The sequence below is a fragment of the Parasteatoda tepidariorum genome, chromosome 10 (assembly GCF_982258835.1).
Source record: "Parasteatoda tepidariorum strain Cologne lab strain chromosome 10, Ptep-v5.0, whole genome shotgun sequence".
Classification (NCBI taxonomy): domain Eukaryota; kingdom Metazoa; phylum Arthropoda; class Arachnida; order Araneae; family Theridiidae; genus Parasteatoda; species Parasteatoda tepidariorum.
Genome location: NC_141764.1, coordinates 82,064,401 through 82,136,489, shown reverse-complemented (window position 1 = coordinate 82,136,489; position 72,089 = coordinate 82,064,401). Strand labels below are relative to the sequence as shown.

The following is a 72,089-nucleotide window of genomic DNA, read 5'->3' as shown; positions in this document are numbered from 1 at the left end:
ATGGCTCCGCAGTCAGACACGCTAACCACTGGGCCACCTGGTCGGCGAAGATGGAAAATAAAAATATGAATTCGCAATCCTTATCTTATGGCTTTGCTTACAGCTCTCGGAGAGCATGCGCTCGATTCTCATTGGCTGGGAACCTATTTGGTGGCATAAAAGTATAGTTGGTTAACCATATTTAGATGAAAATAGTCAATAAATATTTTTTCTCCACAATCAACAGTTTGAATACCATTTCTTATGGTCATTTGAAAGTTTTGATTGAATATAATAAAATAATAATTAAATAAATTGTTATCTACTTGTTTTTTCCGAGAAATTTCTAACACCGTACGTTGCAAACAAAAAAAAATTATTGTTAGAAGAAAAAAGATAATTCTGTTAAATAGAAATTGAACACGTACAAATTATAGTGCTAATAGTTTTGTATAATATCTTATTATGAATTAACTATCGTCGAATTTCCTTTTTCCAACTGTACTGATGATAAGCAAATTAGTATTCCCAAAGTAGTAGTTTTCAGTAGTAGCAGTAGTTTACCAATGGAAGTAGAGTAAGATTTATGATCAAAGCTTATTTTTAAGTTCTTTAATAAAATCAAAGTTAACGAGACATTATGATCTTTAGAGCATAAACTTTCAGTTTATATTTTTTGTAAACTTTATAATTAACTGCTTGGGTATTTGTAATCCACATCACGCCTTAAATCTTTGTTACTTTGAAGGTAAATTGAAAAGTAACTTATCTTTAATATAGAGCAAGTTAATATTTTACACATTATAAAGAATAAAAATAAGGATTATGAAAAGGTAATAACAGTTTAATATATTTTAAGATAGTATTTCTTAAAAATATATTTTGTGCATCATACTTAATATATCTTATAACTTGCTCACGTAGTTACACAATTTATAATGTGAACAGATTTTCAAAGTTTGGCTTTTGAAACTCTAATATGTTTTTTTTCTTCTTGCAGACGTTCTTAAATTTTTTCCTCATAGATGCTACTATATTTTTTCTTATATATAATATTTTCTTATAATCTGGAAAATGAAAGCAATTCCCGTTGAGACATCTTTAATTTTTTGTACATATTTTAGTTTTTACTTATGATACATAAAAAGAGTGTCTGGGGCTTTTTATGGCACAGATAAAAAATATACATCCCCTAACTGTTTTTTTTTTTTTTTTTTTAAAGGAATTTTCTTAGCTATACTTTTATATATATACTTCATACCTTAAGTACATATTTTTACAACTATACTTTTATTTATACATTTATATAAAGAATATTATTTATATACACACATGTATATGTATGTATGTATGTATATATATATATATATATATATATATATATATATATATATATATATATATATATATATATATATATATATATATATATATATATATATATATATATATATATATAATATATAGTTGTTATTTCTGATAAGGAAGTCTTTTCTGGAGATTATATAAAGCAGTAAAAAATGTTTCCACTACTATTTGCTTATCTCAAAGGCAATAAAGAGCCGTGGGACTTATGGATTTAAAATTTCTTATATAGACAGCAACAAAAATTATTAAAAATTTTTGGAAATGAACTTAATTTTATTATTATTTTCTTTTTTAAAATTTCCCCATGCCTTAAGAACATGACAGAACAAATATAAGATTGCAATTTTTGATTTTCATTTTAAGAAGAATTTATTTTTCCTATAAAATCAAGTGCAGACGGTAAAAAAGAAGAAAAAAAAATCGTTTCGCCTAAAACATTTCCCCGAATTCACTGTTGAAAAAAAATGCAGTTCCCCCCCCCCCCCTGTTTGCTTAGAAATGGGAGTTTTATTTTTGATTTAATTTATGTCTTGCTTTTCAATTGCCCTAAAAGGTATTATTAGTGAACAAGACTATTTTTTCCAACTTTAAAAGGATGGTTTCATTATTGAGAAACACTCTTGTGTGAAATATTGAACTCCGTGAATAATTCAATGTTCATCAATTAAAAAAAAAATTAAATGCACTTTTTTAAGAGTGTTACTAGAACGAGAGGAGAAAAAGAAGTGAAATTCACTTCGACTGAGCAAATATCAAACAGCTTAAACTTGTGGTGTCCCATTAGCAGTTACAGTTAAAAGCTTTAATTCATTTTTTACTCAAGTAAAAAAAATAACTGATTCGAAACTATTTGAAGTGGAAAGTCAAGCTTATATGTGAAGTTTTAGTGGCAGAAAAGTATTACGTTAGAGTGGTATGCGATATTTATTCAGAAATGAAATATTTTAATTATTTATAACTATTAAAATACCTTTAATACTTTTAAGCTTTGGATTAATTTTTTTAACTGTTGGAATATTTTTTAAAAAATATCTTAATTAAATTTTTTAAATTTATTCTCATTAAGCCTTTTTTTTACTATTGTGACAATTTCATAATCAGAAGAATCAGTAAATATAAAATTGCAGTAAAGTAACCTAATCCAATTAGCCGCAAAATTTATGGTTAGAAACATTCCTTAACCTTTATCGTTTTGAAATAGCTTTCAACTGGTATAGTTAAAAGAGCAGTGAATACAAAACTATACAGTTTCGAACCATAGTTTAAAAACTACAAAAATGAAGTTTACCTTTACACTGGTTGTGTTTGGGTTATGTTTTGTCGAGTGAACTATGAATATTGCTTAATTAGCTTATCTAGTGGTGCCATCTATCGGGAAAGATATGAAATATCACTTATTATATTGGGAGTACAAATTAGATCGGTCCGTTTCTTTGTGGTCAAAAATGCATTTATTTCTGAACAAAATGAATGAACAGATTAATCAAAGTATTGTCTATCGCTGGCTACTACTTTTCCCCACCCCTCAGCCAATTTTCGAATTCCATCTCGAAAAAATGTCTCGTCTTTTGAGGCGATCCAAGTTAGGAGCCAATTTTCGATTTCTGCGAAAGAAGTGAACTGGTGACCTGCAAAATCATGTTGCATCCGTCGAAACAACCAGTAATCAGAAGGAGCAATGTCCAGAGAATACAGCGGGTGCGGTAAAATATCCCACTTGAGCGTTTCCAAATAGTTTTTACGACATGTGAGACATCAGGCTGACCGTTATTATGCAGAAGAAAAACTTTGTCATGTCTATGCTCGTATTCCGCCCTTTCTTCTCGTAATGCACGGCTCCAATGAATCAATTGTAGCCTATAACAGTCGCCCGTAATGGAATCACCAGTTTGTAGCAGCTCATAGTATACAAAACTATTCACCATTTATCATTCGCCATTTACCATTCTTTATTCACCATTAACCATTCTTGAAACGTCAAAACCATTCCCTACATGATTTATCAATTGGAGCATTGTCAACATGAACTTCTACAAGCATTCGATGCTCTCCAGCTGCACTTTTCTTCCATTTAAAGCAGAAACATAAAACCTCCTTAAAATGGTACTTCATTACTGCAAAATTTGACATATTCAACAAAGTAAAAAACAAGGTTTTTGTATGAAATTCAAAGCGATATAAACTGAATATTATTGACAGATGTTTAACCTCACTGAAACCACTGAACCCAGCTGTCACTATATAACATTCATAACAGATGAGCCATTTTTTAAAAACGGACCGAACTAATTTGTACACCCAATATAATATTAGAGTTTAGTAGTTTTGTGCTGCTATCAGCTATACGTGAATGAGAATTTTGTACTCCAATAGTCAAGGGTCTCAATAGCCAATAGTCAACTGCAAAGAGCAGGGCACTGAAATCTCTTCATGTATTAAATGAACGGAAAAACTATTTTTATTTTAACCCAATCAATCTGCCTTCTTAATTTAATTTCATTAAACCTTTTTTTGTCATTGTGACAATTTCATGAATGGAAGTTTAGAATTAAAATTTTTAATATGATGTAATGCATAATAAAACCAAAATATATATTATTTAAACCATGCATTTGGTGATTTTTTCCTTTATATGAAAAACGGTTTCCCGAAAATTTTTATTTTCAAAATTATAGTTCTTATCATCACACATTTAGTAAAAATACAAAACTGAAAAGTAATTTTTACCTCCTGAATGATTTATATGCCATACTTCATGAAGAAACAAGATAAAATTACTTACTTTTTTTCACATTTACTATCAAGCATCATGGCAATAAAATCATATTTCATTGTTAATTTTTCCAAAAATAATTATAATTAATTATTATTATTACCATATTTAATTATTATTATTGCCATTATTAATTATTATTTTAACCATATTCTCGTAGTTTTTACCATACCCGTTTTATCAATGTCGGGATAGTTCTTCTTATCGAAGTGAATTTATCAAATCGATAAAGAGTAACAAATTCTCTCGTAAGAATTAAAAAATTGGTATGATTATGAAAATCGATATGAATTAAAAAAAAATATATGTGTAAGGAAATGTTTGTGAGAGTTTATGAAAACAACATTAGCAAAAGAAAAGCATTAATTGCAAAGATGTTACAGACAAACAAAAATGTTTACCAGAAAATTATCCAAAAAGATTAAATTTGATACTGAAAAATAATATTTTATGAGACCAAAAATTAGAAGCATTTTTTTAATTTTTAGAAATTAAGTTATGTAAGATTTTTTTTCCCCCAGCAAACATTTGCATGCTCAATTATGGTATATAAGCCTCTGTCAACTAGAAGGACATATAGAACAATACTGAGAATGACGAAAATAAATCCAAGGTAACAGCGGGGCTCGAACCTGCTGCCTCCAAGCTTCAGACAGTGTTTGGAGCGTGATACCGCTCGTCCAGGGAGGCCTCTCGCAGTTTTTTACTTTCTTTCTGTCTAGTACTACATTATAAAATTTTATAAAAATTTTCAAAATTGTGTTTTTCCTCCCTCTCTAAACCAATGAAATATTTAAGGGATTTTAAACAAATAATACACTATCTACCAATAAATATTAAAACACCCGTGAAAATGAGCATATATTGTGGTTCTGATCTACGTAACGCCTACTGTACTTAAATATTGTTTAAAAAACAGCATTAACATTACTAAAGGTCACGAAATTCCGAGCTGTCTGACTGCAATAAAGGAGTAATTGTTGAATATCATAGAAATATATGATACCTTAGGCACATATCTAGTGAGTTAAGCACTCCAATTTTGACAGTGGCCTTTGATTAAGAAGCATATGATGAGTGATGATTGTGAAATGTACTTCGACTCGAAAGATCAACGAGATCAACAGATAGAGACCGACGATTGTTGTCCAAAGAAAAACGGAAAAAAACCTGCACAAAACCGATATCAAACATACACTAGGAGTTTCAACAAGCACCCAGGACTATAGTTTCCTTAAATACCATCATTAAGGAATCATATTTTATTGGTTTTTTACGGTCGTGTTGCTGTCCGTAAGCATTTGATAGCAAAATCTCTTGATGCCAGGCCCCGTCGAAATTGAATCTGAGTTAAGTGGAACTGTGGTTATCTGGAGTGATGAATCAAGGTTCAATCTCAACCAGTTGACTGACACAGCCTGAGTTTGGCGTATATTTGGAGAACTTATTTTGGTAGAATGCTTGTGTCTACAATAAAGTTTGGCGGGTATGGAATTATGGTGTAGGAATATTTCTTGTGGTATCGACTGGGACACTTGATCCCAATTCATGGAAACTCAATGACTCACTCAACCCACTCCATCTCCACTATTTTAGACAACAATGTGCTTCCCTCTTTGTACCAATTTTACTGGTCAGATCATTGATTTTTCCAAGATGGCAACGCCACTTGACACGTTGCGAGATCCAACAATATTTCGAATCATGACAATGGGGTGAACTGAATAGACCTGAATCTTATACGAATGCTTTTGAAGCACTAACACTGTTTCAACGTAGTTTTTAAGCCTCTCTGCACACATAACAATGGGCTGGTCATGAATGGTGACCATGTGATCCATTGCTATACCACTGACTGGACGTTTTCTTGATGACCTTTATTAGAAAGCGAGTAAAGTTTGGCGAAGTGTGGGATTAAGGTGAGGGGATGTTTCTTTTGGTATGTACTGTTACTATTGATCCTAATTCATGGTGAGCTCAACATTGACTCCTACTCCACTAATCTAGACAACAATGTGCTTTTTACGCAGTTGCAATCATTCGGCTTAAATCATTGTTACTTCCAGGATGACAACAGCACTTGTCATGTTGCGAGGTCCATCATGGATAGGTAGGATGCGTTGGGGCAAATCGAATGAACTGGCTTTCCCAGCGTCATCACCCGAATCCTATAGAAAACCTCTGAGATGAATTGGATCACCTAATTAAGGAGTGCAGAAACCGTTTAAAATCGGGGAAAGAGCTTACATGTCTTCTCCAAGCAGAGTGGAGGAAAAGACCACTGTCGATCAACCAAACACTTGTGGAAACCGTACCATGGTGTGTTAACGGCTGTGATTGTCTCAGGTGGAGGCTCTATCAACTATTGAATATGAATAAATTGTATACATATTTTTTATCACAGGTATCGAATTACTTATTGTTAGTGTATATTTGAATTCTGGGATTCCTAATTTATAGATCACATTAGTCTTTTTAGTTCTGTTGTTAATATTCCGAGTGGAATAAAAGTTAAAACATTAGCTGTTTTTTTGTTAAGTGCTAAACCTTGAACATCATTCATGTTTTTTACTATTTAAAATATGAAAATGTTAATTTAATTCATTAATTCCATTAATATTTAGACTATCAATCATCTTTGCCTAGTATTACTATTACTTATTCTATTATTGCTTTTATTCCCTGTATTATTACGCATAATTTCTCGATTATCACATTCGCTTTATTTATATTTGTCAGTAAATTATTATTATTCATTAATTTATAAATATTGGTATGTATTATTGAATTATTTTCGTAATTTGGTCTATTATTACTATTATGCAACAAAATTCTATTATTCACTTTATTAATATGATTCGTCGCTCTATTATTACCATCATTCACTCTATTATTAATATTACCTATATAGCAACTATTATTCATTAATTTTTTTACTTATATTCAGAAAATTATTAATATTATTAGCTCCGTAATTAATATTCCCTGTATTATTACAACAATTTATTAAAATCACTATTATTAAATTAATACTTTTGATCCTTATATTAGCACTATTACTAACTTTAATGTTAATATTCACAACAGTATTGCTATTATTCACAATATAATTACTTTAATCCTACAAGACCATATATCTGTTTAATGTTTTTTCGTAAAGAGAAATATTTAGTTTCATTGAAAATTCATTGGAATTACTAATGGAAATTATTAATAGAATAAAGTGAATTACTAATGGAATTCATTGAAATTGCAAATGGAATAAAGTGTAATGTTCATAACAAAATAGTTTAATGAAGCTTAACTATGTAAACTCTTGGTATAAAAGATAGTTATAATGTTATAATTCAATTATAATTATTCTATGTTAAGAAAACTTTTCCTAAAAACTAATTTTTTCCCTCAGAATATGTGAGGAAATTCAATCAAACACAATTTAAAATAGATTACCTTTTCTTCCATTAAAAGTAACCAACACAAACCCTTATTCAACATAAAATAAAAACGTGATGTGTTGAAAAATAAAACAAAAAAGAATATTCTTTAGAAAATCCGGGATTATTGTATAACATAAAAATATCGTTCAAGAAAATTGGGTTTTCCTGAAACTATAATTAACTTTTTGGTTGAGTAACTTCTGTTATAAGAAGCTATTCTTTTATCGGCTTAAGATATTGTATGATTTCGCACTTCGTTTCTTTCTTCTTTCACACTTCTTTTCACATATTGGATTTTGATAGGAGAGAAAAAAAATTTTAACACTGTGTTTTATTAAAAAAAAAAAAAAAAAAACTCAACTGAGACATAGCTCAAAGTTTTTCTTACTGCTATCTTAAAGTTTCTTCACCTATTTGATTCTTTGAGATTAAAACTGGGATAAAAATTTTTTTAAAATTAAAATTGTTTTCGTAAAGAAAAGGAAGTATAATAGTTTAAAAAATGTGTAGTTGGATTAAAGGTGCATATAATAAATATGATTTGAAACACAATAAAATGTTTACAAAATGGTATTTTAGTTTTTATTTACTCTAATTGGCTGTTATTTTAAGCACTGTTAAGCTTTAAGAGATTTAGAGTTATTTTGTGAGCTTAATTGGATGCCTGCAAGTGACGTCATTATAAGTAAATTACGTCATTTGTCGATTTAGAAGAAAATCATGTTCGACACACACGCGTGACGTCGCTTACAGGTATCCAATTAAATCTAGTTTAAGTCACATGGTTAGGCATAATCACTTCACTTCTCATCGAGTTACGAGAGCTTAATTTTAAAAATGGTTAAGAGAGAATAACAATGAAATTTGATGACGTCATAAGTATTTATTGTCAGTTTAGATGAGTGTATGTAGCTGAAGACTCAAATATTTCATTTTTTGTAGGTTTCATTCTTTATTTCTATTAATTGTTGACTTAGTTTTAAAAATGGTTCAAGTACGAAGAAAAATGAAATTTAAGAATATCACAAGAAAAAAAAAAGTAAGTTTTAACGAGTATGTAAAATTTGAGATTCATTTTTTTAGGTTTTGTCTTAGTAGACTATATTTTCTCAGAAGACATTTGAACTTTTAGATCCAGCATTGGAACAATGGGGTTTACGTGGATGACTTTTTTTTTATGGAATTAAGTCGAGTTATGTAGAGAGGAGTGTTATATGGAAACATTTCATGGTTAGCCCAATGTGTAGAAAATTTTAACCCATCATTCATCTATCACTGAGGATATTTTATCTCAACACTATGGTAGGTGGAAACCGAGAGTAGAATCCGGAACTACCAACCATGGCTGGGATTTGAACCTTTATTACTTCTTTGGGAGGTGAGTGTTTTATGACTCAGTCATCCCGACTCTCTTTTCACATATTGTATTTTAGCCAAAAAATAAGAAATGATAAGGCTGCATTTAGTTAAAAATCTGCCATGACCTTTCTGAGATTGAAGGGTATTCGCCTTTCGCTAAGAAACAACCTGTAGATTTATCCAACTTATACAACTAATGAACTTTTTTGAACTCCACTTTGTTCTGACTGATGCCTATTGGGCGTTACAAAATTAATGGCTAAAACAGCAATCCGTAATAGAACCAGCCTAAACAAACTACTTAACCGGCTCCTTGCGCCCAGTTTTCTGGTCGGATTGGAGAACTGGTGTGAATGTCGGATTGGAAAACTAGGTGTAAGAAGCCGGTAGGTGTCTGCTTTGAGTAATGAAAATATGAATGAATAATGAATGCGAGTAATAAAGAAAAAACATTGGATATGGATTTATTACTGAAAGCTGTACAAGTTTTCAAATGAGAGACCATCAGCAACAATGAAAGTTTCAATACAGTGATTGAGTTAAACAGGCGGCATTCCCCTCAAGTCTGGTTGCAATGATTCGATCCCCTTCAATGCGGGTTACAATGACGGTAATTTAATGGGAGTTACAGTCACATGGTTTTGTTTAGGTGAATCTAGCCAACTTGTCCATTAGAAAAGAGAATGTTCATGTAGCTTCACCAAGCAGACGTCCTCTCGTTGCTATTTTCAGTTCTGCATTGTTTAAAATATAATTTTAAACATAATGATTCACTGTTTTTGTTTTGGTAAGTTCTATAACCCTTTATAGTTATGTTGATCAATTTTGCTACTTTTGGGAAACAACTTGTCAGATTTTGGTTTGATTTTTTTAAATATATGCATTATAAAACACATAATAAATTCAGAATCAGCCTGAATCGAAAATCAGAAATAGTAAAAGTAGGAGTTTTACACTAATTTTCAGCGAAAAAGTAAATGAACATTACCAAAAGTTGCATAATAAGATTTATTGATTTGAGAAAAATTTGGAGTAAATGGTAAAACTAATGGTAATATTTATTTATAAGACATCAATTAAGTTGAAAAATGTACCAATCATCGTATCAATATATATATATATATATATATATATATATATATATATATATATATATATATATATATATATATATATATATATATATATATATATATATATATATATATATATATATATATATATATATATATATATATATATATATATATATATATATAAATAAATAAATAAATATATATATATATATATATATATATATATATATATATAAATAAATAAATAAATATATATATATATATATATATATATATATATATATATATATATATATATATATATATATATATATATATATATATATATATATATATATATATATATATATATATATATATATATATATATATATATATATATGCGGATATAAACTGTTTTGCGGATATAATCGTGTGGGCTGAAGAAAAGATTATATCCTTTTTTTTTTTTTTTTTTTTTTTTTCCTTCCGGTTTTTTAATTAACATTTCATGATTTTTTTATTTTATTTATTATTATTATTATTTTTAATAAACTGTTGTTTGTTATTTTTTACTTATTATTTCCCCCCCCTTTTTCATATGTCTATTATTTTTCTTTGTTTTATTCTTCGTTATGAACTTATATATATATATATATATATATATATATATATATATATATATATATATATATATATATATATATATATATATATATATATATATATATATATATATATATATATATATATATATATATATATATATATATATATATATATATATATATATGTTTGTGTGTATATCATGTAATATTCTTCCTAATTCCAACAAATTAATATGAGACAACGATAATCATTTTTAAGTTTCAAGTTCTTCGAAACTTTTATAATTTCTTAAAAATGTTTCCACGCAATTAACACAATATTTATAAGGGTTAGGAATCATTTCCTAACCATTTGATCTCAGATGACAAAATAATTCATTTTTCCTAGACTTCTAGAAATTTTGAATTTTAATTGCATGCCTCATTAAAATATGCTAGATTTAATGAAAGTAAAATAAAAATATTCAGTTTGTGAGCGAGTATTAATTTCTTTTGGTTTGTTTTCATGAAAGATATCTGTTTTTATTAAGGACAACTAACAAGAATTCCATTTACTCCTCATAAATTGCTTTTATCATTATTTGCGGTGCAAGAAGTTTTCCAGAAACAAAATATTTCCCAAATGAATACAGTATCTTTTAAACATCAGAACACTGTTTAGTTGCTTGTCAAAACATTTCGTTATTTTTGTTTACATGCCATATAAATACTCGTTGGTTTTTCACTTATTTCGTAAGCTACTACTGTTTATTGTTTAATAAATAACAAGCAATATATAATGTTAGAAAGAGGTGAGTTTGATAGTATGTATAGATATTTTTTTGAGAAATAACGTTTCGTACTGTTCTTTAACAGTTGTTATCTTAAATAAGCCCTTTGAAGCTGATACTTTTGAAAATCTATACCATCTTTAACGAATTGTTTCAGTAAGATTTTTTTCTCGTTCGTTACTGCATTTACAAGAAAGCAACAGAGGAAGACTTTGGATTATTTGGTGCTTCTCTTGTAGGATCTGGAATTAAGATTGAATTTATTTACCTAGAATTTTTTTTCGTAAAACATTATCGGATACAAAATTTATTTTCTGCTTTATTGCTATGATTCAAAGTTTTACCTAATAATAGTTGCCAATTCAGTTGCAACTATTTTACTAACTAATACAAAATTTATTTTTTGTTTTGCTGTTAAAAATAGATTCATATTTTTGACACCCAATACCTAATAATGGGTGCCAACTCAGTTTCAACTATTATATTAACTAATACAATCTTTACTTATTGTTTGCATTACTGTTAAAAATGGATTCAAAGTTTTATGTAATCATGGTTGCCAATTCAGTTTCAACTATTATAATACCCTATACAAAATTTATTTTTTGTTTTACTGTTAAAAAAGGATTCAAAGTTTTATGTAATAACGGGTGCCAATTCAGTTTTAACTATTTTAATAATCAATACAAAATTTATTTTCCATTTTACTGTTAAAAATATATTCATAGTTTTATCTATTATAAGCTTTATTAAAAAGGAAGACAAATAATTGTTTAATTCCAACAAATTTTAAAAATAAAGTGATTAAATATTTCTATTAAAGCATTTGAGCAATTTTCATGATTGCTTCTCTTTTTCAGATTAATGCATAATCACATAAGCATTACTATATTTAATAACAAATATGTGTTCAGTGCGCAAAATATTAATAATGAAAAAAAAGGAATATTTTAATCTCAATCGCAGAATATCTCCCAACAGTTAAATTAAGTTTGAACCATAAATATGGTGAAATTTCTGCAAGCTTGGACATATTTGTAATTGAATGTTAGTCAAAAATAAATCAGTATGGGGCCACTTGCTGGAGATTTTATGAAATGTTTATTCACTATTTTTTTCAATGTGGAAAAAATACAGTTTCCAAACTATCAGAATAGGGCAAAATATATCGTGTTTCTGGCTCTATGTACACATCGTAATAATCAGCAATTTTTACCGAAGTGCTTTAGTAATGATTTTTGTAATAATAACAGTAAAATATGGTTTTATAATATGTGATAAAATTTGATAAATGTGGTAAAGTTTGTTAATTTTATCATACTTTAGAGCATGATATAAAACCATTTACTCGGTTAAATTTTGTTTCCAGTTTTGTGATTTTTACTAAATATGTTGTAATAAGAACACTAATTTTGAAAACGAGAATATTCGGTCAAGCGTTGCTACAAGAAACGGAAAATTTACCAAAGGAATGGTTTAAAGACCGTTTACTTTTATTTTATTAACCAGAATTATGTTTTTCTAATCATAAATGTCATTATCATGTAGTTTGGTAATTTTATCAGAACATTTTTGTTAGTTGATTTGAATCTTCATTTGACTTTAAAATTTTCTACAAATTAGATATAGTTTTTTCTTAAAGTATAAACTATTATTTAATACTTAGTTTGATAGTTTTGTTGGTTTGGTTTTAATAACGGTTAAATGCCCTTTATTTCTTCGCTTGCTTTTGCAGTTATTACGTTTTCTTAGAAGCATTTAGAAATATTAAATATTCGAAACATTTTTTTGATTCAAGTATATTTTAAAGTACAATTATGTTATTTTTATATGAAACATTACAAAATAAGACCAGGTTTTCTTCACCGTCTTTAACAACTTTGGATTCATTAAAGAATGTGATTGCTAATTCAAGAAAGTAGATAAATGTGCTTGCTTTTGGAATAGAGAAGCGAAAATGAAAAATATCAGTACCAATTAAAATAAATTCAAAAAATACGTTTCAATCTTGATAATTGAATTTTGATCTAAAAATTAACCTTTTACAATGTGAACGTAAATTTCAACATGGCACACATTTTTAAAGCAAGCAAAGAGGTATTCTACTCTAAATTTTTCTATCTGTTCAATAAATTAGCTATATTTATATAGAAAGTAATTTAATGATTTCATAAATATATTAATTGTGTGCAACAACTTCGATTGCTACTTATATTCCAGAAAGAAGTGGATAATGTAAAATTCATTAAAAACTAATTTCATGCATGCTTGCTATTTAACCCTGAAGTATTTCCCATGGTACCTTCCCAGTATCTCATATCTCATTATTAATAAAAATAATATTTTGAGTGCTTTATTGAAGAGACGTAAAAAAATAAATAAATGAATAATAATTAGTTGTTAAATGAGGCATTAAATATTTTCAGAAATTTGTCATAGAATATTCTTATTTTTTGTGGGTAATTATCAAGAGAGTTTTGTCTTTGTTTCAATTTTTTTTGTCAGTTGCCAACAAAAATAGAAAATGAAAGAAAATAAAACAAAAAAAAATCATGCGAGCCAAGGAAAATTACCGTGACCTTTTCTTGGTCATCGTCCTCTCGGAATTCTCATTGATTGTCACAGATTATCATTGTCCGTTTAATTAGTTTTTCTAAATAATCGCGTACCAATAATATTCCTATTTTTAAAGTCCTGCCTTAAACGGTCATGCTTGGAACGCCACGTAATTTTTATCCTTGTTAGATGACGTAGATAGCGTCCGAGCCGATACCCCCTCTGTAAACTTCCACACCCCAATCAACGAAAAGACTTTCAACCACGACAGATTTAATATGCACCTCGCTGCGTATACACTCCGGTAGGTTTGTCGGTCACCCGGATCGAACTCACTAACAGCAGCTCTTCAACCAGCAGAGAAAGCGACACCTTAACCAACTGCGTCAACAGAGCGATTTAACCCATCATAATCATATGCATCATGAAGAAAATTAACCCTATTTTTATCTTAGATTTTAATCGCGTTTTGAAATAATTCGTTCACAATGTTAATCCTATCTAACATGTGAACCATAGATTAAGTTAGTGACACCCATTTCATTTCAGATCTTAATGGTGTTTTGAAATAGTTTTTTTTCTTCACATTTTTAATTGTGTTTTGAAATAATTTTTTTCACATTAATGTTCCCCGTGTCTACCATAGAGAAATTTGTGACACTTATTGTGTATACCTGATCTTGACATTTTCCTTTCCAGTGACACTCATTCATTCCAGATCTTAATAGTGTTTTGAAATAGTTATTTTTCACAATGTTAATACAGTGCACTCACGATTATCCGAGTTAATCACCGGGGCAGGTCGCACGGACAATCGAAAAACACGGATAATCCGAAAACTCCTTTTATTAAAGAAAAATTCAATATCAGTACAAAAAATATAAAAATTACTGACATTTGCATGCATAACATCAAACTAGGAATTTTCCTTATTAAAAAATGCGTAATGCGTCTTCGACATATATCGATACACATATTTTACGAACCGCAGTTATGCCACCGTAATCAAATCCTCCCATATAATCTAATAAAGTTTCCACAGAGCAGCAGAATGAGAAATTGTATTTCATTCATTTATTACATCTTTTGCATTAGTTACTATCATCACTATTTGATTTAACAACATAATGATGTCTTCATCAGTCAAATACTGGAAGCCAGGCTCACATGCATCACTTTGAAACCAATCTTCTAAAATTTCGAAACCTTAGATTTCTTTTGCTTGTTCGAGAATACTGTTATCATATTTTTCTTCAATATCTGAAGATGATGAAGCGGTATGATCTTCCTTCAAGATCGTGATAACGTAGAAGATTTTACCTTTGACTATGCTACTGATATTCCATATACTGCAATCTAATAACGAATATTGCTTCCAAAAATTTGGTAGTGTTACAACTTCATGAATCAAATTTTCTTAATCTTGAAAATGTTTCTCTTTATATTTTTTGTGTGACTCCGGAGTGAGCACAGATAATCCGCAAACCGGATAATCCGCGCACGGATAATCGAGAGTGTACTGTAATATTTATCACGAGCAATATAGGGAAAATTAGTGACATATGTTGTATGGCAGATCTTTATCATAAAATAGTTTATCTTTATTTATAAAACATTTTTTCACAATGTTATTTATATTTATCATGTAAACCTTCAAGAAAATTAGCAGCACTCATTCTTTGATCTTAATTGTACATTCAATTACTTTTTCCATAATATTAATCATCTTTTATTACATCTTAAAAATTGCTAAGCTGGAATTTTCGTATGGTATTTTTCAAAAAGCAGCAACTGAAAAGTTTTTTTTTTTTTTAATTTAAATCATGTTATGGATTATTTTCAAAACATTTCATACAAGTTATATGTTTTCGTTGGCAAGTTTAAGATTATTCCAATTCATGTTGTCCCACAGTAGACTTATCGTAAAGACATGGTTCCCAGTAGAACAACGAAGTCAAGCACAACAGGTTGTGGTTAGTAAGTGGGTGGGTGACCACTTTGATCAGCTTGCATAGGAACCGATGGTGAGCGGTATCGGACCTCGTCAAACTGTTTTACCTCAAAGTTCTGGATTTCGTGTGAAGGTCGTCGGACAGCCAAGGCAGGGGAGCCAACCTTCTACAGAGGATGAAAATTGCAATGTCATGTCCTTGGATCATCCGCATGTAAGTTTTCCTGACTGTCGCCAATAGCCCATTGTGCAGTTTTAGTGTGACGTAAATAAAGTACTATTACTACTGAAGAATCAAAATAAAATTAATATATGATTCTTCCGAACTCACCAATCTCTAATTTTTCTGATGTGTTGTGATCTAGATTCAATTTTGAGGTATTTTATACAAAATGAATCAAAGCCTTAGCAGCAAATTTGAAAGACAATGCAACGCTGATTCAATTTTAAAATAAATGTTTGATTTGAACCCTTAGAGGCTTTTGCTTACAGCCACACAATTCAAAACATTCTGATTTTTGTTTTAATTTTTTTAAAAGGCTTTTGTGACTACAATCGGTTTTTAAGAATGGTTCGAAAAATTAAAATAACCCAGCTCCAATTATTTTTTTAAAACCTAAACAAATTGTTATTTTTTCTTTGCAAAATTATTTATGAAAAAACCAATAGCCGTTTCTGTTTATAAAGTTTTTTATTTCTTTTTATTTTATTTTATTTCATTGATGGCGTATGACTGGAAAATAATTTTGCACAATGGTTAGAACAAAATTGTAGGTGTTCTAATTATTCACAAAATTTTTATGCAGCAGATATTTTAATGCATTAAATTGTAGAGAAATTTTGTTTTCTACACATATTATATAATTTTAGCTCTTCGTGGATTTTTGACATTTTGCATTGTATCCCGAAATTTAAAAATAAAAATTACATGAAATCTCCAGTTGATTTCAACAAATCACTTAATCTCGTATAATCATATTGTTATCTAATTTTTTAGTACAATGTAGTAATATCTTTAGAAACAGTCCTAATTTTTCGTTCATTTATTTTTTGAACTATTTTCACGTTCGTTTGGATAATTAACATTTCGGAAGGAAAACATAATTAATAAATGATGAGACATGTAGAGAGTTTTTTTTAAAATGAGGAATAATGTCGCGATGCTATTAGTTAATTTGTATTAGGAGCAATTACTGCTCTAGAAACAAACATTTTAATGGTATTAACCTTTCGCCTTCATTAAATTTTCAAAATATGAAGTCATTTGGCAGAATAAGAATTGTATTAAAACTGAGAGTATACTTCTGTTAAGCTGTGCTCGTGAGAAAATTACGGAACATCACGAGTTAAATCAAGTAAGCGTTGTCTTTTTATTTTAAAACTTAATGTTTTATTTTGTAATATCCAAAAAAAAAATTAAAATCAAAAATAATATTTTAAAAAACCACGTTTTTGCAGTGGAGAATAATAACTGAAAAATAAAAATTTGAAAAACAAAAAACTTGAAGCTCATGAAATACATGACAGTAATGTTATATTAGTGTGTGCATGTGTGCACATGAGAATATGTCTATGTATATCTGTAATTGTTGTTGTTAATATGCAAATAAAATCTCATTTTTCCTCTCCTTCTCAGTTAAGTTGCGCGAGTTGCGTGATGTAATACAACGACTTCCCGATAGGGGAAATAGATATATATTTGTTGAAGAAGCTGACTAGTTGTTGGTTGATTCAGATGTGTAGCACTGTGTGTGCGAACTATTGTTTCCTCATATTATGTTTTAATAAATACTTTATTTGCCGGCATTAGCCTCTGTGTTATTCAACCAAACAACAGTGGTAGCAGAGCGTGGTTTACGATCATCATGGAGAAAGACTTAGCTTTTGGAATTCCGAAGTTGACTGGAACTAATTATCATCTTTGGGCCATGAAAATGGAAGCAGTTTTGAACCTCAAGAAACTAATGTCGGCAGTGACAGAGGAAGCTCCAACTGACCCTGGTAAATTGCAGGTTTGGGAAACTACAAACCAAGATGCCGTATCATACTTGAAGTTGTCTCTATCAGACGAACAAGCTTTGCAATATGCAGAAGAAAAGAATGCAAAAGCTTTGTGGACAAGAATTAAAACTACCTACACTGGGCTTGAGGAAGATAGAAAGATTGATGCGGGTGCCGAACTTAAGAGCTTAGAAATGCTGGATTCAGAAGCCGTAAACGATTATATAGCTCGAGCTAAAGGATTATCGACTAAGTGTGCTTCCTTGGGACTGAAAATATCTGACAGAGAATTAGTGTTCTACACGGTCAGAGGTCTAGCTGGAAAATATGAGCGCATAAAACAAGTTTTAAAAACGCAACGAGAAAAGTCGATAGAAGAAATACTTGAAGTCTTAAGGGAAGAAGAAAAAGATTTACTACAGAAATCCCGTGGACATAGAAATTTGGAATCCGCATATGCTACTCAGAAGAAGAGTTTACCTAGAAAAATTTGCTACTCCTGTAGACGCCCGGGACATATAGCAAAGGATTGTTATTCGAAGCATCAAGACGTGGGAACAGATAGAGACTACAAAACATCGACCAGCAGAGCAAAAGGTCGCCGAAAACCAAATTTCCAAGAGACATTGGTATCCGAAAGTGCTACTCCAGATGATTACGCCTTAGTTTCAGCTGAACAGAAAGGACAAGTGGACGAATGTTGGATCCTGGATAGCGGAGCCACGTCTCATATGTGCAAGGATGAACGCTGGTTCGAATCTATAGATGCTTGCGACAGTAAAATATACCAGGCAGGTAAGACTTTTACATTAGATACTAAAGGAACCGGAACTGTTAAAGCTATTTCACTAAGTAATAATGCAAGAATTATAATTAGTAATGTATTGTATGTACCAGAATTACGTCATAATTTACTGTCAGTTACATGTTTAATGGATTTGGGGTTTAATGTAAAATCACATTCAAACTCAGTATTAATTATTGCTCCTAATGGACGCGTAGTTTTGAAAGCTTTAAATGTGAATAAAAAATTAGAAGTTAAGCTAAAACCTAATGTTAATAACGAGGTATGTCTTTCTGAGTGTAACAAAGTTAAAAATAACGCTGAAATGAATGTAATTTGGCATAAAAGATTGTGTCATTTAAATGCTGATTATATGCGTAAAATGTGTAAAATGTTAAATTTAAAAATTGATAATGAATTGTCTTGTGAATCATGTGATATTTCTAAGATTACCAGAAAACCTCATTCTAGTATTTTAACTCCTCAAAGTTCAACAACTTTAGAATTAATACATGGTGATTTGTGTGGGCCATTCCCAGTTAAGTCCTTAGGTAATTCAAGATATTTTTTAATATTAGTAGATGATTTTTCTGGCATGTATTTTACTTATTTTCTTAAGAACAAAACCGAAGTATTTGATAAAATTGTAAGTTTTAAGTTGAAATTTGAAAACTTAATAAATAAGAAAATTAAGAAATTCCGTAGTGATAATGGTCTTGAGTTTGTAAACAAAGATCTTGAGTTTTATTTCACTGAATGCGGAATTGCACATGAAAAATCTGTGCCATACAACCCAGAAAGTTTGGGTAAAGCTGAACGAGCTAATAGAGTTTTGTTAGATAGAGCTAGAACATTAATCTATGATAGTAAACTTCCTTTAAATTTTTGGGCTGAAGCAATAGCCTATGCAACGCATGTTACTAACCTAACTCCTCGAAAAGGTAAAACTGAAGTTCCAAAAGAATTATTCTTTAATAAAAAGCAGAACTATAAATATCTACGTGTTTTTGGATCTACAGTATACTATCACGTTCCTAAAGCTTTAAGACACAAACTTTCTATTCCAGGTAAAAAGGGTATTATGTTGGGATATTCGAATGAAAGACGAGCTTATCGTATTTACGACCCTGAAAGAAATAAAGTAATCGAAGAGCGTTCAGTGAAATTTAATGAGAAATTATTAGGTAGTAGTAATTTGTTTAGTAAGGATAAATCTAATGACATCGATGAATTTTTTAATATTCAAACTAATGTAGAAGACCAAAATACAGGTTTTGAATTTCCATTGGATTTGAAAGATACCAGAGATCTAAGTGAAACTAAAACTCGCGGTCGTCCAGTAGGTTCAACTAAAGAAAAGATTAGGGAATTAAATGAACAACGAATAATTGAAAACGAGAACAGGTTACTAGACCTAGGTGTACGTCGATCAGATAGAATAAAGGAAAAAGCAAGTTCAAACTTAGTAACTAATATTCCGGGTAATTTTGATGAAGCTAAACGTGATAAAAATTGGTTAAAATGGGAAAAAGCCATGAATGAAGAATTAAATTCTATCCACGAACACGATGTTTGGGATCTAGTTGATAAGCCTGAAAATGTAAAAATTGTTAAGAGTAAATGGGTTTTTACTATGAAAGAAAATAAATACAAAGCTAGGTTAGTAGCAGCAGGTTTTAATCAAGTAAAAAAATCGTGATTACTTAGAGTCTTATTCACCCGTGTTAAGTACTGAATCTTTGCGTTTGTTGTTAGCATTATCTGCCAAATTAAATTTAGAAGTAAAATTTTTAGATATTAAAACTGCATATCTTTATAGTAATTTGGTAGAAACTGTATATATGACTATTCCCCCAGGTTTTAAACATTTGTATGGTGAAAATAAAGTATGCAAGTTAAAACGTAGTCTTTACGGATTACCACAATCAGGTCGAAATTGGCATTTACATCTTAAACGGGAATTAGAAAAGCTTGGTTTAAAAGAGCTAGCTTCGGATAATTGTATTTTCACTAGAATAGAGAATTCTAAGTATTTTTATATTGGAATATACGTCGATGACTTAATAGTTATTTATTCAGATTTGCAAATGTATAATGATATAGTGGGAAAATTATCTCGGATATTTGAAGTGAAAGAAAGTAAGGAGAATAAATTTCTGGGTATAGAAATAAATAAAAGTGAGAAGGGCGTAACTTTGTCTCAAACTGAATATATAAACTATTTACTGCAGAAACATGGTATGTTTGATTCTAAATGTGTAAAAACACCAATCGTAAGAGGTGAGGATAGGAGTTTTAATTGTTCAAACGAAATGGTTAACCAAACACAATATCAAGAATTAATAGGGGAACTTTTATATCTCTCGAACAGAACACGACCAGACTTAGCATTTGTCATGAGCTACTTATCTCAATTTAATCATAATCCTGAGAAACGACATTTTAATTTAGCTAAAAGAGTGTTAAAATATCTCAAAGGTACAAAGGATAAAAAATTATTTTTTAGTAACAAATCAGGACTTTTGAATGCTCATGCCGATGCAAGCTGGGGAAATGCTGAAAATGGGAAATCATTTTCAGGAGAAATTGTAATATTAGGTGATTCTTTAATTTTATGGAAGAGCAATAAACAAAAAACACTTGCTCTATCTACTTGTGAAACGGAACTTGTTTCTTTAGGTGGTGTCTGTAGAGAACTAATGTGGATATTAAATTTATTGGAAGAATTGCATTGTTCAATATTTGTAAAGAAACCTGTGACCATTTCGTCTGACAATCAATCTGCAATTGATTGGTTGAATAGTGCAAAATCATCTTCTAGAACGAGACATATCAATTTTAAACTTCATTACGTAAAGGATATAATTGGCAAAATTATTAAAGTAGAGTATGTGCAAACGAACGAAATGATCGCAGATTTCCTAACTAAAGCTGTAACTTTTGACAAGCTCACTTGGACTGTGTCACAAATAAATTTAATTGATTAATTATTAATAAGTTTAAGTTGTATGAGAAATTTAGTATATTTATGTTTTATATTTTGTGGAAAAATGTGTATTTATTCGCAGGGGGAGTGTTGTTAATATGCAAATAAAATCTCATTTTTCCTCTCCTTCTCAGTTAAGTTGCGCGAGTTGCGTGATGTAATACAACGACTTCCCGATAGGGGAAATAGATATATATTTGTTGAAGAAGCTGACTAGTTGTTGGTTGATTCAGATGTGTAGCACTGTGTGTGCGAACTATTGTTTCCTCATATTATGTTTTAATAAATACTTTATTTGCCGGCATTAGCCTCTGTGTTATTCAACCAAACAACAATTGTAATTGTATCTGAATGTGGATGTGTATGTGGAATATGTGTGTGTATATGCATGTGTATGTGGATGTGCATGTAGCTGTGCATGTGTATGAGTAAGAAAATGTGTATATGTACTGTTATGTATTTCATGCGCCCCACGTTCTTCGTTTTTCAAATTTTTATTTTTTAATTATTATTCTCCACTACAAAAACGTGGTTTTTAAAAATGTTATTTTTTATTTAGATTTTTTTTGTACTCACTTCCAAAATCTCAATTTTTTCACTCACTGTACACGAAACTTTTCAACTGACATGTGACACTAATTTGAAATAATCAAATCGACAACAAAAGACAATCGCGAAAATACTAATTTTTCTTTAATTTTAATTTTGTTTTAGTTTGTATGTCTTCTTTCTCTTCACTTTCATGCATTGTCATCCAATTCTGAACTATGAGCCAAATTTGAAGTCTGTAGCTAGTCGGGAAGTTAGTTTAAAATCGATTACAAAATTCCACCCGAACAGACATACACGAAGGAAAGTTAATGTAAACGTGGTAAAATACACTAGAAGATAAAGAATTAAGGCATTCATGTAATACGAGAAAAGTGCCTAGCTTTTGTTATTAAGAATTTCTGCCTAGTACGTACTTTTATTCCATTTAAATTACTGCTTTAAAGATTTTTTTAGAATGAATTTTCGTCCTAGCGTTAGTTATTAAGAAATAATTCTGCCTAGTAAGCACTTTTATTCCATTTAAATTACTGTTTTAAAGATTTTCATAGAGTGAATTTTTATTATTATTCTTTCAAAAATTAAGAATAGAATGCATTTATAGTCAGAAACTTTATTATTTTCAAACTATTTCTGAAAATCTTAATTTATTAGAGAATTATAAATTACGTCTGGAGACTATTCGCAATATATGCTGCAAATCTGACATTTGCAAGAAAATTAAAATTAAAAATAAAAATGTTGGTTTATTTAAGAAAAATTTTCTCAAAAATTAATTTCTTTTTACTTACAGCATTTTAGTTCATATTTTTTCAATTGATTGTCTTCCAATTATTATTTAATCTTTATCACAAAGGAATCAGTGACTAAAAATAATAGTCTTTTTTTCTCTTTTTAAAAGAATTCTGTATAAGACCAATAGTAACCGACCTACCCCCGAAGGAGTTTGCGGATAAGGGTTTCACCCGTTTGCACGTGACTAAACACTATCAAACTACAGAAAAGTAAAAGTACTAAATTAAAAAGATTAAAACACATAGGATAAATCCCAAAATCGAAAAAGTAAAATAAAAATAAAACAGAATAAAGATTAAAAGTGCTTAAAACATCAAAGTGGATAAAATCAATCGACAATAAAAGTGTCAAAAATACAGGTAAAAACATATAAAAGTAAGGTCAAATAAAACATCAAATGGTAAAATATGAAAAATCACATTAAAAATAGAAGGACTAAAATAAGCCCAATAGAATAAATAAAATAGTCGACTAAAAGTTCAAGTGTCTCCCTTTCAAGGCTAAGTGCCTCTAAGATTAAAATGTTCTAAGGTAAACCAAAGTTTCACTGAGGTGATAACACTCAAAGATGACCCCAGGTAAGACAGAGGGTGCTGAACTTGACTAAGAGCAAGATTTCATTTTGAATGTCCTATGTATAAGGAAGATGCCAGTTTAAGGGGAGAATAAAGTCATGGAAACGTCAAGTGCCGGAGTAAAATCCTAAAAGCAGAAATTTAAAACCAGAAAACCTAAAAGCCGAAAGTTTAAAAATAGAACCAGATAAAATTAGTCAGGTGTGCTCGCAGGGGCAAGCAGATCATCGAGGGTATATTTAAGAATTTCGATGATTTTCTCCCTGCAGTCAATATCTCCCTTGTATAAAAATAAATTCTGTATAAAATGAAAATTATTTTAAGCTAGGGTTATACAAGGAATTAAGTGCATTTAGGGTTATTCCCAATATCTGATCTAGATATATAACTAACATTTTAATAGTGGGAAAATATTAGGTAAAAACATTTCTAAATACTTAAACTAGGTATCAGTAACAGTAATAATCTTTGTTAGACTAAAATATTTAAGAAATAAATGAGACAAAAAGTGTTTCGCTATATTAGAAAATCATAAGGGGTCGCCGGCGACTCCGACTTTCTGGGTGTTCAACTTAATTTACCTTTTGTTTGCTGCGCAAAAATTATAAGACTTATAAGCTTGAAATTACTAAGGTGTATAGAAAAATTACACAGGTATTACGATGCGCTTAAGAAATAAACCTTCTATATTTTGTTCGAAAATTATCAACTGTTAAACTTGTTGGAAAAAATTACATATGGGTTACTCTAAAATAATTACGATTTGACTGTTAGTTTGAGATATATTAACCGTTAAACTTGTAATAAAAGAAAACATGTTTGCCGTTTCACTGTTCGTTGAAATGCAACTATATAGTTGAAATTTAAAAAGCTGATGACACCATTTCGTATTCTAGTTTTAACAAGAGTTTCTTAAAAGTTCCCCTTTGTTCGGAAGTAATTGTAAATTAAAACTTTTTTTCATAATTTTTTTTTCCAACTGTTTTTGCTTTAAATATTGACTATTTATCCATTGTTGTAGAATTTTTTTTTCTTTCACGGGATCTTTTATTTTTTATTTTATAAACTCAAGCTCAAGTAGATGTCAATCAAAAGTAGTGAACAAGATAGATAGATAGATAAATGGATAGCTAGATAGATAGATAGAGAGAGAGGTTACGTGTTACCTGATATAAATCGCGATTTATCGTGAATTTCTCTTAAAAAAAACTTAATAAGGAACGATAAGAACTATTTTCAATTTGAATTGTTATAAATTTCGCCAACGACTAAATTATTTCTCGTTTATTTTTCCTTTTTAAGTCGGACATTCTGTGTTCATAAATTAAAACATTTTTTTTTCACTTCAGATGATTATTTTTTAAATCTAAATAATTGTTTCATTTCCTTATGATCATTTAAAAAATAATCTTACATAAAGCTAAAATAATTGTATACTTTGAAGCCAAAAATTTCTGTGTTTTTTGAGGAAAATTTTTACGTTCAAGAAGAAATGAACAATAAAGAAATGAGAATTAATTACGGGGAGTGGTGAGTGGAGAAAGTAGGAGATTGAGCTTCCTAGTATTTTAAACAAATCAAAATTTTTCCCAGTTATAAATTTTAATTGAAGAACTTGGAGAAAGAAGATGCAAAGCAGCGTCATGAAAGTGAGTTATGCTTTAAATTTAAAAATATATTATGGTATGCCACAAGATTAGAAATTAATGCTGAATCATTAAATAAGATTATTTTTAATGGGAAAATGTGTTATGTAAACAGTTTTTTGTGATCGTTACTTTTCCTAAAGCTTGTGCGTCTAAGTTAGCTGAAGTGTCAGCTAGTAACTTCTGCTTCTAATTTCTCAAATGGCTTAATTATTTTCAATAAATTTGGATCATAAATTTAATTATTTCCTAATGCGTTTGTTAAAAGAAGAATTAGAATTTATGTTGAACTTTCATTTGCTGTAATACAAGCTGGCTTTGTGCCTCTTTTATGGAAATATTTTTTTAGTAACTTTTTATACTTTTAAAATGAAACGTTGAGTTCTAAATATTTTGTAAAAGTATTCGTATGATTCTATTTTTAAATATAACAGAAAACTTTATGACCCTCAAAAATTTTCCATCAAAATGTCCCTATGATTTAGAATAAAGACAAAGAAAAATGACTTTATTGTCGAAAATTTGGCTAAAATTTTATTATGACAATATTTAATTTTTTTTTCTTTACAATGTCTCACAAAAGTAGTTAAATGTCTCAAAAATTTCCTTTTTAATGTCGAATTTTTTAAAAAAAGGTTTTGCTTGAATTCTCTAAAAATTTATAGTAAATGTATTAAATAATTTTTAATTATAAACAGTTCTATTATTTTATTTGCAATATAAAGTGCAATATAAATATACCCAATTTAATTATTATTATTTAAAAAAAAAACTTAAAATCAATAATAGCGAACTAATAGTATAGTAATCCAATGCATTTTTCTTGTTTTATTTTATCAAAACACTTAGTTTAAACTACTCTCATAGACATCAGTGAGAGTTTTTAGGGGAACAGTTTGCCAAAATTCTGTACTACAGGATTCCTCACACAATTAGTTTCCAGTGTTTTATCATCAGCTCTGGCTGCTTAGCTTTTTGCTTACGACTGGTATAACAGGCGGGACAGAATGACAGGCTTTATCATAGTAAACGCCGTAAGCAAAGGGCTAATTTTTAAAGTTTTACTTAAAATCTCCACCAAGTTCCTCAATTATTTACTTAGACCTAGAACTTACTTAGACTGAAATTGAACCATATATCGAAGGATTTTCCCTTACAGAGTTAATTTTTTCTTAGTTTCAAACATGACAGAAGAAGTTCCTGCTGAAAATGAAGGAAAAATTCCTTCTCGCAATGGGTCATACACAAAAGCTGTTTTCCGCATGCTGAAAAGCAGCGCAGTAAAGACTGTATTCAAGGGTATTGTACTTCTGCTGCTCTTATCTGCATTTGTTTATCAAGTCATCACTTTTCTCAACTATGTTTTTGAATATCCTACTGTGGTCACTACAGACATTATCTCGCCTGAGAAGTATTTGACACCGGCATTCACATTTTGCAGCAGCGTGAAGTAAGCTTACATTCATTGCATAAGACTTCTTAGGTCTGCTAGTACAAATAATGAATGCCAGATTTTAACACATATATTTCATTAAAAAAATTGCCTGAATAATATATATAAAATATAATAAAGTAATAATTATTAATAATTATTCTTTATTCAGAAATATCGCATTTATCGTAAAGGATGTGTCTTGACGATGACTTTTGTATATAATTTAATTTTATTATAATCTTAAAATAATCTTATCTTAATATAGTAATCTTAATAACATAATAATCTTAATAATATAATAGAAAAAGAAACTGAAGATTCCTTGTTTATATTAGCCTAAACAATAATTTTTTAATGACTGCCTTTTTCAACAAATTGATGGTATCTCTCATAGCAAATATTTTTAGATTTAATGTCTGCTGCAATTCTCTTTCTCTAAGAGAATATAAATTCATTAAGTCATTTAATAACCTTAATCTTCCTATAAAGTTACCCTTTCTCAGATGTATTAATGATCATTTGGTTATTAATTCTGATGAATTTAAAATTTTATTTTAGGAATTTATCTAATAATTTTTGACCAAAGCTAATATTTGATATCTTCAAGTGAATTTTCGTGATTTAACTTTTAAAAATAATGAAGATAGACAAATTTACATCAATCTTCTGGACAAAAGAAACTACTAACATTCCACTTAAAAGTATTGATTTTAATTTCAACTATGCCGAAAATGTTTTTTTAATATAATTACCAATCAGATTATAAGCTTTTATAGAATTAATTGCAGTATAAAAACTTTTTTAAAACAGACTGATAATTACAAAATATATCTAATTAGTGAAAATTTTTCTTATTGATTCTTTCAATTTCATTTTAACAAAACTCTAATAAATTTGGGACGTTAATTTATTTTATTTCTGATCATAGTACTAGCTCTGATTTATTTTTAGGCTGAATGCTAATTATGATAAGCTATTCCTAAAGCCACTGGACAGAATAGCTAGGATATATCAACTTTCATACTGGATAAATTAATATATTAATGGAACTTCTTACTTGTACCCTTTATTTAATAATTTTTTAGCTTAATTCTGAATGTCCAGTGTTAATTAACAGTTTTTTATAGGAATTCTAACCTATAAATCAACACCCCCGATGAATACAAGTAGTACGTGTAGACTTAACTGTTATTAAAGAATGCATAACAGAAGGGTAAAGTCTATAAACTTATATATATATATATATATTGTATATATATATATATATATATATATATATATAGGGAAGAGTGGGGTAGCCCCGCTCACTTAAGGTGTATTGCTTATATTTCTGTATAATACTAAATAATAATCAACATTTCTGTATGTTTCTATTGTTTTATCATCTAATTAAATAATGCAAAAAGAATAAACCAAAAAAAGAATAGTTAAACTTTAAAAAATAGAAATTTAAAAAAACATGCTTTTCAGCTCTTTTCAAAATGTGTCGGGTAGTCCCGCCCAGTTACAAAAATTGTGTTTTTTGGCTATTTTTTCAGGTGTAAATGAGAATGACCAATGTATTGACAATAAATAAACCTCATTTATCATTTTTATCACAAAATTACTTTATTTATTACATATTTATATACTTTTAGTGATTTCTGTCATTTAATAACAACAAATGTCATACTTTTTATCATTATTAATGTATATTAATATATTATAATATTAATATATATTTATATTAAATATTTAACGAAAATAATTTAATTTAAGTAACAATAATTAATAACAATAGTTGTTTTTCAATGTAACTTATTTGGTTCATCTCTTCTTATAAACTTAATATAAAATACTTCTTATAAAATTACAAATTCACTTTGTATTTTGATTGCATTCAAATGCTTCTGTAGACTGATTCGTTCACAAATAAGTGAAAATAAATAAGTAAGCAAATAGATTATCATAATATTTATAATTTCTTGATATTAAATTTAATTTGGATATATCAATTACATTTTAAAAATATTTAATTTTTCATTTTAAATATATAAATTTATGTTTCATATAATATTAAAACATATATTTGTTGTTAAAAATGCAAATAACATTCAAATTTGAAGCAATAAAATAATAATCTTTGCAACCGTACATTTATCGACGAAATAAAATTGGGCGGAGATACCCGACATTCATGTGAGCGGGGCTATCCGAAATCCAATTTTTTTGTAAATTTGTAATTACTCGAACAATTTTTTACATACAAACTTCTTTCTTTGTGCAAATTAAACTTATGACTACATACTTTAAGGCTGTATGTATAGAAAAAATTATTCTTTTAGTATTAAAATGAAGTTTAACCGAAACATTCAACCAATTTTTCTTAATTTCATGACTACTGTATTCAACATATTTTCAAAACTATTGTTTACCATGTTACCAGCTGCATAAATACTTGAAACTTTGAAAATAATCTTTTTTTAATATAACAATTAATGTCTGATGGCCCATTGACTTGAAAAAATATTCTATACATATAAAATTGACAGTGGGTGGGGGTATCCGCTGGGCGGGGCTACCCGACTCTTCCCTATATATATATATATATGTTGGTAAAAACTCTTTAAGGAGAGGTCGGGAACATGACTAGGATTCAAAAAAGTCAAAGGGAAGAGTAATATGACTGGTACAAGAAATAAAGAAACACAAGACCGAAATCATTTAAAATATTTATTCGTCAAAAATATTACATGTGCTGTGGTAAATGATATGTGAAAATGTCTCCGAATATGTTAAAAGTTTCTACTATTACACGAGATGCGTACGTTACGCAGTCGGGCCATAGAATGGCGAACTAGGTCAAATACACATGGATTTTGTTGGATATCCTCAGCACCACAAACGAATGTACATAAATATAATGACGAAGCAGAAATGGCTCAATTTTATTCAATTATTTTATGCATTTAGCCACTGACATTTTCGTGGATAATTATATTATTATTTTGTTGCGTGCCATTATAATGCATTTCTTTCACATTTCATCTCATTTTTTTAATTTTAGAATTAGTAGAGAAAAGTACTGTGAGAAGTATCCGGATAGATGCATTGTAGCTGACGATGAATTCTGTGACAAATATAAGGGATACTGCTCCATACGTAATATCACTGTAAGGAAAAAATTTCATTTATGAGTGCACACAGACCACATAATTGAGTGACAATAAACATCCCCGTTTTAATTCTTTGCCACACCCAACCCTAAAAAGAATGACAAGGATGCAGTCTTTCTAACATTATTATTTTTTTTTTCTTCAGTTTTCGCTATTACTGTAGTTTTTATTAAAATTAAAATCCCTGCCATTTAATTGTGATAAAAAAATACTTCCGTTTTTTAATCTATTGGATTTAAATATTTCTGCACTGAAAGTTTTGTTTTATTTTTTCTATTTTAATTATTTGGTTATTTTGTTGCGAATATTTATATCGAAACTAATTTACTGGCTAACTTCTAGCTTAAATTCTTTTTATGCTATACATTATTTTTTAAACATATGAAATTTCAAAGAGCTATGTCTATCTCTTTTCTCTGAGAATCGAACATTATAAGCTCAAAATCTATGAATAACTTCGAATCTGCTAACATATAGCACAACACTGTTTTTTCTTTTTTTTTCCCAAGGAAAACTTGATTTCTATCACAAAGTTGTTAACTCTTATTGATTAAGTGTTGTCAAGAAGGTTTATTTTACTTAAATCGAACTGCGATTTACTTATAGATAAAAAAAATCCACTTAAAGCATGTCCGCCCTAGTCCTGTGTCACTATGTTTCTACACCGGCCCCAAGATGACATATGATTGTTTATGCCTAATACCGATTAATTGAAAAATTGAAACTATATCGAGCAAAGGTTAGTAATAAAAAAAAGACAGTATCATTTATAATATATCATTACTTTCAAATGTAATTACCTTTATTATTACTTTTATCGTTACATTTACATTAATATCATTACTTTTAAATGTAAAAAAATTGTTAATAAACTTGAAAAGAGAAAATTTGAAAGCTACTTTTGCACCTTTAAGAGCTTTTTCTCTAAAATTTCTAAAGTATTGACTGTGATATTTTCCAAGTGTACATGGAGATGTACGCCAGTGTTGCCAATTTACGATATATCACAAAAGTAATTTGAGAAATAAATAAATAAATATAAAATATGTCCACTTCAGCCCTATGTCCCCACTAGCTGCCCTCTCCCCTATATGTTCAATATTTGACAATATTGACATCAGTTACTAAATTTAAAATACCAATCTAAAGATAGTGAACGATAGCCACAGTTAAAAATAATTGTGAATACATTTTATGCTTTATTCTCGAATTGTTGACGAAATTTGCTTGAGTTTCATCAAAAAAATATTATTGTACTAAATGTGTATTGTATTATAGTGTACTAGTAATGTAAGAAATTTATATCATGCACAATAGAATATTATTAAAATAGTTCAATCGTGAGAGAGAGAGAGAGAGAGAGCAAATAAAAATATTTCCTTGCCAATTAATGTATTTTATTGATAATAATATTTTTTGCATGCAAAATTTATTCAGGTAAAGAAGAAATACCTTTTGGAATTAAATGAAATGGACCTTCATGAACTGGAATATAATCTCTTAGATATTTTAGTTCATCCACGAGATATAAATGAGTAAGTAAATTACATTTCCTTAAAAGTTTTGATTGACTTTATAATTTATTTGATTATTTTAACGTCAAAATGTCATTGCTACACTGTTTGAAATTTCTCAGAAAAAATGGCTAAACGACAACTTGTTTAATTGTTATTTTACCATATTTAAGCAAAGCTGTCAAATAACTATAAATAAGATGCTATCCAAACTGTAAGATTGGAAAAAAACCGTTCATTAACAGGTATTATCTAATACGGCTAAGTAACCAGAATTTTATCACACCAAATAGGCCACCTAGTGAACCCCCTTAGTTTCTTGCAGCTGAGTATATATTACAATCGAGATGGCTAATCTGAATCTCATGACCGATACAACGCGGGTTCGTGTCCCAGCGTCGGCACCACAATATTTATTCCATTCTCTTCAACACAAGAAGAGTTTCCAGTATCCTGAACTTCCCAGTTTGTGACTCTGGACTATTAGAATATGATACTGTTATTCCCGCATAGATGGAAGCACCATAAAGCTGCTTAATACAAAAAGTCCAGTATTTCCCATTTCATACGAATATTAGAACAACCAGATACACTAATTAAGTCACATTCAACGGTTTAATTGAGAAAACACAATTCAGCCACAAGCTAACGAAAATAATAGCTCCAATGCCCAGTTAAATTTCTTTTCCTATGGTTTTGAAGCTAGTTGTAAATGTTTTCAAAACCGTGAAGGTAAAATATGCTTTTTTTTTTACCATACTTTAAGGTTAATTGGATGGATAGTCTGCTGCGGGTTATTTTATAGTAATTTTAGAATGAAAATTCTAACGGTGTATATATTTGATAAATTGGTAAATTTATTTAAAAATAAATATTTATATAAATTTGTTCAATATTATAATCATTATTCGGGAATTATATTGCTGAAATATTTGTTTCTTTTCTAGCACCAGATATTGGGATAAAGACCCACTGCCAAGAATATCATATTCATACAAAGCTATATCAAATTGCTATTCATACGCTTCAGTTACAGAAGAACAAAAAGAACCAATATACGAGTTTCAAAGAAACATTTTCGAAATTGGCAAAGGTTCATCAAGTAAGTATTCAGACAAAGTTTAAGGGAATATTCCTAAATTCAAAAATGCTTAATAAAAACGGACGGTAAAGTTAAATAAAAAAAGGCAATTTTATTTCTTGATATAAACTGAAAACGATTCAAATACTGTTAATAATTAAAAGTTTTGCGAAGTTGTTAATTATGTTATTTTTGTTTTTATCTCAGAAAAAAGTCATAAGCTGCTGAAAATTACTATGACAACATTTTGGAATATAAAAAAAATTTGAAATTATAGCTAAGTTATGTAATTATAGGGTTGAGTAAAAAGTTTTCCGCCAAAAAAAAAAAAAATCCTGAAAAATGACAAACACATACAAAATCAGCAAAGCTAATGAGAATAGTTATCTCCATTCAAATCAACAATAGTCTGCCAACGTTTTGGCAACTTTTCATTCCCTTCTGCGAAGAACTGGGGGGTGCGCGAGTAGAGAAAGCAATCGACTTCATTTATGACCTCGTCATTTGAACGGAAGATTGTGCCATCAAGATGCAGCTGCAGATTTGAAAACAGATGGTAATCCGAAGGCGCCATGTCTGTGGTGTATGGTGGATGTTGCATCAAATCCCACTCTAACGTGTGGAGCGTCATGCCGGTCATTGCACTAACATGTGGCCAAGCGTTATCTTGATGAAAGAGAATCACCTTCCTTCTGAGCTCGTTTTCTCGTTTTTCGCGAATCGCATCGCTAACTTTGATTAGCATATTGCTGTATATTGTACTGTTGATAGCCTACCCGCTTTTAAGGTACTCCTTGTAGATAATTCCACGACAATCCCAGCAGATACGGAGAAGGACCTTCTTGTTAGTTAGCGTTCATCTTGCAACCGAACTTCCTGATTCCCCGGATGCTGAACACCCTCCTCTACGGCTAGTATTGTTGTAGTATGCCCATTTTTCATCACAGGTCACAATTCTGTCCAGAACGTCCTCTTTTCTTTGATCTCTGAGCAGAACCAAACAGGCCGCTTTTCTCTTGCTCTTGTCTTCAGCAGTCAATTCGCGAGTCACTCAACGGTTAAACTTAACTGTTAGATTTATGCATTTGAGAGTATTTGCTATTGTTTTTTGGCAAATGTCAAGCTCTAACGCAATAGTTCGTGTTGAAAAATTTCTGTCTTGAACAATAATTTGCTTTAACTGGTCACAATCTACCTCAATAGGGCGGCCAGAACGTGGTTCATCTTCAATGTTGAAATTCCCAGTATTAAACTTTCGAAACCAAAGTTTTACTGTATCCTCATAAGAAACAGTATTGAAACCTAAACTTTTACACATTTTCTTGTGGCATTCAGTTACACTTAGTTTATTTCGGAACTCATAGTACATAATGGGTCTGATCTGTTAACGTGATAGCTCCATTTTAAAAAACATTTTGGTGCACAAGATGCTAAAGTTTTGACAAACAAATTACACAATTGTGTAGTTCTGCTTTAAAATACAAAAGCCCGTTTCAAAAAAAGTTAACCACCACGGCAATGGCTGCTGCTGGCACGGAGGTATTTCCCTTTGGCGGAAAACTTTTTACTCAACCTGATAATTCCATTTCTCGCTTGCATTTTTTTTCATTATGAATTAGTTTAAAAATATCACATTATATATATATATATATATATATATATATATATATATATATATATATATATATATATATATATATATATATATATATATATATATATATATATATATATATATATATATATATATATATATATATATGTATATACATATATAAATTTTTTTTTAAATGGCGGGCACTTGGAACTATTGGCCACAGAAAGAGCCAGAACTGCTAACTCTCTTTTCGTTACGCAGTGGGCACCTGTGGCGAAGCCATGGCAGTGGAGCAGCGTTGCCCACGTCACACTACCACAACCCATTTATAGGGCGGGTCACATTCACACACAAAGGAGAAAGGACATAGAACACAGATAGAGCGAAAGAAACATCCATGCCTTGCCCGGGATTCGAACCCAGAACCTTTCTGATGAAAGGACAGTTCCCTGCCTCCTACACAGGCCGGTCGGCTATATATATATCTTTATATATAAGAAAAGAGTGGAACGGTAACACACAGCCAATCACAGAAGACTTCTGGTTAGTAACGCACAAAACAGCCAATCAAAATTGAGAACGCATGTGTGTGTAACGGTAATAATTTTTAATAATGCTGTCTGCAGAAATGTTACAACTAAACTTACCAGTTAAATCTTGTTGAGAATTTTATTTTGTATTGAATGTGTGAAATATATTGAACAGAGCTTACTTTAAAATACTTATATCTTTTGTAAAAAATGGATCGCCGTGAATATCTTAGGGGATATCAACAGTGACATAGGGCTGAAATTTAGCAGTACAAAATTACCGGGAAAATAATCGCAGTACTATCAATACGCGACAGCGAAATGCGCGGCGAAGAAACGTTGAAGAGTCAAGACGTTTAAATGAAAACGAATAATATGGAAAAGAGATTGATAAAAAATGTTGTATATAAGGATGTTTTGTAAATAATTTTTAATTTTATCATTGTTTTTTCTTACTTTTAACTGTTTTTTGCTTACTGTCAAAAAATCGTGCAGCCAGAAATATTAATTAACAGTTCATATTTGTTTGAGATATTTTTTAAATAATGCATAAAAGTGCTAATCATTTTACACAATATGATGTGAAAAGAGAAATCAATGAAAAATGTACATAGCTAGGTTCTGTGAATATTCAGAGATCTATTATAAATAATTTTTGATTTTATTGTTTTCACCTTATTTTTTTATGACAATTCAGACAAAAATGTTTATTGATAACATAATTACTTCATTTTACATTTGTTTTTTTATTAGTATTCAATATGACAAAAAAATTAAATTGCTTAATTTAATTTGTCGAATTTCAGTCACATGTGTTTTTATTATATAATTTGCTTTTTGTCTGATTGAAACTGAAATATTTTGTCAGTTGACAGTGTTGTAGTTAATTGGGCAATTACTTGCAATGGGTTTTGCTTTTGAAATATTACTCAGCATCAACTTATTAATATTACATGTTTTAATTGGATTGCCACATTTTAAGGATTTTTTTCATAGGTTTTAAATGTTTTCAGTTTTAAATTTAAATTACTGAGGGGGGGAGATGAAGCACCATATATGGAGCGTCCGGCATCCTATATGATCAACAATGATTTGAATTAGTAGGGGTAAAAATGTACTTGAGGGTGTCCCTTGGCGAAATTGGCGACTTATGTTTGGCGCCCTTCTTGTGGCAACAGGAAATGGCGGCCAAAATATAATGATATTTCAATAAAACATTGAAAAATTTCAACAAAACATCGGCCAAAACATTATAAAATAGCAATGAACCCAATATGAGCAAAATTAATAAACCCAAGAAAATGCATTTTGAATCGAAACAAAAATGAATGGAGTGAGCATAGAAAGAAAAGGAAAAGAAACAACTCACTTCTTCTTTAAGCTTGAATATCCTCAGATTTAGGTGCACCAAATTCTCTAATAGCAGTTAGAATACTGTCTAAATTTATCATGAATAGAATCTGTGTACCTCCATTGCCACATACATTCGGCGAAATACGAATCAAAAATTGCGTCTGTGGTACCGGACTGGCGATGAAATTTTTTTCTGAAGTCCCTTTTTATGACTGCCCACATACTTTTGATCTTATTGACCAGAAGAAAAAGTAACCTTGCCAGCCGGTATCCAACTTAGAACCAACGGACCTCTGAAATCACATATACCGTTGAACATTTAAAAATAACGCTAGAATCTAAACCAATCAGAATCACAATTGGGTTTCAACATCGTCCAGCTTGGTGATCAACCGCGATTAGAACTTGGAGAGAATCAAGGTGCACCCTCAAATATAGTCAACCCGAGTTAGGCTCCGCCACGTGTGCTTCGATTACTGAGTTTCGATTACTGAGACCACGTGTGCTTCTATTCTCCGGCTAATGCCCTATAGTAATTTGTTAAATAATATTGCTTTCTCGCTTTATATAAGTTTATATTATTGCTTGTATTAAAATTGCTTTATATAAGTTTATAATGCTGATAACAAGGACCTCTGACATTTTACAATCCAATCATATTCTCTCTATGGGATGTTGGAGGATGAAAAACTGCCAGCTGATCTCCAGGAAAATGACTTTAAGTTTGTTCGAGAAGAGAACTAAAATGTAATTGCGTAGCAATTATCGGGGGTTGGCGAGCGGTAGCGAGCAGGGGGCGGAGCCCTCTAGTGTATATATATATATATATAATAACAGGGCTTCATCCCTGTTATCGTTGTTGTATTCAGCTTTAATAATGCAGTCGTCAGGCATAATACTTTATCAATAGGTTTATTTAAAGGTATGCTGGTGGTTATAACAGTTCACATGAGCACTCCACAAGGGAGGGGGTGGACAAGACTTCTGCCAATTCCGGAACAACTTATGAGGATCACAACATGATGAAAAGGACACGCAAAAACTAGTGTTCCTACGTTTTATACAAACACAGATTGGGGTAAAAAGGCACAGTCTTGTAACCTTACTCATCACCGAAAATCATTTAATGCTTCCTAATATGGAAGTGAAAGAGGGGACGATTCTAAAAGTAACTCCTCCTTTGAAACCTAAATCTAAATATAAATCTAATTATAATTCAATGGTATGTTTTCAGCCTTGAATTCCCAAAATAGAATATCTCTATGCTTACTCTTTAACAAAGACATTTTATAAAACCGAAAGAGTTTAAATTCTTTTATTAATACAAAAGTATTTATAATTTTTGAATTATATATATATATATATATATATATATATATATATATATATATGATATTTATGTGATATTTATATATATGGGTGATTCTCACGAAACATGACAATTCACTGTCCCTTGCTCCAAGATCTAATATTATAATACTAGAAGAACTTTTTTAAAAAAAATTAATAAATAGCATTGCTGTTAGCATTTTAAAATGACTTTGCACTAGCATTGACTGTTTTGTATACTTAAAAAATTTAATTGAATGTCAAAATGTCATTTTCCAGGCTTGTCCCAAACAATATTTCCAATAATAACTAGCTTTAAAACTTCCCATACATTTTTCAAAATCTAATTTTTTTATCTTATCCTATGTAAGCATTTCTAGAACATCCGCAGAGGGTATCGTTTACTAAAACTTCGTTTAAAATAGTTTTTTTTGTCAATAATTTGTTTGTCCCATGAAAATCTGTCATTTTCCTGGCTACTTTTATTTAGTGTTTTATAACCAAAATAGTTAGCGCCAGGAATCAATATCTAATGTTAATAGATTGATTAGATACCCTCCTATCTGAGCATGTCTTGTTGTATGAATAAAGAGCCAATTTTCTGGCTCAAAATCTATGTCAAAAATTTGTTCAAGGTGAGTAGGTTTTCATGCTGTCATTTTCCTGGCTTCTTGAAATCATTAATAACAAAAACAACATAGATTTATCTGAGTTATTTTAAGGAATACTGTTGTTTTCTGCAGAATATAAACGTCCTCGGCCAAAATATTAAATTAATGTAAAGTTATATGCTATAAAATATCGAATTTGTCATTTTCATGGCTTATGAATGCCAGGACATTTAAGTGTTACCAGAAATTCTTTTTAACTGCTAATACTATAAGGAGGGAAAGCAAATATTAACCTAATACCAAGTTTATGTATGATTGTAATATGCTTGGATGTAATCAAAGTTATTTATTTATTTAATGATTGATTATTATACACAATTTTAATCTGTACATATCAGCAACAAAAATTTTTTTGTTTCTTTCTACAGTGAATAAAAAGAATTAATTTAAGCAATTTATGGTACATCTAACATGAAGGCTTAAGTTGAGTTACTTACTATTAACTTAAAATGACTGTTTTTTAAACTTCTAAGGTAATATGTCATTTTCCTGGCATTCAAGATTTGGTGAATTTCTATTTTATTTTTTTTTCTAGAGCAAATGTCAATAAACTACACTGCTGTCTATAAGATATTAATAAGTGTAGCTAAAGAAGTAAACAAAAAAAAATTTAGATTATTTTGAAGACTTTAAATTTGAAGAAATGTTTAGGTCCCAATTGTCATGTTTCGTGAGAATCACCCATATATGTGAATGAAAAGTTAGAAATCAACTATACACGAATTAAAAACTTAAAATATATATAGTTTATTAATATTTAATTTTAGTAATGAGAGTGAATTTATTTTTATTTTTATTAGAGTTGATCCACCTTAGAGATTTCGTCTTTAAGCCACCTGAGATGTTTCAACCTGATATTCCCGCAGGAATATTTTTTACAGTTCATTCGCAGTTTGACGCATCTAATCCTTTCTTATCTGGGCACTTTTTTCGTCCAGGTAAATCATACCGAATAAACGTTGAAATGGTAAGTATTTTAAACATAAATACTCAGTTTTAAATTGAATAGGATTAGATACTTACTTCTTATCTAAAAACGATACTTATTAACAATTTTTGAAAAAAAAATAGCGAGCCATTTTACTGGGTTTAACATCACCTACTAATTTAACAGGAACTTTAAATATTATGCAACCATACGTTTTTGCTGCTTTAGGACAGTGGTCCGTTCCTAATCCATGGGCAGCCGGTTATCAAATGGTACCGGCAGATCTAAAGAAATTAAATTATTACTGTGGTGTATTTCTCCCGGTTTTGTGCGACTTTCCTTGGATGAGAGGCTAACTGTTAGTTGAAATAAAACTTAATCTGTGACAAACTTAAAACTAAGATCCGTCACCTAATGCCGCACCCAATAAGGTATATGTAATTGTATTTTGTCTTGAAGACATTTTTAAATACAATTGAATTAAAGTTATTAAATCGAAACCTTAAAAATATAAACAATCAACGTCCACGCCACCTTTCCTTCAGCTGGCCACGGTAAAGTTAACAAGCGTTGACCGGTCCGCGGCGATAAAAAAGGTTGGAGAGCACTGTCTTAGAATACTCTCATCTTAATAGTAAAAATACGCACAGCACTCTATCTCTAGACCAGGGATGGCGAACCAATGGCACGCGTGCCATTTTTTGCACGCGACACAATATTTTGGGCACTCCACCGATCACAATTGTTGTTACATTATGAATTGTTATTACGCTATGAAGCATATGTAACAATTAAATTAAAATTCACAAAAAACAAACAAAAGAATAAACAATTATTAATAAAAAAATTAATACTAAAAAACAATTAATAACCGTAAAAAACAAGCTAACAATAAATAACTAGCAAAAAAATCAACAGTCCTGCTTAAACTAGCATCTTTCAACCTAATATAACTTATTGGTCATTTAATCTGCAACAACAGAAGTCATACTGATGTTACTTTAAGTTGAATTGCGCGTATAACTGAGACATTGCAAAATGTATATTATTTTCAATGTACATAAAGAGTTTTGAGTTGATAGTATTTAGTATTATTATTTTCCCAATAATCACGAAGTTAAAATTATTTGACGGCACGTCTATGACCTCATTAAGCAATTTTTTGGAGAAAATGGCACGTTGGTGCATAAAGGTTCGCCACCCCTGCTCTAGACTATGGAAAGGTGAGTAATAGCATTTATAAAAATATTTCTAATAAAATTATTTTTAAACATATAAGTTATTATTTTTAAACATATAATTATTTTTAAACATCAAATACACATGTTTATATAAAAAAAATGGGGAATACCTTTGAATTCTCTTAGAATAGCTTAAAAAATAAGGTATGTCATTCATAAAATTTTTGAGTAGATCAGAAAAAAGTTCTGAATAGAACTCTTCATTTGGTTCTAAAGGATAACTGAATATCTTCAATTAAAATGACACCGTATACTTTCAGCAAAGTGTTTTTAAACACCTACTTTAATTTATATATTTAGATTAATACGAAAATTTAAACGCTAAGAGCTGCAAGTTATTGTTTAAACAAGAAAAAAAGAGAAGAAAATCTAAATCTAATGAATTATTAGCTAGATAAAAAAAAATAAAAACTAATCTAATTGGCATATAAAACTAAATGAAGCAAAAAGTGATTTTGGAAATGCATTTCAGTTTCTTCGGATGCTTTTATTGTTTTTAATTCCCTCCTTGCTGGATAACGATTCTTCATATTTAAAAAACAATTTAGTTAACGCACCTAATATTAAAAGATCTACATTTTTAGTTTCCAAAGGCTACAAGTACTTCCCTTACAGTTCTCATGGCACCGACTTAAACTGAATCGGGTTGATGCCACTCGCATTTTATATATATATATATATATATATATATATATATATATATATATATATATATATATATATATATATATATATATATATATATATATATATATATATATATATATATATATATATATATATATATATATATATATATATATATATATATATACTTCATTTTACAGATTTTCTTAATTTATCTAAATTTTTTTCATGCAAACTTGTATAGAAAGAAGAGAGACGGCTCCCCCCTCCCTATAAAACAAATTGCACAGATTATATCAAGCTTTGGTTAGAAAATGGGAAATCTGGACCACGATCGAAAAAGGTAAATGTTTTAATAATGATAAAAATCTTAATCTTTTAAAAGGAAATATTATTTAATAATGATAAAAGAATAAATATTTTAGTGGGTATAATTTTTTTTAGTGCTTAGAAATATAAATCTTTAATGTTGAAAGTTTAAAAGTTTTAGCGATGATAAATTCTTAATATATTCGATGCAAATCTCTATAGTGTTAAAAAAAAGGGAAAGATATAATGATAATAAAGCCAATCCAAGAAAAAGGTAAAGATTTAATAACAATAATGGTTAAGTTAATGCTTTAGTTATGAATGCGTTTAATTTTTCATTACTAGCGAGTTTAGACGCTAGTTTTTCTTACTTTATTAGTACAATAGTTTGAAGCTGTAATTAAAATTAATTAAAGTTAAATTAAATTTCTTTGTATAGATTGATATGAAATTGTACAGATTGATTCAAAAATGTAGAAATCGGAAATAAGAGTTAACATGTTCCAAGCGCTCAAAAATGGACGCCCATTTGCAAAACCTTCCGAACGTGATTGAGAAGAAACAAAAGTGATTTGGAATATGAAACATGAAATTGCCAGCGAAAAATAGGAAAATAAAGGAGAGAAAAGAAACAAAGAGCGAAAGAAGTGGAGAAAGAATAAAAAGATGAAAAACAAATTAAGAAAAATCACAGTGATCGAGAGGACAGAGAGGCACTACTATAGAGATGTAGTGAGGAACTAATGTCGTTTAGAAGGGACTCATTATGCATATGAATACAGATTCAAGATGAAAAGATAAGATTCCAGGGCGTTAAGATGGGCTGATGTGACTGGGGTGAAAATAATTTAAGCAAATTCGTAATTGAACTTATGCTAAAGATTCTATCAATGTGCAGCAGTTGATGATTTCTCGTATTTTTGATAACGGATATATCTATTACGTTCCTGAAGTCTAAATACAGTATTAAATACAGTATTAAGTATATAATCCCAAGAATCTAAAGTGATAATATATTACTTGATTCAGATTATATGTTATTAAACCAAAATATATTACAAACTGAGACAATTACTTTCGCACAACTCAATAAAAAACTCACTCTAAAATATTTTTCGCATTTTAAGTATAAGCTGATTTGCACCTTATAATGAAAGGAAGCAGGTAAGAGTAATATTTGACATCGGAAACTTTAAGCTAAATATTTACTAGAAAGCTTGTCTTATCTTCGTTATAGTTAAATAAATTCAATATCCAACAGGTTTGATTAAAGTTCTCTCATCGTTTTCTGCTCTTGTGTTTTTTTTTTTTTTGCCGTGTTACTGAAATACGCGTTAGTTTCACAGAGAAGTTTTTCACAAAAACAAATTTGTTCCTTGTTTGTTGTTTTCCTTAACTTTACCTTTTGGGGTTCAAAATTATTGAGATACGGAAATAGAATTGCATTATTAAGGACAGCAAAACACTTATATGAATCTTCTGCTCAATATTGGTTATGAAGTAAAATATCTCACAGAGTATCAAAAAATTTAAAAGATCTCTCTCTTTACATGAAAATCATGTTTATAGTTATCATGTAAGTAAAAACTAAACAATGATAGTTAAAACACATTTCATTACATGTATCATTATTTTATAAAAACATTTTGGAAATAATCTGCGTTTAACAGAAAATACCTTATTAAATAATATTAAAAATTTAAATAAATTAAATAAAAAGCTAATTTATTATCAACTCCATTAATAACGGATATCTTTACTTCATACTTAAGTTTTACGATAATTGATCGTCATCTGAACAGCCACTCCAAATATCTTTTAGAAACATTTTTAAAAAGGAAATTTAGTTTAAACAAATTTAAAAAGACATTTTCTTATATATTCGTGCAATAAATTTCGTTAAAAATATATCCTCTGAAATGTTTGTTCGATAAGAAATTGTGCGATTCATATATTTTTTTACATACATATTATAATTCCAAACCGGGTAATAAATATAAATTTTTGCAGGATAAAAATATTTATACTGAGATCGGTACAAATGGATGGAAAGAACTGCTTGGATTTTACACGCAAATAGAAAAGTTGAAAAAAAATATTAAAAAATTATAAATTATCTATTGAAATCTATAGAAAGTTTTTTTGTATTTAAATTTTCATTGTCGTAAGATTTTTAAAATTTTGTTAATATTATAAAGTATAAAGTATTTATTATTTATTTTGTTATTTCAGATGTGCCAGTTGAAATGTGAAGCAAATTATTACACAAACTGCTTAAACTGCTCTAAGAGGACGATAATTTATCCTTCGAAATTAAAACCCTGTTCAGAAAAAGGTATACACTATTATTTTTAATAATTTTGAGACAGTAATTTTTTTTTATAGAATTTCAATTGTTCCAGTTGAAATGAGTAGCAAGTTACTACACAAAATTCTTAAAGTGCTCTAATAGGGGAATAGTTTACTCGTCTAAGGGAAAAACCTATTTAGAAGAAGACTGTATTTCGTACAAATACAGTTTGGAGAATATTCAATTTGCGTCAATTCCCAAGAGTTGGAATTTCATATTTAAAGAGACATTTATTTAATAAAAAAATGCAAAATGGTCAAATTATATGTAATATCTATAAATTTCATTTGCAAACTTAAAATTGATGACAATGGACTCTCTATTTTTCCAGTGTGTTCCGCATCAACAAGTATCTTCAACGCACAAATATAAATCAAATCAATATCAAACTTTTTTCTTAACCTGACTTTATAATTAAAAAAATGAGGAAGAAAAATTACCCCTTTTTGTTATCATTAATGGATGGATTTAAAAAAAATTTGTAATTTGATTATAGATATTAAATAGATTTTAAAGACTTAATTAAATGATAGATATACTAAGAATTAATTATTTAACAAAAATAATTATTTAACTTTATAATTATTTTATTTGTAATGTCTTTGTAATTAATTGACAAAATTTATTTAACAAAATTAATTTATTTGTAATTATTTAACAAAAATAAATCAATTTATAGTAATTATTTAACAAAAATAAATTAATTGAATGTAATTATATGAAACTATTTAAAAAATACAATTAAATTGCGATAATTATTTTTAAAATAATTTTAAAAATAAAGTTAATTTATAGCTCATATTTTCAGATTATTTTCAGAAAAAAATGGTTTTATTGCAACTGTGAAGGTTATTTTCAGAATAAAACACATTTTTTGCAAGGTAAAACTAGGTTATGGCCATAGAGGAAAGATGAACTGCTTAAATATCTACCACATTATTTAATATATTACATATTAATGTTTCTCAAGGAGCAGTTTATTTTGTTTATCAATTAGGACAAAGCAGTAGTAAGCTCCCCTCTTCATGCGGTGGAAGAAACGTCATCTCGGAAAGTCAAAGGTTGCTTATTTCTGTCCGGGTATGAAACCAAAAATATGTCGTGAACCGGAAGTTGACTTATTTCAATCCACTTGCTTATGTCTGCCCACCTGAGTTTTAGTTTCGGTTTACGGCATATTTTCGGTTTCACATAAAAGAAGAAATAAGTAACTTCGACTTTCCATGATGACGTCATTTCTGCACGAAGAGGGGCGCCTACTACTAAAAGCATTGCTTTTCGAGACAACAAAAAGAATGCAAAATATGAATGTCTATTTTATTTAGGTATCAAACATTTTTCGGGAATTAAGAGTTCTATTGTTTTTTAACGCCCAAGTTATTTTTTTTTTTAAAAAGACACAAACATAGTTCAATTTTTGATCCAGAGTAAAAAAGAAGAGGAATATTAAAGTTGAAGTGACACTATAAATTCTTTTAGCATCTCATCATTATGTTCCACATAAAATCGAGCAGATATGGTCACTTTCTATTAATAGGTAGTGTCATATAAAGGATTGTAGGTTTCTAAAAAAATTTAAAATTAGATAGCAAAATTAAGAAAATGAGACATATTTTAGTAAATTAGTCTTTTCCACCACTCTCAATATCTCCAAATCAGTGTTTCCCAAACTTATGATTTTAGTGTAGCCTTTTTTAATTTTTCGTAACGCTGTGTACCACTAATAAAAAAATTTATGTATTTTTTTAAAAACATTTTTATTCTTTTAACATACTTCAGTTATTAACTGTTAACTCTGCAAAAAATAGCCAATAGAAAAGTACGTAATCGTAAATTTTCATGGCTAGCTTTATTTTTAAATTTTTATTTTTTTTGAAATTTTCGTTTGTTGCAAGATGTTTCGCATAAGAACGCTTACCCCCGCTAAACTGTTCCCGTACCCCAGAGGGTACGCGTACCACACTTTGGGAAACACTGCTCTAAATAATTAAAGCTACTTATGAAATATTCGGATTCTTTAATGGTTTTATTATGGTTTCGGTAATTTTTAGAGCAAACCACTAGCAAACTACGAACAAAATAAACCATTAGCTTTTTTTATTACAATATATATGTATTTTTTTAATAGCGGGCACATGGGACGTAGACTCATTGGCCTCAGGAATACCAGAACTGATACTCTCTTCTCGTTTCCCAGTAGTCACCTGTAGCGAAGCCACGGTGGTGGAACATTGTCACACAACCGCACACCCGTATGTAGGGCTGGTCACATTCACACGATCATACAATCACAAAGGAGAAAGGACGTAGAACACACAGAGAGAGAGAGAGAGAGAGAGAGGGAGAGAGAGAGAGAGAGAGAGAGAGAGAGGGAAAGAAACATCCATGCCCTGAGCATGATTCGAACCCGCGACCATCGGCTCTGCAGTTAGGTGCGCTAACTACTCGGTCACTTGGTCGGCTTTTATTACAATATTTAAATCACTTTTCTTTTTTTAAAAAAGTGAGGACAGTACAAACCCTGAATATTACATTCCAGTTCTACACTCCTAAGATATTTTCCGATAGAATGGATTATTAAATGGCCCTTTGTATTAAATTGCCATCTCACCTCGACATTAAAGAGAAATGGCCACTTATTAAGTTTTATCCCAAAAGTTTTTTTTCTTCATATTTTGCTTTTAGTATTCAATTAATAATTGTCCAATACATACTCAGTACATGTGTAAAAATTTAAAATCTGAATAAGCATTTCTTAAATTTATATCTTTAGTACTTTTATTTTTATTTGAATAAACTCTGTCCATCTTTCTTAGACCCTCACTAATTATTTTTGAAAGATTTTCAGAAATAAAATAAGTTTAATGTAATTCCTAAAGATTATTCACAGAAACACAACTTATTTAATGTAATTATTTGCTCGCTGTCTTCAAAATAATCTTATTGCTGTAATTATTACCACGTTTATATAAACTTGCCTTCGTGTATGTCTGTCCGGGTGGAATTTCGTAATCGATTTTAAACTAACTTCCCGACTAGCTACAAACTTCAAATTTGGCACATAGTTCAGAATTGGATGACAATGCATGAAAATGAAGAGAAAAAATTTTAAAAAAAATTATTTTCGAGATTGTCTTTTGTTGCCGATTCCATTATTTCAAATTAGTATTACATGTCAGGTGAAAAGATTTTTATTGTCGGAGTATTTTTATTGGCTGAAAAATCACGTGGTTGGATCCAGTTTTTCCTCAATCATTTCCAGATTGTTTCGGTTGTCATCAGCATAAAACTAATGAAAGTCGTAAAGGTATTGTTTTTCTATAAAGATTTTTGTATCCCTAATTTAAAATGAATGTTCTATTATTTTAGTAGTGGTCTTGTAGTAGTCTTGACTACTCTTGACTAAGAAAAATAATCTAAATAAAAATATATATTTTTAAAAGCCACGTTTTTTGTAGTGAAGATTAATAATTGAAAAGTAATAACTTTTAAAAAATGTAAAATAAAAATTAAAAAAATTATAATTTAAAATAAAAAAATTTAAACTAAAAAATAATGTTATTAAAAACCACGATTTTGTAGTGGAGAATAATAATTAAAAAAAAATTTAAAAACGAAAAACGTGGGGCGTATGAAACACATAACAGTATATATACACATACGTATACAAATTTTTTTACTCATACACATGCACAGCCTCATATACATCCACATACATATGCATATACACAAACATATTCCACATCCACATTCAGATACAATTACAGATATACCATACACATATTCCACATCCACATTCAGATACAATTACAATTACAGACATACCATACACATATTCTCAAGAGCACACATACACACACTATAACATTACTGTTATGCATTTCATGCGCCCCACGTTTTTCGTTTTTCAAATTTCTTTTTAATTATTATTTTCCACTACAAAAACGTGGTTTTTAAAAATATTATTTTTTAGTTTGAATTTTTTTTTTCATATTCTTCTCAGAAAAAAAGTCCATACTGAAGCTTCATTAAATGATAATCATTGTAATCATTGCTATTATTTTCCTGTTATTTTTGAAAAAAATAAAGTTATTGTAATCATTTTCAGATCATTTACGAAAATTGAGTCCAGAATGTCAACAAATAAATAGAGGAACCGTATATGACTGTTTTAAAGATTGTAAAGAGGAATGTCAGTAAGTATGGAGTCAACAAGTTATAGTTAAACTTTATTAGCTAATGTTCCCAAAACATCTTTTAAAACATTTTAAGGATTTATTTAAACACAAAAAACTTGTAAGTTTATATGTTTTAGATTTTTTTTCAGCTTTTTCAACATTCGTATTTCAGGGAGACGATTTATACGTACACCATACTAGAGAAACCTTTACAACTAAGTTTTGTAAGTAATTAACTTTATATAATGTTACTAAATAGGGGACTTATTTTTGTTAGCTGATTAACATTTGAGTTTTGTAAGTATAGATAAACTGTAAGCCTTTTTTCAAATTTTGCTTTAATATCTCTCACTAAACGCTAACTGTAAAATCCTAAACTCTATGCGTTGTATAAGAATCGGTATGAAATATTTTCGATGTACAACAATATTCTCAAATAAAGTTAGAGATGGTTTGATATAAATGGATATTTATATTTAATTGTTTTCACTCGTGTAACGACATTATTTATGAATTTTTTTTTAAAATTAAAAAATCAACAACAGCCTTAATCTGGCTTCTAAACAATCGCACAAATATTGGAGTATGCCTAGCACAATTAAACTTTTGAAGTTAAATTATATTTCTTTATGAAATTTCAGAAAAAGAATGTAATTTTCTGTTTAAGACATCTCATTGTTCAAGATGTCCAGCGGAGGAAGAAGACAACTGCACCTGGGTTGGGCAAAGGTTTTATGGGCGTCAAGACAAAATTTATTGCGGACCCTTTCCTAAAAGTATAAAAAGCTTTATTTTCATATTTTGTAAAATTTTTGAAGACCCATTTTTCAAAATAGTATTTTGTTACATAAATAAAAAGAAATTCTCGGCAATTTTCTTTAAAAAAAGCCCTAGTACTAATAAATTAATAACCTACTAAACCTTCTTATAAAATATATTATGTAAGAAAGTTTGGTAGGGCCCTTTGCAGTACCGGGGTCCGTGTCTATTGTTTTTCTCCTTCCTATTGAGTACGGCTTTGTCTACATCACATTTAACTTACAAGCACAATTTTCAGAATTATTCACATAAAGTAGAAGTATCTGCTATTTTTCTCTGAAATTCAAGTATTTTCAAATTTTTTATTGAGATAACATGCGCATCCGGTCTAACCTCATTAGTGGGGTAATGTGGTCATTACAATAGTAGGCGATTTGACTTTTTCTAGAAAGAAAATATTGGTAAAAAAAGCAGTACATCTATGACTTTTCATGAATGATATATTGTACACAACTAAACGAAGAATATCTTGAATAAATGCTATAGTTTATCGGTCTAACAGTTTAGCTCCAATTTACTTTTGAATCTCATCTTCCCGATTTAACCAATTTACCCCTACTTCTTTTTCCGGTTCTTCTCTTTTACAAGATGTTCATTGGAAATTATTTAGAAGAATTTTAAAATTATTCTTTTATTTTTGCTGTATTTCTCTATGTTTTCTATGCATATTTTTAAATGTTGCAAAAATAATGTTTTTTATTATATATGCAAATATAAATATTTTCATTTTATGCGTTTTTTTATTTTTAAAGTGAATATTTTTATTAATGATAATTATTAAATGTATCAATCTGTTGCCTGATATATAAAAAGTAGTTTATGACATCCATAAATTCTTTGATAGAACATTTATATCAGTTACCTCTTTGAAATGAATACGATGTTACCTAGTGGCGCAACAAATAAACGCACTTAAGAGTTAGGGGTTAAAACGGTGGACATAGTGAGGAAAAATAAATTTACCAAATTTACTATTTATGTAGTTTTTAAGTTTACTAGATTTATTTTCAAACAAAAAGACAATATGATTTTGATAATTTTATGTAAAGTAATTACCAGAGCGTCATTATAAAAAAGAATCGTACGTTTTTGTGTTCTATATCAGTCAGAAAATAATGCTTATTCTCATTGCTTTGAACAAAATGTTTATTAATCTTGTGCCATTTTTTTCAGTATTCATCTGCAGTTTCTAAATTGAGTTACACTAAAGATTCGTAAGCTTTTACTGACAATAACTGTCATAATTCAATTTATTTTAATTTTGAAACTTTTTCATTTGTACAAATATATATTTCTTACAGAAGTTTAATATACGTAGATGTGCATATTAATGATAAGGAAATTACACATCTTGAATTTAGTCCAAAATATGAGGTATAAATATAATAATAAAAACTTTTATTATATTCATATACAACTTATATTTTTCATTCATAATTTGTATTATATTCTAGAAAGTGGAAATATTCAGCTATATTGGCGGATTCCTTGGTATTTGGCTCGGAGTATCTTTTGTCCAGGCAACAGACTTTATCCATTCCTTATTTCACATTGGTTGGGAGTTCTTTAAAAAGAAAAAACAAAATTCTTCAACTCATAATGTGTAAAATATTTTTTTTGTGTTAAAACGAAAAATAAAAACCCAGTAGGTTATATCTAACTCTTTAAAATATGTTCGCATTTATGTTTTACGAATTTTGACACCAGTTGGATTTTTGTTATAAAAAGATATATAATGTTATAAAATATATAATTTTATCAGAGAAGTTTATCCATTTAATGTAACTATATAAATGCGGTTAAAAGCAGATTTTCCCAGTTGAAAATAAACTGCATAAAATCTACAAAAAAAAACAAAACAAAAAAAAAAAAGAAATTGAATTTTGAAGACTGTTGATTTAGCTACAGAACTTTTGAAGTTGAAGCACTGCAAGGTTACTGCAGTTTGTAAACTGCAATAATTTTGTAGTAGTACCAACCTCAAAATTTGCACAGAACTATCAGTATTTAGTGGTGCCATCTATCGTGAGCAATAGGAAATACTATGCTTTTTGTTTTGAAAGAAAAAAAAACAATCTATTATTTTTTTAATTTGACCTATTTTCTTAATCACATGTATCAATTAAGGAATATAGCACTTGTGATGTTTTTATATTGGGAAAATGTCGACCCATTGAATCCCGGGATTGGAACTCCTATCCTGTCCAGCGTGTGATTAACCGATTAGTACGATCCCGATCTCGGTACACCTCTGGACGCAATTATAATTAGTACTAACCGTTTAGACAATTTTTAAGACTCTAGTGTTGGGTTCAAAACACTATAAGTAACGAAAAACAAAAACATAGGTGAATCACCTTCAATTTTTGTCTCAGTCCTGAAGGGTAAATAAAGGCAAGATAACAATGAACGTCAGAGGACGAACTCGGTATACCTTTGACACAATCACAGTAAGTAGCAACTGTTAGGGTAATTCTTAAGACTCTACTAGGTAATGAAATTCACTATAAGTAAGGAAAGACAAGCAAGTAGGTGAATCATCTTTATTTTAAGTCATAGTTATGTCTGGCGAATTAAAGAAAGATGGCGATTTGGGTAAGATGACGAACTCAGTAGTAAGCAGTACATGCAAAGCAGTACTTCTAAGCAGTACATACAAAGGCAATTAAGTCTCTTGTGTCGGGTTATGAAATTCTCTAGAAGCAATGTTAGTAGAGATCATTTTTTTAGTAGTGGAGACTCCCATGTATTTATTTGATTTTTGTGTAATATTTGTACTTCATAGTTTATAAGTTATCAGACTATGGCACTTTACTTTTCGTGCAAATATTCGTGCTTTCTCAGATTGGGATGATTTTGAAGAGAAAGATCGATCCTGGAAATGTTATTTTTACATGAGCTTTATTACCCATAGTTTTTTTTAATATTTTTTGTTTCAAATCTAATAATTTTCTGTTTCGTAATTAGTAATCTGCCATTGTATATTTGGTGATGTCTGTGTATTTCTCACTGAGTTTCTCAGAAATATTAATTCTCTGCTCTTTTGAACCATGATGTAAGCAAAATTTTGCTTACATCATGGTTTATCAGGTATTATTTACTCGCCTACTTAACCTCCTCTCCTAGTTATCTTATTAAAATTGATGGGTGAGATGACAAAAGTTACTTTGTTGATAAACGAAATAAGAGAAAAAAAACACAAGAGAGAATGAAATCGTTTCATCATGAAAGTCATCATGTCAGTCTCTCTTAGTCAACGTAACCAATGGGGAACCAATGGTAACCAATGATGTAGGAAAGAAAGGTACCCACCTAATGGGTATCTTTTTATGTAGAAAAATGTCTATGTAGAAAAATGTCTATGTAGAAAAATATTTCCCCTTACATTTGAACGAGAGAATCTTCAATAAGACTTCGAACAGTCTAAAGTTAAATCATCCGGAAAAACTTATTGCTTGTTTTTTATTATTTTTTCCAAATTAAGAAAAATTCAAAATATTGAACAAACAAATAATTAAAAAATTCAATAAGAACAGATTTTACAGAGAGTGACATAATATAATATATATATATATATATATATATATATATATATATATATATATATATATATATATATATATATATATATATATATATATATATATATATATATATATATAATACATATATATATATATATATATATAATACATATATATATATATATATATATATATGCAATATGTATATATATGTATTAAATATATATCTGTACGAGATTTTTCATCTGTGATTCTTCATTCAGATGAGATGAGAGTACTCTTTTCCTTGAGATAAATAAATATTCCGATACAAATGTTACTTAAAAAAGTATCGTTAGGAAAAACATATTCATGATTTTTAATTGAATAATTATCATTCAGTGATTCCTAAATAATTTCAGCATTTAAATTACCAAACAAGCTTCGAAAATAAACAAATATTTGCTAAATAATGCAAATATAGAGTTCATAGTATAGAAATCAATATACATTCTCTGCACTTCTGACTAATAAAAATGTAAAATTAAGTTTTACCTAGAATGGCATAGAGCTGAATATATTGAATTTAGTTATGGTAAGATTTGTAAGTTATAAAAAAGCTATTTCTTGATTATAAAATCAATGGGGGGATATCAGGGGAGTGCAAAGATATTTTTTTAAGTATATGAGTTCCTTGAACGAAAATTTTTGCTTTGATCCCAGTTTAAAAAATATATTAAATAGGCGCATGTATTTTTAATGAGGCTTTTTAAAATGTTTTGGAAATTAAGGACTGGAAACAGGGATTTATCAAACCTTTTAATAATTGAAAATAAATTGCCAAAAGCTTAACCTTTTTTCTTAAAAAAGCACCCGTGCTTATATATACTTTAAACAGTTTTGGGGAAAAATCGCATAAATGCTTAAGTAAAATTTGTAAGTTTTTAAAAGGCAAAGTAAAATATCAAAAACATATACAATTCTGGATTCATGAAGTTTGCTTTTAAATCTGACGAAATAAAAATAAATTATGATAAATTCGGTACAAAATAATGATAACCGACATATTTTGAGTTCGTTGTTGAACATCAAGATGTGCCTTAGTATTGTTTCCAAAGAGGTAATTTAAATGTTTCCTAAGTTTAAAGCGAATAAATACACATTATAGAGAAATATCTTTTTACTTGTATTGAAATCTTAATCTCTATCACCAAAAGTACTCTTAAATTCAATTTCTTGATATTATAAATTATCACAGTACTGCCCCAAATGTTTCCTTTTATGACTAGGAAATAATGTCTTAGAAATATTGTCTCATAACTAGATGTTTGACCATATGACTAGGAAATAAAATTTTTTGGTCTAAGCATCTTTTAAGGATTCAGCATTTGCCTCTGTCAATTATTTTTTAACTAAACATTTATATATTTGCATGAAAATATGTGTAGTCATAAGTTTATTTACAAAAATATATTGATACGTAATATATACGAATGTAACACAACTTTTCCTTGTCTACGTAGTACTTAAATATAAAAGGGAATAAAATTCCTTGATGTGAGCATTACTGAAGTGTTAAGTAATTACAATTCTCTGTAATTTTTAAATCTGACTAAGATTTAGATATTACTGATTTTCATTACGTAAAAATATATTGTATATAATAATACATATGTTAACGCAAAAGTACGCATTTTATAAATTTATTTATATTTACTTAAATACATGTATACCTATAATGTTTACAAAAATATTGAAAAAAAAAAGTGTTCACTTCTTTTGTGCACCTAACACTTAAATAGAAAGGGATATAAAATTCATAGATGTGAGTATCAATGAAGTACCAACATCTCTTTGAAAGCTTTCAACTTAACCTGGATTTAGCTTTTGATCCGCTTTTTCAGACTATTTTAAAGTCCAACATAAAGGTTTATCTAAAAACGATGTCAATACAATTTCAAAAGTATGAGTTTAAAAGCATTTTTAGGGGAAAAAATCAGCTTTGTAAAAAAATATTTATTTAAGGTACATTTAACCTTAACCCAAATTCTTTTTCAAAGTACTTTTCAAAGTAAGAACATGAAAAAAATGAAGTATTCTGCTGTATTGGGAATATAAGATGGAAAAAGGAGAGAAATTCTTATGAGAGCTTTTAGTTACATGTCTTTCAATCGCAAATAGGGAAAAAAAGACCAATGTGGGCAGCTTTTACAAATTTGTCCAAAAATTTTATTAAATATAATTTTTAACTCAATAAGTATTTTCTTAATAATAATTTGAACATTTTAATGCATTATTAGTTTTTCCATAATAATTATGTAAAAAATAATGTTTTTTTTTTGTCCACACTATCTTCACTATATGGGGCAAGTACATGCAAGCTATGAAGCTAGCGTATATAAACTTGAAAACTTGTTTAGTAGTAACTTATTACAACTCAAAAAAGGTATACGTACTACCTTAGTTAAATTAATTTCAAACTGAGCTTTAATGGAGAAAAAATATTGACACATATATTAGTTAAAATACTGCTTTGTAATAGAGCATTTAACTAAAAATGGCATTTGAACCCTTATCAATGCACTTGATTACGATTATTCAATTTGGTTTATTTGAAAAATTATTATTATTTTTGTTATTTTATCCAAAATATTGAAATGGCATCTTTAAATGTGTATTGATATGAGTCTTTGTAGATCTACCAACTACTTACTGGTGATGGAAGTTTGACAATTATTTCTTCTCTTGGTATTTGAGAAATGTTTTTTTTTCGGGGAATAAAATTAGTTAAAACTATATCCATAATTTTTTTTATGAATCGGACATCATAATCTCTAAATTTTAAAGCAACTTCCACTTGTCCAACGTAATGCACAACATTGTTTTTTTTTAACCTTTATCTACGTATAAATTTAAAAATAATATTTAAAAATTATATTTTATATTTTATATTATATATTTATATTATAAATTATATTTTATATTATATATTATATTTTATATTATATTTTATATTTTATATTTTACATTATATATTATATATTATAAATTATACTTTATATTTAAAAATTATAATTATATATTTAAAAATAACTTGATTAGCACGAAATTGGTGACTCCTACTCAGTCAATGCTGTCACTAAGTTTCAATTTATTTACATCGAATAGGATATCATTGTGATTCATAAGAGAAAAAAAAACTTGATTTGTAAGTTGCAGACTTAAAAAGGAAAAAAACAAACAAACACATAAAGCATATTCAAGCTAGCCCCATAACCACGAGTCTACACTAGTCCCATAAAGATCTTTTATTCCTAATTCTGATTAATTTAAACTACACAGAGAAAAAGTTAGGATTAAAACAGGTGAAAAAATATTACTTACATTATCTTATCACATTCATTCGAAATTCTGAAAATAAAATATGTTAATAAATGAGTAAAGAGAAAATTTGAAAGTCGATACTAGCCTCCTCTCTCCTTTATATTACGTTATATTTGCAATAATACAGGTTAATATTTGATAACACTCTTCATAGATGAGTGTGGGGCAGATATTATTCTATATTAGCAGTTATATAATGCAAGATTAAGAAAAAAATTGTAAAAAAAAAATTTATAAATTATCTTTAAATTTGATAAGTAGTGCACTCTGCCCTTACAGAATAACTTGATAAAACTATCAATATCATATGGCTTCTTCATTCATTCACAAATATTATTTATTTATTAAAAATTCTTATTTCCTTAAAATAAACCAAAAGGAAAAAAATTATAATGTTCGAAAAAAAATTTATCTTGCAAATGTTGGTTTTACGCGATTAATTGCTACTGTTTCATTAAAGTTGTAAATAAACAAAAAATATGCAAATGAATTTTTATCTCCAGTACAAAATTTGCTCAAAATTTTGATACATTACATAAATTATTTAAACATCATTTTAAATTATAAATTTTAATAAATTATATAAACTATATAAATATTATTTTATATTGATTCATGGATTTAATTAGATTTATTAGAATACACTAAATTTGATTTTTATAAAAGTATTTATAACATTCTTTTTATATTTATAAAAACGCTTGAACAAGTCGTACTGAGAAAATTGCTTAACAATACCTAAACATAGATTATTTTGCTTTAATATTTTATTATTTAACAAAATCAATTTCTGGTCACATTAACATTAAGCATGACCGTTACATAGTTATTTATATTTTAATTACTGCGTATCACCAATTATTTCAAGTGACGATACTTTTACACTGAGAAAAAAAAGTACAGCCAAAACTGACATGATAGGGTAAAATTTACCACGTTTTTTTTTCTCCATGGAAACACCAAAAATCTCAGCAATTTTTACCAAAGTAAGTGATTTGGTAACGATTGCGGTCAAATTCACGAAAAGTATAGTTCTATAATGTGTGATAAAATTTCGTAAATGTATAAAATTTGGTTATTTTACAACGATACCTTTCAGAGTATGACATAAAAAAAATTTATACTGCTAAATTTACTTTTCAGTTTCTTATTTTTTTTACTAAATAGGATGTAATAGGAACTATACTTTTGAAAACTAGAATTTCCCTTAAGCCTTTACTATACAAATGGAAAAAAGACCAAATGAATATTTTATATACTGTATATTTCGGTTATTATTAACAGAACTATGCTTTTCTCCTTTACCCTAAATGTCATTAACATACAGTGTAAAATTGCTTTTTAATATCCAAAATAAAAACCGAAGTATAACTTGTAAAAACATAAATTATCATAATTTTGCAAAAATACATATACTCAAAATATTTAATAAAATGTTGAGAATAATCTTTTACATTTTATATTATATTATTTTAAAATAAAGCAAATTAAAGAATTTACTTGAACTTTTGTTTTATTATAACACGTGCACTTTTGCATAAGTTTTAAAAGCTAGTCTTTAACTTTGTTTTATGGGCCCATTAAATTCATTAGTTACATAAAAAAACAAACAAAATTAACAGCCGTGCCGTTAATGACCCATAAAAGTTAATGTTCATAATAAGAAAAAAATTAAACTCCAAACTTTATAATACAAAACTAAGAAATTTGTTTTTAACTTTTTACTCCTTAATATCATTTTAAAAGCTCTGCAATAACTTCGGTCACAACTTCTTAAATTCGCGAACAAAAAAAAATATATTTCGTGCCTCCGGAAATTTTACTAATTATAAAATACCTAATAGTCAGGTTACTATTCGGTTACAACAATAAAAGAAGCCATTTTTCTTTTTGTTTTAAAACCGACGAACTGTATTTTATGTCATAGAAACTTGTAAGGAAACACTTTTTATTGCTCTTTGTGGAGTACTTAAATTACATATAAGAACAGTTCAGTTTCTTCTAGACTTCACTTTTAATTCACAGGCAATTTGTTTCTTATTTGGTTTCTCTTTAAATACTGGTACATTTATCACTAATTGTGAACATTTATAACTTATTGTTTATGTTCTATTTCTGCTGAACAATTGAAGGCATATTTTGGTGGAGTATGAAATATTTTAATGAACATGTAGATTTAAGTTAAGTATTTATTTATTATTGTAATTACTTTTCAATCATAGTAGTCATTTTTTTACTATATTTATAGAGCATTGCAGCACTATATATTTACTGCATTTATGGAGCATATAATTGCTGTTTAATCATTTTGTATTTTTCCTTTTGTAAATTACTTATATCGTGGAATAAATTGTAAAATAAACAATAATTAAACTGTAGTGAGTATAATTATTAATATGCAAATACAATTAGAGATAAATAGTTAATTAAAACCAACTTTTCTGTGAAAGATTATATATTTATCCAAAATAAAGGAATCTCTTCAATAAACTATCAAAATGGTATCTAAACAATTTTGAATGAACGTTGAATCCAATATTTAAAATTAAAATAAAATATGCACTTAATGACCCGATTGCTGAACATTTTGTTTCGTTTAAAATTTGCTTCCTGTACAAAAAAACAAAAAGAAAAACAAGTCGGAACCTGAAAAAAATAACATTTAATCTTTAAGCTTATATGCAACTTTAGAAACAAAGCCGATTTTTTAGGATATATATATATATATATATATATATATATATAATTCATGCATTACGATATATATAAATTTTTGAAATCCATATCAACTAACAGCAGTTTTTAAATAATTTTTTTATTGTAAATGTATTAGCAAATCATTAAGAAAAAGCATTTTCGAAAAACAAGATAGTTTCGTAAAAAAAGTAGCTTAAGAAATTTTCATCATTAAAAGTTCCATACTTTTGCTGAATTTATTGGTGAATTAAGAATTAAATTAAAGCCTCTTTTTCCTCAACTTAAAAAATATTTTTTTAAGATTAATTCTTATAAGACCACTTATTTTACCTTTTTATCATTTTAGTTTATGTTATTATTCTTAGCTTTGGGAAGAGAAATCAGTGTATGTTTTTTCATGATAGTTCTTTTGAAATTTGATAATGAATATTGAAAACAGTTATGTTCTTTGCAATATTACCGGAACAGCAATTGCCTCTCAATCATCAATTATTTTCTCTTTTGCAAACTCTATATCTCGCATGAAATGCTACTATGAGTCTAACAATTAAAAGTAAATTATTGTTTTTCAAATATAAAAATATTATAAAATATTTTCATCGTAGAGAAAATATTTTATTATATTCTTAGTATATATCTCTCTGAAAAATCCTTTCGATGTTGAACCATGATAAGAAGCAAATTTTCTTCGCTCTTAATAAGATATTAAATTGAATCATGTTTTTACTTTTGTTTAAACACACAAACATGTAATCAAATTTGAGAAAGAATAAATTGCATCATACTCTGTTGCAACTTTTCCCCTTATTAAAGTTTCAGAAAATTTTTGAATATTGTCATGGTTTAATACGATTTTATTTTTTTAACTGTTTAAATTGAATAAAAATGTTTTGCTTAAATATTGTTTTTTAAATTTTTTTTTATTATTATGTATCCTTTCTTATTATAGATTTTATATTTTTATTTCATCGATAAAAGCACTTAATAAAAAGCCTTGAATGATATTAAATTAATTAAAAAAATATTAATGACTTTCGAAAAGGAACAACAGTTTATTACAATTGTTTTTTTCCTTGAAAGCCTTCATTTAAAATTGGAAAAATAGAATGTAGTTCCATGAAGATTACCAAAAATAATTTTCGAGTTATTAAAATATTTCCTTGCCCATTAACGGTAATTTTTTAAACGCATTTTTTGGTGTTGGTTTGACTGTTGGAAAACCTATTTATTGTTAGATTATTTTTTTGCACTTGTACAGAAATTGTTTTAACATTAAAATACAATATGTTCTTAAAAAAAGTGAACCTTAACACCATAGGGCTAAATAGACAAGTGATAAAACTTAAGAAAGTGAAGTCGAACATTAGTATGATTCAACAGTATTAAAACTTCTGCCAGATCGAACGGTATTTTGGTTTAGAATCATCGAATCATGCTTCCTTTCAAATTGAACCATAGTATCGAGTATCAAATTTACGAAAATGAAGGTATACGATAACATGATTTAATTTACCGTATCGAGATTGCTGCTAGCTGGAACGATAATTTGTTTTAGAATGGAATTACGGTTTCCTTTCAAAATGAATCATAAAATCTAGTAATCAGTTTTGAGAAAGTAAAGTTGAATGATAATATGATTCATTTTAATGTATAAAGATTGCTGCAAGCTAGAACGAATTTTTGGTTTAGAATTGAATTGTGTGTCTTTTTAAAATGAATCATAGAATCGAGTGATATAATTTAAGAAAATGAAGTTGAACAATAATATTTTTCAATTTATCATCTCATTAAGATTTCTGCAAGCTTGAACAATATTTTGGTTTAGAATTGAATATTGTTTCCCTTCAAAATGAGCTTTAGAATCGATTAATCAATTTTATAAGGTGAAATTGAGCAATAATATGATCTAATTTATCTTATTAAGATGGTAGCAAGCTTGAATAATATTTTCGTTTAAAATTAAATCCTGTTTCTCTTCAAAATGAGCCATGGAATCAATTAATCAAATTTAAGAAAATTAAGTTGAATGTTAATATGATTCAACTCACCCTATTAAGATTGCTGCAAGCTTGAGCAACATTTTGGTTTAGAATTGAATCATGTTTCTGTTCAAAATGTATCATAAATTCGAGTAATCAAATTTAAGAAAGCTAAATTAAATAACAGTATGATTTATCTTAGCATCGTTTTGATATTGTTATAAGCTTGAACGGTATATTGGAAATCAACGATATTTTGATTTACAATTTAATCAAATTTCCGTTTAAAATTAACCATAATATTGGGTATTAAGATTGCTACAAGCTTGACTAAAGCATAGAAGTCAGTTTTAGTTTTGTGCAAGTTGATTTTTTGAGGTTAGTAAATTGGAAAATGACCATATATTTATAGTTCTATTTAAAAAATGAAAGTTAAAAATATCATCGTTAAAAACATATTTACTACAATATTAGAACGTTAGGTTTCAGTTCAATTTGAATGAGTCATAACATCCCTGTAACCTTGATACGGAAAAAAGTTACCGACACTAATCCTTGATACGGAAAGATTTTTAAACTTGTAAATCCGATAAATTGGTTCAATTTCAAGCTTGATTCAGAAATTAGATCTAGTTTAAAATATTATTAAGGTATATTTGATAATGTAAATAATGCTTCAATGAAAAGAAAGTAAGCACGTTATGAGAGTAACAAGCAGACCTGTTATGAGAATTAAAGAAAATAGACATGTTATGAGCGTTTGAATTTCCTTTTTTCCAATGCAACATGACGAAAGTAAAATAATAATAATAATAAATCTCTCTATTCTAAAAAAAAGTTTTTGCAGTTAATTTTGTCCCCTGAAAAGCTTTTTAACTACGTGATCAAAATCTAAGATTAAGGAATCAATTCATTCAGAATCTTTCAGGGAAGACATTTAGGGCATTCAAATCTTTTACATAATTTTAAATTTTTATTTATTTTAGTTTTAAAGCACGATTTTGCAGTTAATAATGAAGAATAACCGCCGTTCACAACAGCCAATCACATGTCTGAAAACGGCAAGCTTAAAAAAGCGATTTACAAGTCTGAATTTTCTTTTTCAGAGATGCAACCAATCACAAAATAGTTAGAATTTCATTCTTCAGTTTTACAACATCTCAACTTATTTCGTATTGATATATTGATTAATCTGATTATTTGTTTTCTAAAACGTTAATTCGTAAGTTTAATCTGGTTCCGGCATATAAGATAAAGTTGAATGACAAGGAATTTAATTAATATGCAATACAGTAAATAAGCGAAGAGATATTTTATAAAAGTATTTAATGAAAAATAATAACAGCGAAATATATGCGTTTGCGAAGCGTTCTATTTACATCTCTGAATGTTTCCACCTATTTTTATGAAAGTTAAACTATTCTCTGCTATAATAAAATTAGACTTATGCGAACCTTACATTCTATTGATCTAAGTGACGATGAGATTTGTATTTTAAAAAAATGTGATAAGATTCGCTTAAAAAATGTTGACGTTATTATATGGGACGAAGCAAGTATGATTCCCAGAAAAGCAATAGAAATGATCGATAGAACTTTTCGTGATCTTCTAGCTAATGAGATACCATTTGGTGGTAAGATAATCATTTTAGGTGGAGATTTTCGACAAGTGTTACCTGTCGTTAAAAAAGCTACACATATGCAGGTTATTAATGAAACTATAAAATACTCCTTTCTTTGGCCATTTTTTTAAATCCTCCATTTGACAATTAATATGAGAGTTAAAGCTGGTAACCAAGAATTTGCCAATTGGTTGTTGACAATTGAGTCGCTCAGAAGCCAATGCGGTTAAGTCCAAAACACAAAAATTGAGAAAATTAATGTTTTTCAATACATTAGTTTTTAAAATTCTTGGTTTATTAATTTAATTAGAAAAGTGTATTAAGTCTTTTATCAAGGTGCAAACTCTGCAAAAAAACAAGATATGTACAGGATGTGTAAATAAAAACGTAAGTATTTATTGAAATAATGACAGCATCTTAAAAATTTTAGGACTTATACCTTTTGGCAGATGAAAAAGATAAGAAATTTATGTAAAAAAATACTGATAAAAGGTGGACTTATTCACAATGGCCTCTGAAATTATTATACAATATATTCAGAAGCTATTAAAAAAATTGCTGTCTAACCTAGAAAAAAGTAACCAACGAGTAAATCCTTTAATAACTAAGAAGATTATTATTTATTTCATCAAAATTTCCAAAAATCAGAAAATATCAAAAAATGGACTTAACCGCATTGGCTTCTGAGCGGCTCAATTGGCAATGGAGAACTTTTACATCTTGATGCAAGCACTCCTGATCTTTATTGTAAAGATATCATTTCTTGGTTTTTTGAAAAAATCGATTGTCTTAATACTAACTTCATTAATCACATCATATTATCACCGCAAAATGATGAAGTTAACAAAGTTAATGAAAATATTTTATCACGTGTGCCAGGTGAAGAGTTTATAAGTATTTAAACTCCATAAATCTCCCGGGACTGCCACCTCATCAGCTCAAATTAAAAGTTGGATGCATTGTAATGCTGATCAGGAACATATCTATTGTTGATGGCCTTTGCAATGGAACTCGATTGACTGTTCTTAAAATAGGGAAAAGAGTATTGACTTGCCAAATTGCTACTGGTAATAAAAATGGTAGTATTGTCAATCTTCCAAGAATAGAATTAAATACATTATCAAGTAATTCTTCCTTACCATTTGTGATTTATCGACGACAATTTCCTGTTAGATTAGCTTATGCCTTAACAATTAATAAGGCCCAGGGCCAAACCTTCGATAAAGTTGGGCTATATATTGAACGGCCTATTTTTTCTCATGGTCAATTATATGTGGCATTGTCAAGATGCACAACGAAGGAGAACATTAAAATATTTATTAAAGATGATCCTGTCATTAACAATATTGTATATAGAGAAATATTATAACATATATAATGTCAAATTTATAAATGTATTTAGCGTAAAGAAAATGCTATTGGTGCATTGTTTATTTTAATTCCGCAAAATTAATGTTTTCATTTATAGTTATTTTGCTGAATATTATTAAAATATTTTTTTAAAAATTACCCTGTTCTTAACAATATTGCTTATTGAAAAATATTACAGTGTTTGCATATATATATATATATATATATATATATATATATATATATATATATATATATATATATATATATATATATATATATATATATATATATTGAATTAAATGTGTTAAAAATATATTCATTTCTTTGGGACAAAGTCTGCATTATTGTGATTATCATTTTTTTTAAACAAGTTTCATATTAAGATTATATCTGCACATTGATGTTAATTTCTGACAATTTTGGCTCATTTAAAGAACAAATAGGACATAGAAGGAACTGTAGTCAACGAAAAAAAGTGACATTGATATTGACACACTGCTTATTCTGCATTTAAGAAAATTAATTCTTTTCGATGATAACAGTTAATATTCAGTTTAATATTGAAATATATGAAATCAAAGCATTCTTGGTTTTGCGAAGCAAACCAAGCAAGAATTGCGAAGCAATTCTCCGGGGGTTGGCGAGCGTCAGCGAGCAGGGGCGGAGCCCTCTAGTACACTAAAAAAATAAAATAAAACTGAACGATAAAAGAAGGGAAAGAGTGCTTATTTTGCCATTAGCAGGAGTAAACAGATTCTTTCTTTCGAGTTGGGTAGATGGGGAAGGGTTTTCACTATACAGTCATCACTTTTTACTTTTTAATGCAGTCATCACCAATTTGCTGCACACACGGGGCAAGCAGGGTTGTTCACGTTGGGCTTGAAAATAAGCACTTGTTCTCTGGACTCACTAACTCACCTAACGTGGCTGAGGAAAAGAAAACAAATGTCATTCGCGTTCGTAACATCCTCTAAGCCCTTTGGTGGGTATCAGTGAGAAACAGCTTTGCTACATTTAAATACACATATTTTAGAGATAAAGTGGAAAATTGCCATTGACTAATTGAAAAATAAAATAAAGGTAAAAAACAAATTCTATAAGCCAGCGGTAGCAAAGAGAGACACTTCGGGGTAACGTAAATTGTCAAGCGCTATAGAGGGTTGGAAAGAAACTTATATCGTTAACTAGGGAATCGTCATTTATGTGATTAAAAAATTTTTTACAATGTAAAGATGAGCTGATCTGACGATAATAGAAAGACTTTTGACGTTATCAAAATAAAATTAATGTCCCAAGTTAAAATTTTGCCTTTGAAATAAATCAGTTTAAACATATTTTTGAATAGAAAAATTTTTTCTGAAAGAATCAACTGAGTTTTTTATAAGGATTGAAAAAAATTGTGTTATATTAAAAAACTAAGTACATTTATTGAATGATTGTTTTGTTTCCCCTATGATTTTCATCTATTCGTTTATTTTTCACATGCATTCTCGTTCAACTTAGGAGATATAAAAAATATGTTAAGTTTTCCGTAATAATAATCGTGAGGAATTTTTCATTTAAAGCATAAAATCAGGAAAGAAAACACCCTACAACTTTCCAGAAAAGTTTGAAATTAGTTTTATTTTTTTTCCTGCTCAATTTTCCCTTGGGTTGCATTAAGAAAATTACCAAACCAGCAAAAGCTGTCTTTAAAGGAGACTTTTTCAGTTTTCCTATCTTTGACTTATAGCAAAATTTATTCGCAAGGCCAAAGTTAATTGGAAAAACTTTACAAGATTCTTATCAACTTTTACATTTTTACTTCAACATCAAGTTTTTGATAGAAAAAATTATTTTTGTTGGTGCAAAAGCTTTACCCGAAGAGGATACAAATAGGAGTGCATCTTCTGTATTTATATTTTAATGTGAGTTATATTTATTTACACAAAAAACTGTGTAGATATTTTAATGAATCTCAATTTCAGGATAATTTTGATATTTTACTTTGAAGATACTTCCTATTCAGTAAATACAATAAGTGTTTTCAAAGTTTTTCTAGACTAAACACAATTTAAAAAATAAAAATAAATCATACTTTTTTGAGTTAATATATAAATTGGTCAGCTATTACTTTTTTAAATACAAATATTAACTATATTTTTACAAGTTCTGTAAGTAATATTTACAATATTTTTATACATTCTATATTTTTAAAAGTGAGCAATACTTTTCATACCTTACAAGTTTTAAAAATAATTCAATTTATATTTATAGTTACTTTATTTAAAAAAAATTCATTCGTTTTAAATATATATGGATTGGAAATAAGAATCAACACGTTTCAAGGGCTGAAAAATAGGATCCCATTTTCAAAGCTTGCCAGACGCGAATGAGAAGAGACAAAAGTTATTTAAAACTAAAAATGTAAAGCTACCAACAAAAAATTGAAAAAATAAAAGTAAAATGAAGGAAAAAAAACACTAGAAGACATCATTGACAGAGAGAAAAAAAGATTGTCTAAGAAGATAGTATAATTAGTTTTGATAATAACTGGGGCATTTGCCACATTTCTTGTCAGTCCGACCTTGGTTATATGGGACAAAGCAGACATGCTTTATCAACTGTTACCACTCAAATTCAGCTTACGTTATCCAGTGATCAAGAAAGTAACTTTGGTAACAGTATTTCTTAGGTTTGAAAAAAAAAACAATCAAGGAATTATTTGCAACATTAAACATTTACAAACAATTTTATTGATACTAAATATTTCCGAAAAAATACAAGCTCAAATCATTTCTAAATGCTGTTACGTAGATATCACATAGGTACAAATTATCAATTACTTCAGATTTTAAATTTAGCAATACGAAATTTTATTTTCAATAAAATGCAATTAAAAATACAAGGCACAATAATCTCCAAATCCAGTAAAAACTTTTGAAAATAAAAGTCACATTTATCTCAAAATCTACTAAAAGCAATTAAAAATTATTCTTTTGAAACTATTCTAAAACCGAACTTAGAGTTTTTAAATTCAAGCTAAATTATGGACCAAATCCCTTGAACGCCCACCGGTATAGCAGTCAGAATTTGTGGAACAGGTCAACACTTCAGTTTCTGATCGACAGCACACCAAAACTCCCTTCAGGCTTCCTTCTAATAGTATGGCAGTTAGAACCTGTGGATCAGCAGACTTTCAGCAATGGGACCGCTTGGATAGGCAATCCGATTCTTACTTAGTGGCTCCGGCCTAACTTCGCTCACCACTTTCGTTCATCAACTCTCTCAGCCATTCTCCACTACCTTTTATCCACGTGTCAGCAAAGCGAATGAGTTTCTGACTGACCCTTTTTCATCCCACGAGCAGTAGCGTAACACCAGTGAACGTCAAAAAAAATAGTCCAACGATAAAGACAGTCATGAATTAAATAATACTTTATAAAAGTGATACAACAATACTAATTAGATATCAATAAACTCAAATACACATAATTCTATGAAAAATTTCATTTAAGAAGACAATTAAAATTTGAGATAAATATCACTATTGTGATTCAATTTAAAACTTATAATAGTGGTGCCACCTGGAGACAAATCAAGTTATACACCAATAAAACTCACAAGAATTCGATAATAAACAGAGCTAGCCAGTGCAACCTTGCTCTTGAGGAAATAAGTGTTGAATAACTATTTCCGCTGGAAAAATAAACCCATCTTTAAAAGTATTTATAAAAAAAGAAGTAATAAATTTTTATTTATTACATTTGAAATTTAGTCTTAAGAACATAGGTATCAAGAATACAAGAAATCAGCATTTGTTGCACATTGTAGGTATCTTGAGCATAAATACAATTTCGTTGGGCAATGCAAAAAATTATTTCCATCCCAGTCACATCAAGTCATCTTGAAGCCCTGGAATCTTTTTTTTATTCATTTGAATGCTGATTCTCTTGTTAATGATTTTATTTCTCCCCATTTATCCATAGCATTTGCACTGATTTACCATATCAGTCACTGTGGTTTTCCTTGTTCCATTTTTCAACTCGTTTTTCTCTCTCGGATACTGTGGATTTTCTAGCTTTGTTTCTCACTTATATTTTTCCATTTTTCGGTGGCAATTTTAAACTATTACTTTTCAAATCACTTTTATTTCTTCTCGTCCACGTCTGGCAACCCTTGAAAATGGACAACTATTTTTGAGTTCTTGAAACATGTCGACTGTTATTTACAATTTATATATTTTTGAAGAGAAAGAAGCATTTTTTAATCAAGCAATGTTACCGCTGCAGTTTTTAGGAATTATGTTATTTTGTATTTCATGAATTACAGATATTACTAAGATCTTCTATAGATTTTTTTTCACGGTGCTTTTGAAATATTAGTTCTTTTTATTTTTATTGATAAGAAAAAATATGGATTCAATATAGTTTTATGATATATATTATTAGTTATTGCTTTGAATTGTTCCTTGATTCAAAACAAACAAATAAACGATGAATACGAAATGCATGATTTGAAAAAAACATATTGATTTATTAATTTTTAAAATAGGGAATAAAGAATAAAGAAATACCAATATTTAAACAAAAAGTAGAGGTAGTCGTCTTTAAAAATGTTTTAATAATTCAAAAATAAAAATGTTTTGTTATATAAAAGTTTTAATATGACTAAATTGCTGCCATATGAGTTTTAATCAAACCGAACTGCTTTGTTATTTTAACTTATAATTCTTTTATTGGAAATAAGACTAAAATAATAGATTTCTCTGAATTAAACAACACCACGCAAATCCATGAAATCGAATGACTAACAATCTGAATAAATAATTGAATTGAAATAGATTTTTATGAATTTAATGACTTTATACAAATCCGTTTATAAAATTGAATGCGCAATAATCTGAATAAGTAGTTGAATGACTTATACAAAAAATAATAAATTATTTCATAAATCAGGAAAAATGCATTTTATAAGTCTCATTATGTCTATTTTTAGAAACGATAGCTGTATCCTATGCTTATTTTTTATAAAAGTTTCAGTAATTTAACATTGCATAACAGTAAAACAATTACTGATATTTATATACATGTGAGCACTGAGCAATGAGTGAAAATCGGTTGCAGGTATAGAAGCTATTTATTTTTTAAAAAAAAATTAAGGTAAGTCTAGGTTAGAGGACTGTAGATGAGAGAGAACAAGTTTAATTATCTCCGATATTTTAAAAACACACCAGCAGGGGTTGCTTTATAGGAAGCAGTTTAACTTGTCTATCAATTTGGACTTAGCGTCGTTTTTCGCAACAACGAAAAGTAACTAAAATTCCAATGTTTATTTCATTTAGAGGTCAGATATTTTTCATGAATTAAGCATTTTTTTATTTTTCCTTATTTAGGTCATAGATATTTTTTCATCTTACAGGACTTTTAATGCACGTATATTGTTCAATATTTGCTTTTGAGTAAAAGGCAAAGAAATATAATGGCTGAATGATGATGACCAGTAGTGACTGGAGAGATGACTACTTTTCATTGATATGTATGGACATATCAAGAATTGTAGGGTTTTAAAAAAATTAAAAACTTTTAATAAACATAATAAAATTAGATGAAGTTTAGTATATTCGTACTCTCTATCACTCTAAATATTTCCAAAAAAGTAAATCTATTCGCGAAATATTTGGTTTAGTATTTTCAATTTTTAGATAAATGTAAGTAAAATGTAATTTTTAACTTCTTATTTCAATATTGAGTCCACTTTTTAAAAAAATTTTTAAAAATCGGATGAAACCTGAATATTGCATTCCGATTCCATTGACCTGACGTATTATTTGATAGACTTTTTGGATCTAACATATTATCTGATTAACCCACGGATAAGAATCCTTATATTGACTGATTCAACAGATTAAAAATTCGATGTATAGGCGAAAAATACAAAATCACATCTGGAAATGAAGATTGGATGGTGCTGCAATTGCTCCGTTAAAAAAGTAGAAACTTAGAAAATCTAAACAATTTCTTTTACATTTTTTTCTCCATGTTTCATTTGCTTTCAAACAACATGTTCAAGACAGGCATAAAAATTTAAAATATACACAAGCATTTCATTGCATATTCATCCCTATCTCTAGAAACTTCGATTTGAAAAAAAAATATATGGCCATCTGCTCTGTACTTAACTTATTTAAACGAACCTAAATTTAAGGGATAAAAATTATTCTATTCAGTGTGTACGCTTCTTAGAAAAAAAGCAATAAATTTTAATTGTTACTGTTTTAGTTTTGAATTTTTACCGCTTTACTATAATTATTTATATTATGATTTATTAAAAGCCACAGCACCGAGAATCAAACCAAGGACCACGGCATTAGTAGTTTGGCGCTTCGAAACATACCACGGATTGATTGGTGATCTTGCCGTCAAAAGCTTTTTAATTCATTTCAGCTGTTTTTCATAAGTTGCAAAAGGTCAACCATATTATATTGTGCGGCCCCTAATTTTTCTATAATTTTGAGGTAGGATATATATATATATATATATATATATATATATATATATATATATATATATATATATATATATATATATATATATATATATATATATATATATATATATATATATATATATATATATATATCTGTTACGCTTTGAAAGCCTAAACATTGTAAGTTCGTAGTGTGGCCGGTGCTTCTTGAAAAAGATACAGGAAAATACGGTAATCATAATCTAATTTTATTAACGTAAGGGCCAGAGCCCCAGAATGACAACATTACATGCTGGTGGATAGGTATAGAATAGCACATTTGACCTTGGAAAGAGGGTTTTTATATCTTTCTGGACAATATATTTAAATGTTAATGGGTCTCAGTAGCGTGGGACTGATCAATTTCCCAAGCTGCTAAAGCCACATCATCACATTTTTTGAGATAATTAGATCAATATTATTACTTTCTTGTGGGAAAGGTTTTTAAACGTTTGCGCGTTGGATAAATGCTCTATTTATGGATTATATTTAATATATAATTGTTTTAACATTACATAATATTCCCCCCCTCTGAAGAAAGGTCTGATCAATATGCTAGCCTATTGGTCAGAACTTCCCCTTCACGCGATTTCAAATTAAAATTTGTTATTTTTGGTATATTGTCCAATATTATACATTTATAAGTAAAGTATTACAACAATAACATTTATATAAAAGTAACTAAATATTTCTGCATAACTTTGAACAACAATAATTAATAACTTTATAATAATTAATAATGATTATGTACATTTTTCCTTTTCCTATTGAAAAGATTAAAAAATATCAAAACAACTCTAGAATATCTAAAACAAAATATACCATGACATATCTAAAATAAAAATAAATCAAACCAAACTTTCACAACTTTTGAAAAGTTCTTCTCTTGAAATAAACTGGATCCATTGTTCAGGCCTAAATTTATTAAGTTATTCACCCATTTAAGAAGAAAAAAAAGTTAATGTTCTCAATCATCATTGTTTCATTTTCGAAACAATTATTATTCATAAAGTCATTTACATTCACTTATCATTTACACAGTTTTTCTTACTTTCTCATTAGTAATTATGTATTTTCACAAATATTGTGTAGAATTATTCACAACATATGACATACACTTGAAGAAATCAATACAACTAAAATAATACAAATAATATATGTAATCTAATTTAAAATGTTTACTTTTCCACATGATAATTAAATTCTTCGGTAGCATAAAAATTTACATACAAAGTGCATTATAAATCTTTGTAGAAAATGATATGCTTTATTCCAAAATAATAAAAATATAAGCGTTATCCATTGAAAACAATTGATGGTCTAAGTTGGGTAAAATATTCCCAACTAGACGGAAAAAAAATAGGGTTTTAAGTTTGTTTACTCATGCTTGATCCTTAATTGAGGAGGAAACATCAGTAAAGAAACATTTTATGTGAGGAGTCCCACGGTTCAAAAAACCATTTCTATATATTTCATTTGCAAAATAAAATTTAGGAAATTTACCTAAATTTTCCGAAGTGACTCTCAAACATCATGTAATAAAAAATTCAGACATAGATGCATTAAAAAAAAATAACGGAACTCCAAAAATAGGGGCAGAAAATAAAAATGAAAAACATATGAAAATACCAGCATTGAAAAGCTATTGTGAATTTTTTACATACAATTGAAACTGTTGACTTGGATAAAATTTCCTTAATTTGTTTACATGTACTATTTCTGATTCTTTCTTAGTGAGAAAATTAGGTTTATCAATTTCAAATGACACCTCAGATAATTTCTTTAAAATTTTGTATGGACCAGAATATGGTGAACTTAATTTCCTTGTGTTAGGATAATGGAATTCTTCGTAAATTACTAAATCATTAACTTTAAAATTAGGTTGCAAAAAATGAGTGTCATAACGAATTTTGGTTTTCTTAAAAAACTCTTGGGTATTTTGAGCAGCTATTTTTCTTGCTTCATCAACTGGAGGATAAATATTTTGATTTACAAGAGAATCACAAGGTAATTTTCCATACATTAAATAAGCAGGAGGAAATTGAGTTACAGAATGAGGGGTGTAATTATATTCATGTGTTACTTCTTCTAATAACTTTGTCCACGGAATTTTTTTAGAGTTTTCGTTGATTTTACATCTTAACCTAGAGATTATTGTCGCATTAGATTTTTCAACTTTTCCATTTGTTTGCGGATGATGAGCTGAAGTCAATAATTGTTTAACATTATAGTTTCTAAGAAATCTTCTAAATCTAGATGCTGTAAATGCAGCATTACGATCACTTAAAATTTTATCTGGAACTTGAATTTGAAAAATTTGTTTTAAGCAATTTGTATATGTTTCAGTTGTTACACTTTTTGAAGGAAAAGTCCAAAGATATCGAGTAGCATGATCAATAACTAAATGCAAATATTTTTTAGTGGAGTTGTAATAGTTGAGCCCTCCGACAGTATCAATTGATAAAATTTCAAATGGTTGCTCTGTAGGGGGCATACTTTGTAACAACCCAAATCTTTTTTGGTGAGATTTTTTGTTAATTTGGCAAGTTTCACAACATTTAACATAGTTAGAGATATCAATTATTATATTAGGCCAATAGTAGAAAGGTGAGATTAAAGCAATCATTTTTTTAATACCAACATGACCAAATTGAAAATGAGTTTTTTCCAATATTTTTGTTCTTAAAGAAAATGGTATTACTATTTTATGCAAACCATTTTTCTTAATCGTTAACA

The 72,089-nt window shown here is 28.5% G+C and overlaps 1 protein-coding gene and 1 long non-coding RNA gene across 2 annotated transcripts; both read left to right on the top strand.

Moving 5' to 3' along the window:
• The first annotated feature begins 26,374 nt into the window (after window positions 1-26,374).
• On the top strand, window positions 26,375-45,622 carry LOC122269664 (uncharacterized). The gene is made up of 8 exons (XM_087152859.1): window positions 26,375-26,642; window positions 29,674-29,779; window positions 31,220-31,317; window positions 32,244-32,398; window positions 38,658-38,824; window positions 40,898-40,996; window positions 43,195-43,297; window positions 45,441-45,622. The coding sequence occupies exons 1-8, from the start codon at window positions 26,377-26,379 to the stop codon at window positions 45,620-45,622; spliced, it is 1,176 nt and encodes a 391-aa protein (XP_087008985.1). The 5' UTR covers window positions 26,375-26,376.
• A 3,860-nt stretch (window positions 45,623-49,482) lies between these two features.
• LOC147803053 (uncharacterized) lies at window positions 49,483-49,949 on the top strand. Its single transcript, XR_015429655.1, has 3 exons — window positions 49,483-49,523; window positions 49,611-49,683; window positions 49,764-49,949. It is a non-coding gene; the product is annotated as an uncharacterized LOC147803053 (long non-coding RNA).
• The last annotated feature ends 22,140 nt before the right edge of the window (window positions 49,950-72,089 follow it).

Coding starts and splice junctions, on each gene's coding strand:
- LOC122269664 (XM_087152859.1), top strand. CDS start 26,377: ATGACAGAAGAAGTTCCTGCTGAAAATGAAGGAAAAATTCCTTCTCGC. Junction 26,643..29,673: donor ACATTTTGCAGCAGCGTGAA/GTAAGCTTACAT, acceptor TTTTAATTTTAG/AATTAGTAGAGAAAAGTACT. Junction 40,997..43,194: donor CTGGACCACGATCGAAAAAG/GTAAATGTTTTA, acceptor TTGTTATTTCAG/ATGTGCCAGTTGAAATGTGA.